Source organism: Salvelinus alpinus, chromosome 3 (assembly GCF_045679555.1).
Source record: "Salvelinus alpinus chromosome 3, SLU_Salpinus.1, whole genome shotgun sequence".
NCBI classification, from domain to species: Eukaryota; Metazoa; Chordata; class Actinopteri; order Salmoniformes; family Salmonidae; genus Salvelinus; species Salvelinus alpinus.
Window position 1 is genome coordinate 89,624,701 of NC_092088.1, and position 69,662 is coordinate 89,694,362.

The 69,662-nt window shown below is 43.4% G+C and overlaps 1 protein-coding gene across 1 annotated transcript; it reads left to right on the forward strand.

Moving 5' to 3' along the window:
* The first annotated feature begins 10,337 nt into the window (after positions 1–10,337).
* Positions 10,338–54,002, forward strand: LOC139571502 (lysyl oxidase homolog 4-like). Its single transcript, XM_071394438.1, has 15 exons — positions 10,338–10,415; positions 11,611–11,955; positions 13,266–13,573; positions 13,885–14,099; positions 26,404–26,442; positions 28,584–28,797; positions 29,062–29,239; positions 33,862–34,016; positions 34,253–34,420; positions 36,097–36,259; positions 37,204–37,447; positions 40,967–41,082; positions 41,403–41,539; positions 48,429–48,540; positions 48,794–54,002. Exons 2-15 carry the CDS (start codon positions 11,631–11,633, stop codon positions 48,862–48,864), a joined length of 2,445 nt encoding a protein of 814 aa, XP_071250539.1. The 5' UTR covers positions 10,338–10,415; positions 11,611–11,630; the 3' UTR covers positions 48,865–54,002.
* The last annotated feature ends 15,660 nt before the right edge of the window (positions 54,003–69,662 follow it).

Genomic DNA, 69,662 nt, shown 5'->3' on the forward strand with positions numbered 1-69,662 from the left:
TGAGACTCTAAATTGAGCTCAGGGAACTGATGGTCACTCTGACAGATCTCCAGAGTTCCTCTGTGGAGATGTGAGAAACTTCCAGAAGGACAACCAACTCTGCAGCACTCCACCAATCAGGCCTTTATTGGATAGTGGCCAGACGGAAGACACTCCTCAGTAAAAGGCACATGACAGCCCGCTTGGAGTTTGCCAAAAGTCTCCTAAAGGACTCTCAAACCATGATTAACAAGATTCTCAGGTCTGATGAGACCAAGATTGAATTATTTGGCCTGAATGCCAAGCGTCATGTCTGGAGGAAACCTGGCACCATCCCTATAGTGAAGCATGGTGGTGTCAGCATCATGCTGTGGGGATGTTTTTCAGCGGCAGGGACTGGGAGACTAGTCCGGATCGAGGAAAAGATGAACGGAGCAAAGTACAGGGAGATCCCAGGACAAGTCTCTGAATGTCCTTGGGTGGCCAAGCCAGAGTCCGGACTTGAACCCGATCAAACATCTCTGGAGAGACCTGAAAATAGCTGTGCAGCGACGCTCCCCATCAAACCTGAACGAGCTTGAGAGGACCTGCAGAGAAGAATGGAAGAAACTCCCCAAATACAGGTGTGCCAAGCTTGTAGTGTCATACCCAAGAAGACTCGAGGCTGTAATCGCTGACAAAGGTGCTTCAACAAAGTACTGAGTAAAAGGTCTCAATACTTATGTAAAGGTGATATTTCAGTTCTGTATTTTTATAAATGAGCAAAAATGTCTAAACCCGTTTTTGCTTTGTCATTATGGGGTATTGTGTGTAGATTGATGAGGGGGGGGAAAAAACTATTTAAGCAATTTTAGAATAAGGCTGTAACGTAAAAAAAAAAATGGTCTGAGGTCTGAACACTATCTGGATGCACTGTATGTTAACCAGTGGAGTCATCCTCCTCACATAAGTACACACCCTATTCTATTCACTGTATGTTAACCAGTGGAGTCATCCTCCTCACATAAGTACACACCCTATTCTATTCACTGTATGTTAACCAGTGGAGTCATCCTCCTCACACAAGTACACACCCTATTCTATTCACTGTATGTTAACCAGTGGAGTCATCCTCCTCACATAAGTACACACCCTATTCTATTCACTGTATGTTAACCAGTGGAGTCATCCTCCTCACACAAGTACACACCCTATTCTATTCACTGTATTCATGGCACTGCACAACTGTCCTATTCTGGTACATATTCTGCACTTGTGGTTATTTATCAACTATATAAAATATGGTTATGCAGACCACTGAAGGTAAGTGTGCTTGTCTGTGTGGAGAGGTACAGTGAGGTGGAGAAAGCCATGCAACAGGTGCTGAAGATGGATAAAGACTGTGAGGAGGCTGTCAACGAACTCTTCAACTGCAGTCTTACAGCTTATGGTAAACACACAGATGACTGATTATAGTGGGTTAGAAGTAAAATCAGCCCAAAAAGATTCCCTTTTTCAGGACCTTGTCTTTCAAAGATAATTCGTAAAAAATCCAAATAACTTCACAGATCTTCATTGTAAAGGGTTTAAACACTTTCCCACTCTTGTTCAATGAACCATAAACAAATAATGAACATGCACTTGGGGAGCGGTCGTTAAGATACTAACGGTAGGCAATTAAGGTCACAGTTATGAAAACTTAGGACACTAAAGAGGCCTTTCTACTGACTGAGAAACACCAAAAGAAAGATGCCCAGGGTCCCTGCTCATCTGCGTTACATGCCTTAGGCATGCTGCAAGGAGGCATGAGGACTGCAGATGTGGCCAGGGCAATAAATTGTATTGTCCGTACTGTGAGACTCCTAAGACAGCACTACAGGGAGACAGGACGGACAGCTGATCATACTCGCAGTGGCAGACCACATGTAACAACACCTGTACAGGATCGGTACATCCAAACATCACACCTGCGGGACAGGTACAGGATGATAACAACAACTGCCCGAGTTACACCAGGAACGCACAATCCCTCCATCAGTGCTCAGACTGTCCGCAATATGCTGAGAGAGGCTGGACTAAGGGCTTGTAGGCCTGTTGTAAGGCAGGTCCTCACCAGACATCACCGGCAACAACGCCGCCTATGGGCACAAACCCACCATCGCTGGACCAGACAGGACTGGCAAAAAGTGCTCTTCACTTGACGAGTTGCGGTTTTGTCTCACCAGGGGTGATGGTCGGAGGAATGAGCATTATACCGAGGCCTGTACTCTGGAGTGGGATCGATTTGGAGGTGGAGGGTCCGTCATGGTCATGGTGTGTCACAGCATCATTGGACTGAGCTTGTTGTCATTGCAGTCAATCTCAACACTGTGCGTTACAGGGAAGACTCCTCCCTCATGTGGTACCCTTCCTGTAGGCTCATCCTGACATGACCCTCCAGCATGACTGCCACCAGCCATATTGCTCGTTCTGTGCGTGATTTCCTGCAAAACAGGATTGTCAGTGTTCTGCCATGGCCAGCGAAGAGCCCGGATCTCAATCCCATTGAGCACGTCTGGGACCTGTTGGATCGGAGGGTGAGGGCTTGGGCCATTCCCCCCAGAAATGTCCGGGAACATGCAGGTGCCTTGGTGGAAGAGTGGGGTAACATCTCACAGCAAGAACTGGAAAATCTGGAGCAGTCCATGAGGAGGAGATGCACTGCAGAACTTAATGCAGCTGGTGGCCACACCAGATACTGACTGTTACTTTTGATTTTGACCCCCCTCCTTTTTTCAGGGACACATTATTTCATTTCTGTTAGTCACATGTCTGTGGAACTTCTTCAGTTTATGTCTCAGTTGTTGAATCTTGTTATGTTCATACAAATATTTATACGTTAAGTTTGCTGAAAATAAACGCAGTTGACAGTGAGAGGACGTTTCTTTTTTTGCTGAGTTTATTTTATGTTCGCAGAGTGTGGTTTAGCTTGCTTAACACCAGGGGGCGTAGTATAATCTATTAATACTAAACTCCACACAAACTGAAGGGAGAGTGAGCGTTTATATATACCTTGTGTATTTAGTTTTCCAGAAAAGGCATTGACATTTTGGTTTAAGTCACTCCTGTGACACTCACTAGCCTAATTCAGAGCTGCTGCTGATCAGATGGGCTATATGGTGGCCCTATCATCACAGACAGAAGGAAGCTGAGAGGAAACGATGGAGGATTGTGTATGTAAGCAAGATAAAAGCGTACGGTGGTTAGTATGCGTGATGGAGGATGGATTGTGTGTGTGTTTGTCACAGATAATAGTTTATTGTGGTTAGTATGTGCGGTGGATGCAGTAAGGAGAATGTAACCACTAACCAGGTGGAGAAGGATAGACATACAGATTACAGTATTGTTAAAAGCATGGGGGAAATCAACTGCATGCCCTAATTCCAAAAATGTTTAAACAAAGGTGTGCGTGTGCATGCTTTCGTGTATCTGAAAGAGCGAGAGAGCATGTATTTCTGGCCTGCCTTGGCTGATTGTGGCTAAGGGCAGAGCAGGGCCGGGCTGCGTAATTAGAGAGGTGGAGATGGCGAAAGAGCTCAGCCACAGCAACTATACTCTTAAAGACTGTGTCTCTCGCTCACTCTTTCTCACTCTCACACACACACTCTTCAACCTCCTCTTCCAATCATTAGGTCAGGCACATTAGCTACACATACCCTGCTCAAACAGTCAGTTCCTCTTTGTCTTCACAGATGTTTCTCTCTCTCTCTCTCTCTCTCTCTCTCTCTCTCTCTCTCTCTCTCTCTCTCTCTCCCTCTCTATCTCTTTACGTATTTCTGAGCACCTCCAAGATGTATGATACCTACTAATGGTCTAGTTACTTTAGACAGAGACGAAAGTAGGGAGGATGGTCGGGGAGGATGGGTGGGCGTAATCTGTGACCGTCTAGCAATCCAAAGGTTTCATGTTCGAGTTACGTCGGCAACAACGGTAGCATTTTAGATAACCCTAACGCTTAATTCTAAACTTAACCCAATTCACCTAACTTGCTACCTAAATGACCTAACCTTTGTCATTGAAGTTCTAACCTTTAATGTAAATTATCCTAACCATTGTTGTTAGTTCCCTTAACTGCTAACATAAATTCTTCCTGTAATTTTCCTTTGTTGTCACAGCGCAACAAGCAACCTGGTATCAGAGAAAGATGTATAATACCATACGTCCTCCAAAATGTATCATAAGTTATTTATCCAATTTGTAAGCTATTTTGCGACTAGGTAAGACATATGACACTATACATCCTATAAATCTTATGACATTTTACGACCGCTATTCCATTCATAATGTAACCTAACGTAACGTCATATATAATACGAACGGTAGTGTCGCAGATTAACATACAGAGTAATACGAACTGCCCTGAGTCCCCGTTGCTCTGTGTCGTCCAGTGTGATCTCTCGCAGCCTTGCGTTGGGTGTCCCGGTCATGTATTTTTGGCTGCTTTCCCTTCTTTTGTCCTGTGTCATCCATCCAGTGTTATCTCTCTGATAGGGGCCTGTTCTTCCAGTGTTATCTCTCTGACAGGGGCCTGTTCTTCCAGTGTGATCTCTCTGACAGGGGCCTGTTCTTCCAGTGTGATCTCTCTGACAGGGGCCTGTTCTTCCAGTGTGATCTCTCTAACAGGGGCCTGTTCTTCCAGTGTGATCTCTCTGACAGGGGCCTGTTCTTCCAGTGTGATCTCTCTGACAGGGGCCTGTTCTTCTAGTGTGATCTCTCTGACAGGGGCCTGTTCTTCCAGTGTGATCTCTCTAACAGGGGCCTGTTCTTCCAGTGTGATCTCTCTGACAGGGGCCTGTTCTTCCAGTGTGATCTCTCTGACAGGGGCCTGTTCTTCCACTGTGATCTCTCTGACAGGGGCCTGTTCTTCCAGTGTTATCTCTCTGATAGGGGCCTGTTCTTCCAGTGTGATCTCTCTAACAGGGGCCTGTTCTTCCACTGTGATCTCTCTGACAGGGGCCTGTTCTTCCAGTGTTATCTCTCTGATAGGGGCCTGTTCTTCCAGTGTGATCTCTCTGACATGGGCCTGTTCTTCCAGTGTGATCTCTCTAACAGGGGCCTGTTCTTCCAGTGTGATCTCTCTGACAGGGGCCTGTTCTTCCAGTGTGATCTCTCTAACAGGGGCCTGTTCTTCCAGTGTGATCTTTCTGACAGGGGCCTGTTCTTCCAGTGTGATCTCTCTGACAGGGGCCTGTTCTTCCAGTGTGATCTCTCTGACAGGGGCCTGTTCTTCCAGTGTGATCTCTCTGACAGGGGCCTGTTCTTCCAGTGGTTTTTAGGGATATAATATTTTAAACCTAACTTCTGTTTACCCTGAAAAACAGAAGTGTGAACTCTTCTACGCCTGCTACACAGTGGTGTAAAGTACTAATGTAGCTTTTGGGGGTATCTGCACTTTACTTTACTTTTCTATTAAGATATCTTTACTTTTATTCAAGTATGACAATTTAGTACTTTTTCCACCACTGCTGCTAGGTTAGGTTATTCCGGTGTTGGTTTACCAGCCACGCAGGGAGGGACCGCCACTCAAGCATCCAGTCTCACACACCCTGTCCTGGCCTGCCTGGCTGGCACAAACAACTAGATTGCTGGATCTAGATTCACACAGTCACAGGGACATGCATGCAGGCAGGCACGTGCACACACACATCCTACACTAGGCGGCATGTGGTCTTAGAATGAGGGCTTGCAGTTGATTTTTTCCCACGCATTCAATATCACTGTAATCTATGTTTATCTTTCTCCCCCTGGTTAGTGGTTACACATTCTCCCTGCTGCATCCATCCTCCACCACACATCCTAAACACTGAGTTTTTATCTTTGACACACACACACACACACACACACACACACACACACACACACACACACACACACACACACACACACACACACACACACACACACACACACACACACACACACACACACACACACACACACACACACACACACACACATCAACTAAAACGGAATCAAAAATATACTGAACAAAAATATAAACTCAACATGCAACAATTTCATAGATTTTTACTGAGTTACAGTTCATATGAGGAAATCAGTGAGTTGAAATACATTCATAAGGCCCTAATCTATGGATTTCAAATGACTAGAATACAGATATGCATCTGTTAGTCACAGATACCTTAAAAAAAATGGGCCTCAGGATCTCGTCACAGTGTTTTTGTGCAATGAAATTGCCATCTATAAAAAGCAAAAAAATGCATCTATAAAATTGTGTTCATTGTCCGTAGCCCATACCATAACCCTACAGCCACCATGGGGCACTCTGTTCACAATGTTGACATCAGCAAACCGCTCACCCACACAACGCCATACATGTGGTTTGTGGTTGTGAGGCCGGTTGGACGTACTGCCAAATTCTCTAAAATTACATTGGAGGCGGCTTATTTACATTTACATTTAAGTCATTTAGCAGACGCTCTTATCCAGAGCGACTTACAAATTGGTGCATTCACCTTATGACATCCAGTGGAACAGCCACTTTACAATAGTGCATCTAAATCTTTTAAGGGGGGGGGGGGTGAGAAGGATTACTTTATCCTATCCTAGGTATTCCTTAAAGAGGTGGGGTTTCAGGTGTCTCCGGAAGGTGGTGATTGACTCCGCTGTCCTGGCGTCGTGAGGGAGTTTGTTCCACCATTGGGGGGCCAGAGCAGCGAACAGTTTTGACTGGGCTGAGCGGGAACTGTACTTCCTCAGTGGTAGGGAGGCGAGCAGGCCAGAGGTGGATGAACGCAGTGCCCTTGTTTGGGTGTAGGGCCTGATCAGAGCCTGGAGGTACTGAGGTGCCGTTCCCCTCACAGCTCCGTAGGCAAGCACCATGGTCTTGTAGCGGATGCGAGCTTCAACTGGAAGCCAGTGGAGAGAGCGGAGGAGCGGGGTGACGTGAGAGAACTTGGGAAGGTTGAACACCAGACGGGCTGCGGCGTTCTGGATGAGTTGTAGGGGTTTAATGGCACAGGCAGGGAGCCCAGCCAACAGCGAGTTGCAGTAATCCAGACGGGAGATGACAAGTGCCTGGATTAGGACCTGCGCCGCTTCCTGTGTGAGGCAGGGTCGTACTCTGCGGATGTTGTAGAGCATGAACCTACAGGAACGGGCCACCGCCTTGATGTTAGTTGAGAACGACAGGGTGTTGTCCAGGATCACGCCAAGGTTCTTAGCGCTCTGGGAGGAGGACACAATGGAGTTGTCAACCGTGATGGCGAGATCATGGAACGGGCAGTCCTTCCCCGGGAGGAAGAGCAGCTCCGTCTTGCCGAGGTTCAGCTTGAGGTGGTGATCCGTCATCCACACTGATATGTCTGCCAGACATGCAGAGATGCGATTCACCACCTGGTTATCAGAGGGGGGAAAGGAGAAGATTAATTGTGTGTCGTCTGCATAGCAATGATAGGAGAGACCATGTGAGGATATGACAGAGCCAAGTGACTTGGTGTATAGCGAGAATAGGAGAGGGCCTAGAACAGAGCCCTGGGGGACACCAGTGGTGAGAGCAAGTGGTGCGGAGACAGATTCTCGCCACGCCACCTGGTAGGAGCGACCTGTCAGGTAGGACGCAATCCAAGCGTGGGCCGCGCCGGAGATGCCCAGCTCGGAGAGGGTGGAGAGGAGGATCTGATGGTTCACAGTATCAAAGGCAGCCGATAGGTCTAGAAGGATGAGAGCAGAGGAGATTATGGTAGAGAAATGAACATTCAATTCTCTGGCGACAGCTCTGGTGGACATTCCTGCAGTCAGCATGCCAATTGCATGCTCTCTCAAAACTTGAGACATCTGTGGCATTGTGTTGTGTGACAAAATTGCACATTTTAGTGGCCTTTTATGGCCCCAGCACAAGGTGCACCTGTGTAATGATCATGCTGTTTAATCAGCTTCTTTATATTCCACACCTGTCAGGTGGATGGGTTATCTTGACAAAGGAGAAATGCTCACTAATAGGGATGTAAACATTTGTGCACATAATTTGAGAGAAATAAGCTTTTTGTGCGTATAGAAATTTTCTGGGATCTTTTATTTCAGCTCATGAAACAAGGGACCATCAATTTACATTTTCCATTTATATTTTTGTTCAGTGTTCAGTAGATCACGGTTGTGTTCATTAGGGCATGCAATGGAAAATGTTTTAAAACGTTTTACAATGGAAACAAACGTTTTATGTGTGAAATTTATATGAAAACATATCTGTTTTATAAATATTTTAGAAATCTGTAGAGCCATGCCATCTGTGTCTACCTGTGAATTTACGGTCATCGCCGATGAGAATATGAATCCTATGAATACACCCTGTCCTTCTCAAAATGGAGCTCTGAGGTTTGTGCTTGCACTGAAATACCTTTATCAACATAGCAGTCAAGGGCAGAATATTCCAGGTGGCTAATTCTGTAAGAAATCAAATAAACACCTTTCCAACAAGCAGACAAACAAACCTGGACACCTGAAGGAGGGACCAAATAGGCACCAAATAGAAGAACATTTACTGAAACAGGTAGGGCCTGTGGGACTTCTTATCGGAAATGCCCAATAGGAAACACAAAAAACATTTGTTTCCATTGCAAAAAGTTTTTAAACATTTTCCATTGCATGCCCTAATGACCACAACCGTGATCTACTGAACACTTAACTGATCCCAGAACAGACTAACTTGCTGTATTACATATAGAAGCCATAAAGACATACTGTACGTCATACATTGTAAGGGTGAAAGCTAATATACAAATTAGTTCTAGAAAATATATATCATTCATGGGGGAAGACCAGAAGAATCCCTAACGTATAGACACATGATGATTGACTGAACAATCCCCTGAAGACGTCTCCCTTGGAAACGACATGCATAGACTTAGATACAGAAGATATAAGCCTACTACAATGTATAAAAGACAACAGCTGTGATTCCAATTGTCTATCAAAACCTTGCAATTTGAAGTCAAAGGGTCAAACAACAGCTTTTTATTCTTCCTGCTTTATCAGGAAGTTGGGGCCACACGTAGATAGTCCAACAGTGAAGTGAGGGCAAGTGACCTTAGAAATCCACCTCTCACGTATCACACGTTCCTCACTGGTGCTATACCCTCATCAATACTCCCATCTCTGACTACCACCCTTACACTAGCAGAGAGAGAGAGAGAGAGACAAGGAGGCTGGGCCTATTTTAAAACGCTGGTTTGCGGTTGGGCTCAACAAGGAAATATATACCCTGTGGTTTACTCAGCTTCTTTGGGATACTTGGAACTTGACGTTTTGGAACTATTCCTGACATAGCAACTTCCTGTTGGTAGCATTTACACAACACACACACACAGACTTACATAATGTTGGCCTCCTCGAAGACTTGTTGTGTAAAACATTCTGGACCGAGGTTGTGTAAAGGCAACCGTCAGCCTATCAGAGAAGAGAATTTGATGGTGTCACTAGCAGAAACATGTGACTCTAGATGTGAATGATTTGATGATTAGGTTCATTCACTTATTTATTCATTCATTAATTCATTCATGACACATAATCAATCTTGAATGTACAGGACATATACACTCTCATGTTGAATTATGTGAATGGTTAAATTGATTAATAAATTCAAAGGACAAACACTGATTCTTCTTTCATGTGAAAGGTATTACCCCAGTATTTCATTATGTTTCTGTGATAAAAAGTTTGGCTTGTTTTTGACATTAAGATGGAATCCTATCTCTCCTCCCTGTGGAGACAACAGTACCATGCTGTCAACACAGGACATGGAGGATGGAATACTTTTGCATTAGTTGAACCCATTAAGAAGGCGTAGGACATCATTTACAGTCATTCCACCTGGATGTTTTTGTTTGGAAGATTACTCGGATCCACCCACTGTTGACTCTCCTCCCGTACTGCAGATTGTTATTTTATTAATGTAATCCATTGTGAAAAATCAAGGATACAAACTGAACTGTTTCATCACTTTACCGTTTATCAAGTGAGATTTGTCTCCCTGTGAGTTTATAGGAGATACAGTGGGCTGTGAGAAGAGACTTTATTTGTTACATGTGACTACATTTTAGCTCTATTGGTACAAGAGATTTGTGGGATTATGTACAACAGTGAAATTATACACAGAGAGTATCTGAAAACAGATCATTATTTCCCAACAGCACCATTTAAAATGCACACACACCCCAAACTATGTTTATAGTTAAATCAATTAAACAATTGTGTGTGTGTGTGTCAGCATTTCTGAGTGAGCAGGAAAATTCTTAAAACATGAGAGAAGAAATGTGGGAGGGAATGAGGGAGGCAGGAGAAGAAAGAGAAAGATTGACCAGAGACCTCATCTAGCAGGTACACTTACTTGTTCACTCAGTCACTCTCTCCTCTCCCGGTCTGGGACGTGTAACACTGCTGTGTCTGTAGCTTTCTAACAGGTGAGTCCACCCTCCTGCTCTTTTATTCTCATTTTATTCCCTTTTTATTCACCTTGCAGTGCTTTAGATGTATAATTCAAATACACATGTTCATAGAAATATATTAGTCTAGGTAGCTTATGTTAAGTTTACATGTTGGCTTTTATCTGGTTGTGTCTTCTCATACAGGGATTATCAGGTAGTTAAACATGAGTGGTTGCTTGTTTCTGGATTAGTTGATTAAAGAATAAACGTGATTTGATTAACATCAACCTCATCAATTTAAAAAAATTACGTTTCATTCAAATGCGGAATTTTGTTCCAAATGTAATTATCATAATGTATGATAATAGCTCTATTCTGTATTCTGATATGTAATTATCATAATGTATGATAATAGCTCTATTCTGTATTCTGATATGTAATTACACAAAGAAAGTTATGGCTTCTGTGCAACTCAATGTGATCTAGTTGTATTCTCATGTGTTTCTGAGGATACAGGGAATGTCTCAAACATTTTTGGAGTTATTTAGTCAATTTATAGTATTATGCAATGCTGTCCGTCCTTCTGCCTGTCTGCCTGCCTGTCTCTCTGTGTCTGTGTTGGGGTGAAATATGTTTCAATAGCTCCAGGGTGATACTTGTACATATCTGGGGCTGAAAAAACTTAAGAACTGAAATATTTCTAGACTAATTATATGTCTATGTGAAATGCAATCATAGTTCTCTGGTTGAACTTCAGATTTTAATGTCTGGAACTACAAAGAGTTTCATCATATCCTGCTCATATCAGACTGGTTTCTATCAGGTCCTCTTCATTGTATCTGTAAACTTTGGATTCAGCTTATTTTTATGTTGTTGAAATGTATTTTGAGAGCGAGAGAGAGAGACTAACCTGTCCACTTACCTGTAGCCTACCTGTCTCCCAGCTCTGAATAGGACAGAATAGGCCAACTCTGTCCAGATGATGTCAGTATTGGCCTGTTTGAAGATAGCCATCTCTCTCTCACTCTCTTACAATTCCACTGCTGGTTATGAGCCCAAATAATGCCTCTTCTTTCAGGGTAGCAAATATTGAACTGGGATAAATTATCTCTCAATAAAATACGATTGATCATACTATCAAATCCACTCAACTAATAAACAACTGATTTCCTTCAGTCAATTATGTTGATGACTCTACTAACCCAATTCTCTCTCTCTCTCTATCTCCTAGACGACACTCCATACACAGACATGATGCATCGCATCTTCCTCATCTGCTTGAGGTCTCTGCTCCTCCTCCTCTTCCTCTCCTCCTCTGCGCTTTCGGAACCCCGCCGACGGTCGTCATCCTCACCACGCAGCAGGACCGCGCGCGCTCCGGTTTCCAAGGTGCGCCTGGCGGGAAACTTCGCCCGGGGACTGAACGAGGGTCGCGTGGAAGTGCTTCACAACAGCACGTGGGGGACGGTGTGTGATGACGACGTGGATATCAACCTAGCCAAAGTCGTTTGCCGCGAGCTGGGCTTTCAGACCGGGATCACGTGGGCCCATAGTGCCAAATATGGAGAGGGTGATGGTAAGTGTTCCAGAACAGTTGCTGCATTTTTGCAATGATCAAAATGTATCTTTATCAGATAATATACTCTTTAAAATCGAAAGGTACATTAAAAGAAGACAGTCAGCTTCCATTCTTTTTATATGGCTGTCAGATGTTAAAGGGATAGTTCACCAAAATTACAAAAAGACACAAATTACAAAATTACCCTGTAAGCAGTCTATGGACAACATATGACAGGAATACATGCAATACATTTCCCTGTCACTGTTTCCACATGCTAACGTTTTAGCATTTGTTGCACTAATCCCATTCAAGTCATTGGACCGATATTAGCAATTTTCACACATCATGTCCGAATCATTTGAAAGTATCCAACATTTAATGTGAAGCTTAACAAAGTCAGTTATAGATAATATGAACATGATGTGCAGAAAAAGCTCATATCGATCTGTCGGATTTGTGCCACAAATTCTAAAACGTTAGCATGTGGAAACAGAACCAGGGAAACTAAACCAAACCATGGATTGCTGCCATTCCTCGTCCATAGACGGCTTACATGGTAAGGAAGCCAATATATAATTTAGTAATTTGGGTGAACTTTAATCCATAAGCCTATCTTTCCAATTCTGTGAAGAGGGCGCCTGCATTCTAACTAAAATTCAGTTCCTAAACCTTTCAGTTTCTAAAGCACTTGACTTTTACTGGCAGGCATGATTAGTAAATAGATATTTCACAACAGCAGTAGCCTATCCCAGGATAGGATGGCAGTGCTAGACAGCTAGCCTAGCTACTGCCATGTCGCTTCACTCACCCTTCCCTTTAATTGTAATTTAAAGTTGGAAATAAAGCATGTCTATAAAACAAGGCAAGTGTAGCACATCGCTGGCAGGGCAAGGCTGTCATTACTCTAAAACAAATGCTCCTCTCAGGCCGTATATTGCCACGCCAGCCTGCCAGGCAGCGACTGTAATGAGGAGTGCAGTGAAGTTCCATACATTTTCTTTGTATCTTTATGATGGTGGCAGGCTCAGCTCATTCACTGCAGGGTTATTTTGGTGATGTAATTGGTGATGTAAACGTGGGTGTTGGAGGCCTACAGAAGCTGGGGAGACAGCCTCCCTAGTCCCACAGTTGCATCTTATTACTGTTTACGGCACATTTTTATCAAATTTGGCTATCAATTATTATATCAGTGAAGGAATTAATAAAGGGATGGATGATTCAATCAGTCAATCAATCAATCAGTAAATACTTTAATCCGTCCATCCATCCATCCATGACAAGTTGATGTCCATATCCGATAACAACCCTGTTTCCGCGGTCCCCAGGTCCTATCTGGATGGACAACGTGCGTTGTGACGGCACAGAGAAGACTGTGAAAAACTGTAAACATAACGGCTGGGGTGTCAATGATTGCAAGCACTCTGAGGACCTTGGCGTGGTCTGCAGTCCGGAGCGACGACTGGACCAGGTCACGGGGTCACGTAATGGTCAGTCAGTGGCCCTGCGTCCGGATGTCAGCGTCTCGCCCCAGTGGCAAAGCATCCTGGCCAGCCGCAGTAACCCCCGACAGGCCCATCATGGGAACGGACACCCTCCAGAGAGGCCCAGTCCGAGACAGCACCACTACAACCCGGTAGGTAGCATTGCACCTTATACTCTCTATCCCTGCTACCTCTAGTAGTAAAGTAGACGTAACCTGAGACAACATCTATACAACCTGGTAAGCAGCTACAGTGGGCACCACCAACTCTATGACTCTGGTACTTGCTAATGTCTGGTATTTGCTGATCAACCACCGATACTGCCAATGCCAATCAATTAACCAATCAATCTATATATTTACTGTCCCAGTTGGAATTTATTCGCTTAAGTCATTTGAATTTGAAAGTGTCCTTGATCAAACTTTTTTACAGCAAAGTTTTAAGAAATCCCCTCCCCCCTCAGTATTCCAGCAAGGTGCGTATCCAGGAGGTGCGTCTGCGGCCCATCCTGATGCACACTAAGAAGCGGGCCCTGATCACTGAGGGCGTGGTGGAAGTGAAGCATGCTGGGAGATGGAGGCAGGTGTGTGACCTGGGCTGGAACCTCAACAGCAGCAGAGTGGTGTGTGGAATGCTGGGGTTCCCTGAGGCAGAACTACACAACGAAAGAACATACAAGTAATTAACCCACTCCATTCAGCCCTCAGATCTGCAGATTCAGAGTGTTTAATAGTCACATGTTCTGGGTTACAGGTGTGATTGTTGTTCAGATTCAGAGTGTTTAATAGTCACATGTTCTGGGTTACAGGTGTGATTGCTGTTCAGATTCAGAGTGTTTAATAGTCACATGTTCAGGGTTACAGGTGTGATTGTTGTTCAGATTCAGAGTGTTTAATAGTCACATGTTCAGGGTTACAGGTGTGATTGTTGTTCAGATTCAGAGTGTTTAATAGTCACATGTTCAGGGTTACAGGTGGGATTGCAGGGTACAGTGAGCTCCAACATCTAGGACTAAGGGAAATGTATATATATATATATATATATTTTAAATCTAACCTTTATTTAACTAGGCAAGTCAGTTAAGAACACATTCTTATTTACAATGACGGCCTAGGAACAGTAGGTTAACTGACTTGTTCAGGGGCAGAACGATATATTTTTACCTTGTCAGCTCGGAGATTCGATCCAGCAACCTTTCAGTTACTGGCCCAACGCTCTAACCACTGGGCTACCTGCTGGTTACTGGTCCAACGCTCTAACCTCTAACCACTAGGCTCTAACCACTAGGCTACCTGCCGCCCCAAAATAATGGAAATGGTAATAAAAAAAAACAATAGAAATAGAAATAGCACTATATACATCATAACAACTGTAGCAGTGATGAATAAATACATGTCCATTGGGGTGGAGGCAGAGTAAAGACTGTTGAGGGAGTGGGGAGAATGACCATAGCAAATAGTGGGAAGGTGTAGGGGGTGGTTTTCGGACAGGGCTGAGGTTTTGTCCGGATGTACATGTCCTCATGTGTATGGTATCCATATTAGGAAGTCTCTCAGTTGTCAGACAAAACATCCTCAGTTGTCAGACTGACTCACTCACTAACTGACACACTGACTCACTCACTCACTCACTCACTCACTCACTCACTCACTCACTCACTCACTCACTCACTCACTCACTCACTCACTCACTCACTCACTCACTCACTCACTCACTCACTCACTCACTCACTCACTCACTCACTCACTCACTCACTCACTCACTCACTCACTCACTCACTCACTGACACACTCACTCACTCACTCATTCACTCACTCACTCACTCACTCACTCACTCACTCACTCACTCACTCACTCACTCACTCACTCACTCACTCACTTACTGACTCACTGACTCACTGACTCACCGACCTAACTGTACTTCCTCTGACCCTGTGGAAAACAGTGGTATTAGCTTAGAACCGAGGGAGAACCACACATTAGCACGACTATTTCTGTCCCATCATCAATGAAAGTCCTCTGTCCAGACTTTTATGGACATCCTACTGTAATTATTTCCGAATGGTTTTGTCCTGTGTGACTCAAAGTTGAGACATTCATTCTCCATATAGGCTGCAGCTACTGTAGCTAGCCCCGTGTGTGCGTGTGCGTGCGTGTGTGCGTGCGTGTATGTGTGTGCGTGTGACTGAATTGACCATAACATCTGTTCTGATTCCTGTATCTGTTTAAAGAGAGAGCTACTGTTTAACCGGTTAATTTCCTCACTAGACCTTTCCCTGTCATGTTACATTCAAGTGAGGGGAGTTTCAAGACCGGATTGGTACATTTTCAGAGGTGATTAATTCCAATGAGATATTTAGCTCCATAATGGCACCGTGGAAGACAGAGGCCCTACCTAGGCTCATAGCCAGTATAGTGGAATTGTAAGGGAGACGAGAGAGAAACAGGACAAGGTTGATGTAGTCTGAAGGACTTAGCCTGAAGAATTCACAGGCAGTGGAATTCTGTTGGCCTCTTGTTTTTAAACCTGTGAGGTCACAGAAACAATGTTCAAAGAAGGAAGAATGAAAGAAAGAAAGGAAAAAAGATGACAACAGAAGAAGAAAAATAAAGTAGGGAATAAATACATAGACTGAGAGGTGGATATATTCAGGAGTATTTGTCTGTTTGTTTTGACAAGTGCATGTGGTCCAATGGCCGTGTCCGAAATCTGTCTTGCCTATAGGCTACTTACTAAAACTGCATACTGTGTACTTATTATTTTACGGGACATTTACATTATAGTCATTTAGTTGACGCTCTTATCCAGAGAGACTTACAGGAGCAATTAGGGTTAAGTGCCTTGTTCGCCAGATTTTTTCACCTAGTCAGCTCGGGAATTCAAACCAGCGACCTTTCGGTTACTGGCACCACCCCTTCTTTACTGCTAGGCTACCAACCGCCCATAATACGCCCATCATACTATTTAGTATTTAGAACATACTGTTTAGTGAAAATGTATGCAGTAAGCAACAAATATCAACTTACTAGACTCACCTATACTGAGAATGCGTCATTTAATGCATAATTGTGTTGTTTCCCGCCATTCGTTCATTTGGGTACAGCTTGTCACCTCAGCTAATTATAGGCTGCTGTCAAACACACATGGATCTGACAAGACGACTCTTCCTCAATAGTGTTCAGATAATTCTACTACATGAAAAGCCTAAATAAGTATGACATCAAGACATTTAAATCATACAACATTTTAGAAATATCAAATGCTATAAAACATTCTATTTTTGAATACCCAAAATGCCTACTTTTTAGAACGCAAGTACGGGTATTTGGCCATTATCTTTTCAGAGTTTAAACCGCCAGTTTGTTTTTCTGTCAGTATGTTTCATTCTCAGTTTAGTAAATAACAAGCCATTTGGGACGGCAGTGGTTGCTTCTATTTTAATCCAGTTGGGTCTCTGTGTCCTAGGGTTGACCTGGTGTTGTGTTCCTAAGGGACAAACAGGAGAACACATCTGGAAACACACAACAAAAAGGGACTTTCTCATTGGCTATATTCCATCTGTTTCAAAGCGTTTTCTTTCATTTCGTGCCTACTGAACGCTACCCCAGTGTTTGTGTGCCTGCTGGTCCAGCTGGTGAAAGCTTTATCCCTGGCACCACATGATATGACCCAGAAAGGCCAGATCATTTTTTTTTACCTCAGATTAGACAGTTAGTCATGTTTAAAGTCTGTATAGTTTATTAAGGCCAGTTTTGCTCTTTTATAGTTTTGTTCTCATGGATTTTATTAGTATTTTAGTCCTGGTTGGTTGATAATTTAAGACACTACAGTTTTTATGTATAGCCCAATATCCCACATCCTAAAATAGAATGAGTGATTGACTGATGGTTGGTTGATTGATTTTAACATGGCTTAAAGGTGCAGTCTGTAACTTGTATTATTTTCACATTCGTCCAAGAACCTAAATTAAAATATAATTTATTTCACAGAAAATTAAAGTTACTGTAGTCCTAACCCAGTAGAACCCAATTAGAACTGGCATGACCTGGCATGAATTGACCTACAGTAGCTTGTTCAGACATTCTCTGGTCCATTCTTAGAAAGCTCAAACGAGACCAGAGCATATGGCTCCTGTCCCCTCCTGGCTCTTGTGAGACCCTGGAGATGTTGTAATTGTAGGTTGGGCAGTACTGAGGCTCTCCAGGTTTCTGCTCAGCTTGCCGCCAGAGAAAAAACACCCCAATTATAGCTGTGTGTGTGTGTGTGTGTGTGTGTGTGTGTGTGTGTGTGTGTGTGTGTGTGTGTGTGTGTGTGTGTGTGTGTGTGTGTGTGTGTGTGTGTGTGTGTCTGTCTGTCTGTCTGTCTGTCTGTTGATGGCTGTAAGTGTGTGTGTGTATGTGTATGTGTGTGTGTGTGTGTGTGTGTGTGTGTGTGTGTGTGTGTGTGTGTGTGTGTGTGTGTGTGTGTGTGTGTGTGTGTGTGTGTGTGTGTGTGTGTGTGTGTGTGTGTCTGTCTGTCTGTCTGTCTGTCTGTTGATGGCTGTAAGTGTGTGTGTGTATGTGTATGTGTGTGTGTGTGTGTGTGTGTGTGTGTGTGTGTGTGTGTGTGTGTGTGTGTGTGTGTGTGTGTGTGTGTGTGTGTGTGTGTGTGTGTGTGTGTGTGTGTGTGTGTGTGTGTGTGTGTGTGTGTGTGAAGAACAGTGTGTAGGACTGAGCCACTCTGACTACTCAGGGTTTTCTACTGTCTCCAATTATAGCCTGGGCCCAGCTGTGGCCCCGCTGTGTCAGCAACTGTCTGTCTCTCTCTGTCACCGTGGAGATTAGAGGTCCTACAATTGATTAATTGCGCTTCAGCCCAGATGAGGGGGTATCATTTTCCTTAGGGTGACATTTTTTGTAACCAATTCAGTCTCGGTTGGTGTCTCAGATCTGAGAAACCTGAGGGATCTAATGTGAGCTTGTCTCTAATTTATATTGCTTCTTTTGATTTATGTAGGCCTATGTATGGCGGGCGGCTGTGCTTTATGTGGTGGTGGAGAAGCGTTTAACCGTGGTTGTCAGCCCAAGCTGTAATTCATTCAGTTGTGTTTTGACTGACATTTTTTATTGCATGTACTGTACTTGCATAAGAGATCGTCCATAGCCAAGGAGGAGCTCACAGGCTATCATCTCTGATCCCATAGAAAGAGGATCATCCATGATAGGAGGACACACACTATGCAACTCTGCAACTTCATCTGGACAACTCAAAGCTGTGGATCTAAGATCGATGGTTCCCAGCAATCACTATCCTGACAAAGACATTTGGTGTTTAAAGTGGTTGCTATTCATATCCGGGTTTCAAACATTGCATGGGGTACTCCTCTTCTTCTGGCACTGCAGGGTAAGGGAGGAAGATACTGGAGAGGGAGAGAGAGCGAGAGAGAGAGGTGAAGGAGGAGAGAAAGAGGTAAAGCGGTAAGGAAAGCAAGGGAGTGTGACGGTGATGAAAAAATAAACAGCAGGGTGATTGTTGTCGTTTAGCAACAGGGGTGGGTCCCCCTATAATTAGTCTCTTTCTCTCTCTCTCTCTCTCTCTCTCTCTCTCTCTCTCTCTCTCTCTCTCTCTCTCTCTCTCTCTCTCTCTCTCTCTCTCTCTCTCTCTCTCTCTCTCTCTCTGGGTTGGTAAACGAGGGGTAGAGCCTGTAACACGCTGATTATACAGGCAGACTGGGGTTCTGGGAAGGAGAACCTTTAAACACATACCATTACAGAGTCAGAGGTGTAGTGAACAGTAGTTCTGTTTTCTCAACCCACCTGCTCAATATCTGTGTTCATACAAGTGTTCATAATATACGCTAGCTAGCTAACTAACATTTGTACAATCGTATTAGAGAAAGAGGGATGTGCACCCTAGATACAATACCTTCAGAAAGTAGTCACACTCCTTGACTTTTTCCACATTTTGTTGTGTTACAGCCTGAATTTAAAATGGCTTCAATAGAGATGTTGTGTTACTGGCCAGCACACAATACACCATAATGTCAAACTGGAATTATGTTTTTTTTTTTTTATGAAAAGCTGAAATGTCTTGAGTCAATAAGTATTCAATCCCTTTGTTATTGCAAGCATAAATAAAATGTGCTTAAAAAGTCACATAATAATCAAATCAAATCAAATGTATTTATATAGCCCTTCTAACATCAGCTGATATCTCAAAGTGCTGTATGCAATGCAGGTGTAGAAGCACGGTGGCTAGGAAAAACTCCCTAGAAAGGCCAAAACCTAGGAAGAAACCTAGAGAGGAACCAGGCTATGAGGGGTGGCCAGTCCTCTTCTGTCTGTGCCGGGTGGATATTATAACAGAACATGGCCAAGATGTTCAAATGTTCATAAATGACCAGCTTGGTCAAATAATAATAATCACAGTAGTTGTCGAGGGTGCAGCAAGTCAGCACCTCAGGAGTAAATGTCAGTTGGCTTTTCATAGCCGATCATTAAGAGTATCTCTACCGCTTCTGCTGTCTCTAGAGAGTTGAAAACAGCAGGTCTGGGACAGGTAGCACGTCCGGTGAACAGGTCAGGGTTCCATAGCCGCAGGCAGAACAGTTGAAACTGGAGCAGCAGCACGGCCAGGTGGACTGGGGACAGCAAGGAGTCATCATGCCAGGTAGTCCTGAGGCATGGTCCTAGGGCTCAGGTCCTCCGAGAGAGAGAAAGAAAGAGAGAGAGAGAGAATTAGAGAGAGCATACTTAAATTCACACAGGACACATAATAAGTTGCATGGACTCACTCGTTGTGCAATAATAGTGTTTAATATGATTATTGAATGACTACCTCATCTCTGTACCCCACAATACAATTATCTGTAAGGTCCCTCAGTCGAGCAGTGAATTTCAAACACAGATTTAACCACAAAGACCAGGGAGGTTTTCCAATGCCTCGCAAAGAAGAGCACCTATTGGTAGATGGGTAAAAATTAGAAACAGCAGACGTTGAATACCCTTTTGAGCATGGTGAAGTTATAAATTACACTTTGGGTGGTGTTTCAATACACCCAGTCACCACAAAAACACAGGCGTCCTTCCTAACTCAGTTGCCAGAGAGGAAGGAAACCGCTCAGGGATTTCACCATGAGGCAATGGTGATTTTAAAACAGTTACAGAGTTGAATGGCTGTGACAGGAGAAAACTGAGGATGGATCAACAACATTGTAGTTTCTCCACAATACTAACATATTGTGAAAAGAAGGAAGCCTGTACATGCATCCTTTTTGCAATAAGGTGCTAAATTAAAACTGCAAAAAAATTGGGCAAAGTAATGAACTTTATGTCCTGAAGTGTCATGTTTGGGAAAAATCCAACACAACACAACACATCACTGTTCATATTTTCAGGCTTGGTGATGGATGCATCATGTTATGGGTATGCTTTTCATTGGCAAGGACTAGGACGTTTTTTAAGGATAAAAATAAACAGAATAGAGCTAAGCACAGGCAAAATTCTAGAGGAAAATCTCGTTCAGTCTGCTTTCCAACAGACAGTGGGAAACAAATTCACCTTTCAGCAGGACAATAACCTAAAACACAAGGCCTAATATACACTGGAGTTGCTTACCAAGAAGGCAGTGGGTGGCAGAGTTACAGTTTTGACTTAAATCGGCTTGAAAATCCATGGCAAGACTTGACATGGCAAGACTTAAGGGACAACCAACTTGAGCTTGTGCAAATATTATACAATACAGGAGAGCAAAGGTCTTAGAGACTTACCCAGAAATACTAATCAGCTGTAATTGCTGCCAAAGTTGATTCTAACATGTATTGACTCAGGGGTGTGAATGCTCATGTAAATGAGATAATTCTGTATTTCATTTTGAATAAATTAGCAAAAAAAAATCTAAAAACATGTTTTCACTTTGTCATTATGGGGAATTCTGTGTAGATCGGTGAGAGAAAAACATCTATTTAATACATTTTGAGTTCAGGCTGTAACACAACAAAATGTGGAATAAGTCAAGGAGTGTGAATACTTTCTGAGAACACTGTATCTTCAAAGACAGGAGAAGTAGCATGAATAACGTTAGAATAGTAGTAACAATACATGGGTTTTATATAGTACTTTTTTCAATGCTTTGAAGTTAGGTTGAAGTTAAGGGAACTTAGGTGAAGTTCCACCAAAGTTCAACCAAATATACTGTAACTGAATCAAAGGAGTCTGGGATATGGTTGATATGTGGTTTTCTTTCCTCGGTGCTCAATTTAGTCAGTGCCAGTGTGGTGAGGGAAATAGTTGGTTTGATTGGTGTGTGGTGAGGTCACAATTATGTCACAGACATTCTCTCCCCTGGTTACGTGTGTGTGGGTGGGTGTGTGTGTGTGTGTGTGCGGGCGCGCCTTTGCGTGTATGTGTGTGTCTATTCTCTGGGTTACAAACGTTTTACAACAGAGACACATGGTAGACACATCCAAGTTATTTTACGAATTTCATTTAAGAATAAGTGTTCAATTCAATTCGCAGCGTGTGTGTCTTTCTCAATCCACCACAAGCCCTTTAGCATGACCTTACTGCTGCAGTATATGTCTGTCTGAACATTACTCGTACATATAGTTCAACTTTTGATGGCTTAAGCTAACATCCACAGGGATCCTGGCTAATGTTGACTGCAATGCTTCCCACAGTTGAGTTGGCTCGATGTCAGTCAAGTTGGCTTGATGTCAGTTGGGTGGAGGACCATTCTTTATACACACGGGAAACTGTTGAGTGTGAAAAATCCAGCAGCGTTGCAGTTCTTTACACAACCGGTGCTCCATGGCACCTACTACCAAACCCTGTTTAAAGACACTTAAATCTGTTGTCTTGCCCATTCCCTCTCTAAATGGCACACATACACAATCCATGCCTCAATTGTCTAAAGGCTTAAAAATCCTTCATTAACCTGTCTCCTCCCCTTCATCTACACTGATTGAAGTGGATTTAACAAGTGACATCAATAAGGGATCATAGCTTTCACCTTGTATCATCTGGTCAGTCTATGACATGGAAAAAGCAGGTGTTCTTAATGTTTTGTATACTCAGTGTATACCTCCATTTATTTTTGTAACTGGTACTGGGCTACATTCAGACGAGTCTTGTGAGGCTTGTGGGCATCCTAAAGCAAATACAACTGACATGTATTTGTTTGTGAGAGTCTCATCTTACCATGGAATGGTCATATTAGTTTTGTAGGCCAAACCGTTCTGACGCTACAGATGTTTTCGTGAGAAGACCAATTTTTGGGATGTCTCCTGGTCTGACAAATACCGCAGTTGTGGCTACCAGCTCTCAGTCTCACGTCAGAATTAGACATTCATCCAAGTTCAGGCATTAACTCTGAAATCCTAAGGTTAGGCATTAACTCTGAATTCTTAAGGTTAGGCATTAACTCTGAATTCTTAAGGTTAGGCATTAACTCTGAATTCTTAAGGTTAGGCATTAACTCTGAATTCTTAAGGTTAGGCATTAACTCTGAATTCTTAAGGTTAGGCATTAACTCTGAATTCTTAAGGTTAGGCATTAACTCTGAATTCTTAAGGTTAGGCATTCATTCTGAAAGGTTACTTATGGTAAGGGTTAAGGTCTGGGATAGGCTTAAAACAAAAATATCAAAAACAATTTTCTATCGCTGGATTCGAACTTGCAACCTTTGGAATCAGAGGCAGATGTTCATCCATGCTTCTCAAATATAACATTTAGAAGTTGTTACAAACGTCAAATTTCAAAGTGTTTAAGGTTAAGTGTAGGCATTAACTCATCATTTTTAAGGCTAGGCATTAACTTGGAATGCCTAAGGTAAGTGTTAAGGTTTGGGATAGGCTTAAAACAAAAATAACTTTATATCACTGGATTTAAACTTACAACCTTTGGAATTAGAGGCAGACTCTTACTCTCATCCAGCATCCCCGTCTACAACACCAACACCTACTTGAAGGTAGCAGCGCTCACTGTTGTCTCTAGTGGCCAGTTTCCACGTCATCTCCCGACGTCCTGTGACATGGATGGACATCGAATAGTGACTTGAATCATGGGTGACCTGGCCGTTGGCGGATGGATTGAGATGCAGCACATGCAACAAAAAAAGGCATCTCTACCTTAAACAGACGGATTCTGCTGGGTATTTGTTATTATACTAGTTTGATTTCCTCAACGGACATCGACTCTAGGGGGTCTAATAGTTCAACCTTTGATGCTTTAAAGGGATAGTTCACCCAAATGACAAGTTGTTTCCTGTCAAGAAAGCTAGCTATCTTAAGAGCCGTTGTGCCAGGAACCGAAAGTCGCTGGTTCGAATCCCTGAGCTGACTAGGTGAAAAATCTGTCAATGTGCCCTTGAGCAAGGCACTCAACTCCTATTTCTCCTGTAAGTCGCTCTGGATAAGAGCGTCTGCAAAGGTTTTACCTGAGAAAGCACATGTTTTGCCTATGACTAAGGATAAAAAGCATAACTTTCAAGGGATCACAGCTAACTGACTTCACTCCCTGAACTTGCTTCCCGACTCTCAGTGCTTTCGTTACAGTGTTAATGTGCCGTTAAAAGGTAAACATTTTAAAAGTTAAACAACAAATATTTACTATTAGGCCTCACAGTGATGAGAGATGATATTACAGTAAATGCATAATGATTCTATATGTAATTCTATATTTAGGTCAACAACAAAAATAGTGCAGGGAGGTACCATACCGGAAAGAAGTGACATGTACTTTCCCACTGTAACAGGACTTAACTCTAGCTACTTTACAACACCAGGGCTGAAACAATGTCTCTCTTCATTCCAGCATCCTCCTTTGTAGACTTTGTGACTAGCAAGGCAGGAATGTGTTAGTTTCATGTTGGAAATCAAAATATCCTGTGCTATGAATATCCGTAGATGTATTTGTTTCCCTAAGTGCAGCTGACTGAGTTGTGTGTGTGCGTGTGGGTGTGTGTGCGTGTGCGTGTGCGTGTGCGTGTGCGTGTGTGTGCGTGTGCGTGTACGTGTGTGTGTGTGTGTGTGTGTGTGTGTGTGTGTGTGTGTGTGTGTGTGTGTGTGTGTGTGTGTGTGTGTGTGTGTGTGTGTGTGTGTGTGTGTGTGTGTGTGTGTGTGTGTGTAGTCTACCTCAGCTCCTGTTTAGCACTCTCGGCATCTAGGGGTGGGAACTGTGGGACGGCTATTTGGATGTAGATCAACCGTGTTTGTGTGCGTGTATGTGAGCGAGTGGGAGGGAGGGAGGGAGGGAGGGAGGGAGGGAGAGAGAGAGAGAGAGAGAGAGAGAGAGAGAGAGAGAGAGAGAGAGAGAGAGAGAGAGAGTTTCTCGGACAGACTGACCAGTTCTTACGGTAAAGTGGCCCAACACTGTTTGTTTGTGTGTGTGTTTTGTTTCAACCTTTTCCCAGCAATGTCGTCCATAGTTGTTGAAAGTCATTGTTTTAGCCTACGCATGGTTGGTTAGTATAATGACTAGTTTCAATAGGCGCGGTGTTTAGGTTGAATCCCTTTCTCGCTTTCCAGAGTTATTTACAAATGTTGTTGTACTAGCAATGTTCTTGTAAAATGCCAAGTAAGCGTTTGTTATTGAAGCCATAGTCCCTCCCTGTTTTATTCCGTTTACTTCCATTTGGTGCCTAATGAATACAACCCAGTTGTTTGAGCAGATCTACTGTATGTTGGCAACAGACATCATTGTTTTTCTCTTAAAGCCTGGCTTAGCTGGTGGTACATAGACCTACTACACTCTGACCAGTCGTTCTAAACATACACACAGACCTAGGCTAGACATCTACACACCAACATAAAGGAAAGCGAGACAGGAAGTGTTGGTCAGAGAGAAGAAGGGAAAAATTCACAATCTCACCTACACACAAATACAACGATTTAATGTATCTAAACACAGATGGGCCTCTCTTTAGGCTGACAATATTTATCTATGTAAGTGTATTTCTACTGGCATCCGTAAGGCCAGTATGACCGGTACAGATGCTTCTAGAACATAACTGTTTCTGTCTGTGTCCATGTACACCAACTACACATGCCTACCGATGTGGCTGATAAACAGTGTGTCTGGGGGAATCATTCTGTGTGGCATGGACCATACAAACACCAGATATCTACAGTCAGTGTGTGGGTATCACTGTGTGTGGCATGGACCATACAAACACCAGATATCTACAGTCAGTGTGTGGGTATCACTGTGTGGCATGGACCATACAAACACCAGATATCTACAGTCAGTGTGTGGGTATCACTGTGTGTGGCATGGACCATACAAACACCAGATATCTACAGTCAGTGTGTGGGTATCACTGTGTGTGGCATGGACCATACAAACACCAGATATCTACAGTCAGTGTGTGGGTATCACTGTGTGTGGCATGGACCATACAAACACCAGATATCTACAGTCAGTGTGTGGGTATCACTGTGTGTGGCATGGACCATACAAACACCAGATATCTACAGTCAGTGTGTGGGTATCACTGTGTGTGGCATGGACCATACAAACACCAGATATCTACAGTCAGTGTGTGGTTATCACTGTGTGTGGCATGGACCATACAAACACCAGATATCTACAGTCAGTGTGTGGGTATCACTGTGTGGCATGGACCATACAAACACCAGATATCTACAGTCAGTGTGTGGGTATCACTGTGTGTGGCATGGACCATACAAACACCAGATATCTACAGTCAGTGTGTGGGTATCACTGTGTGTGGCATTGACCATACAAACACCAGATATCTACAGTCAGTGTGTGGGTATCACTGTGTGTGGCATGGACCATACAAACACCAGATATCTACAGTCAGTGTGTGGGTATCACTGTGTGTGGCATTAACCAAGCACGTCAGACAGTTGGCGTCTACAAAAGCTCAGTGGGTCAGCTTTAGTCATCTCACCTCACAGGACTAACAGGTGTTTCACGAAACCTCAACTAATAAACGGAAGAGATACTAACGTCCTTTCCTATTTTTCCTGTTTCTTCACAGGAAAATCTGGGACACCAAGCTTGCTGATCCATCCACAAAGTAAGACCAACTCAGATGTTGGAACATCTCAACTAACTACACATTCTTTGTTCTCCAGATGTTGATACTGTTTGTGTATGTGACTTCAGCACACATGACTGTAAGTCACTTTGGATAAAAGGGTCTGCTAAATAGCATCTACTATACAGTATATCTACTATAGTAATGCATTATAAAGTATTCATACGAAGTGTTCCTGGATAGTGCTTGTCTTGTTCCTCTCCTTCATGGAACTGAGATGACATAAATAATCAGATGTTAGCTACGTTAAAGTTAGGTGGGACTTGCGAAACAAAAGTTCAGACTTTAAATCTTTGTCATACTTCTTAATCTTCTGCACCCTACTTCTCTTACACCGTTTAAGCTACAAACGCCATTCAAACATTAAAATGCAGACTGGTCTGGAATAGTGTACTTGCATACAACTTTTTTATATTATTTGTACTTTTTAAACTATGATTTTGTTGGTCTTTCTTTTTTTCCATCTTCATTCACTTTAATGTGACCTTTTCAACATTCTAAAGCTCTCCATTGTGACATCATCACTTCCAACTTCTATTCACTCTAAATGCAACATTGCAACTTTTGACACAAATCAGCTGTTTGACCACTTTGCCAAACACTTAGACATCTTCCTCTACCTCTCTACTATTCAAATCTGAAATAATAACAGATGTATCTGGTACCGATCAAAAGTTACAGCTGTTTAAGTGACCGCATCAACAACATTTTCTTTATTAAACAACTGACATTTTGACCACTTTCCCGAAGAAGTTTGACAAAAAGTTAGATGGTGTGACATCTTTGTCTACTTCTCTGCTATTCAAATCTGGAAATAAGAACAGAAATATCTACTACCAATCAAGAGGTGCACTACGGATATAATGATACAGCTGTTTTAGTAACTGCATTAACATATTTTTCAAACAACTGCAGTTTTGAGCACTTTCCCAAAAACGGAGAGGTTATGACTATTGGTCTCTCTGCTATTCAGATCTGGAATCGGAAAACAGAAACATCTTGTACTGATGATACAGCTGTTTTAGTAACCACATCAGAACTTTTCAGCTTCATTTTTTTCAAACTGCCATTTTGACCACTTTCCCAGCACTTTAGACAAACATGTAGAGGGTATAACATCTTGGTCTACTTCTGTGCTATTTAAATCTGCTTTATCCTATGATTACTACCAATCCCCCCCCCCCCCCCCACACACACACACACACAGACACACCATCCACACCTTCACCCGTACATTCATTCCCTTATCATACCAATCAGTCCAACTTAACCTTGTTTTATCCCTTCATCCCTCCATCCATTAGGTCTTCCATCTCTCCGTCCAACCCTGTATCCTTACTTTATATTTATTTATCCTGTCATTAACTTTCTTTTAACAGCTTCATCCTATGATTAAGACATTTATGTTTGGTTAAAGTAAGGGATAAATGCTTGGGATAATTGTTTTTTTTTTTTAATGTATTCTAACTTCAACAATGCCTCCTTATCTTATTATACTGTATTATTACAGTTGTCATATACTGTGATATTCTAGTAGGAGTGTATACAAGTCTGGTAGGCTAGTCTGACTAGTTATTCTAGTAGGAGTGTATACAAGTCTAGTAGGCTAGTCTGAGTCTAGTTATTCTAGTAGGAGTGTATAAAAGTCTGGTAGACTAGTCTGAGTCTAGTTATTCTAGTAGGAGTGTATAAAAGTCTGGGAGTCTAGTCTGAGTCTAGTTATTCTAGTAGGAGTGTATAAAGGTCTGGTAGACTAGTCTGAGTCTAGTTATTCTAGTAGGAGTGTATAAAAGTCTAGTAGGCTAGTCTGAGTACAGTTATTTGTGATAAAATATGTGATCTAACTGCCACACAATCCAAAGTAATAAGGTTGATATTGTTGTCTATCAAAGTAATCAGACCAATTATTTTACTGAATTTAATTTTGAGTATATTGAACTTCCTGGCTTAAGTAATACATTTTAAACATATTCCACTACCACAACAATACTTGTAAAGAATTAAAGCAAGTCCCATCAATTTTTCTTCATGGGAAATTACCATCTAGTATGTTATAATGTGTTAGAATGTGTTATAAAGCATTCTAATACACTTACAACCTCTTCTCTCCCCCTTCCTAGGCTGAGCCTCATGGCTAGTAAGAAGAGTTACTGGGTAGAGAAGGTTCACTGCCTGGGTTCAGAGACCAGCCTATCAGAGTGTCACACTCAGCTGTCCATCCCACTTAGCCCTTCCCCCTGTAAGAGCGGGAGACACGCGGTGGCGAGGTGTGTACTGGGACCACAGTTTGCGCGCATGTCATCTGGAAGACCCCAGGCACCCCACCCAATTGTAGTAAGAGACAGACGCAGGCACACATGCACGCACACACTGACGCACACTGATGCACACACACACATACACTGACACACACCGCATTCCATGCCTCACTGTGCTAATAGCCAAGGCCTTGCCACTGTCTCTCAATCTCCTTCTCTCTCGCTTTCATGTTCTCTCTCTCTCTCTTTCTTTCTCTCCAGTGCTCTCTCTCTCTCTCTCTCTCTCTCTCGCTCTCACCGTCTCTCTCTGTGCCTCTAATTCTCTTCTCTCCCACTCTAGCCGGTGCGTCTGAAGGCTGGCCCCAGGCTGGGCGAGGGCCGTGTGGAGGTGTTGAAGGAGGGGAAGTGGGGTACCATCGTAGACCACCTGTGGGACCTCAACTCAGCCAGCGTGGTGTGCAGGGAGCTGGGCTTCGGAACTGCCAAGGAGGCCCTCACAGGAGCTCACATGGGACAAGGTAGGCTAGGACTCTCTATCTGTTATTCTCTGTCTTTTTGTCTGACTCTGTCTTTCCTACAGGGGTCAAGGGTTAGACTGTTATTATCTCTGGCAAAATAAAAAGTTCACCCCAGTTGTGCCATGTGAACATCCAGCCTTGTCTGTTTCATTCAGGGTCTTTTGCACTTGAGGGAACACACCCATGATAAAGCTGTGTGTATGTCTCTATGTCTGTCCTGGCTTAGGTCACAGGAACAGTGTACCTCTGTACCCTGAGTACCTTAGACTGTTTACGATTCCAATGTGAGTCAGAGGGACTTTTCCTGCCGTGTTTAGGACTGATCTTAGGACTCTACGCCCGTCTGCCGCTGAATGGTCTGAGAATGGATGGATGGATTTGTACGTGAGCCTGATCTGTGGTTCACACATTGTTAGCGGGTTTCCTCTGTCCTCCAGCCTGGTCACTGCAGCTGTAGTGTAAATCAAAGCACCACGTCTGCCACCACGCTCTGTAACATGTTGACTGAGTTCTGCAGGACACATTACTATACTGTACTATATGTGATGTTGGAAAAGGCCTATATTAAGAGTCCAGATGACAGGGCAGAGACTCACGGACACAGATGGACGGACGGACAGACAGGAAATGTAAGGAGAATAAGTGTTTTATGGACTCTAGATTGGTAAACACAAAAGAGAGACATGTTCTGTTGGATAACTTGTGTTGTTTTCGCTCAATAGTCTCAATAAGTTTAGTAAATGCAGTCAGTAAACATTGGTTTAAATATAGCATTGACAATAAATCATTTTAGATAAACAAGCAATGCTATATTTAACATTAGCACATGGCAATCAAACAGACAAATAAAAATCTTTAAGAATGATTCTGGTGACATAGTTAGTGAGAATAGCCCAAATAGTTAGTTAGTGGTTATGATGGAAACCCTAGGATTTCCCTCTCTCTGAAATTAAGCGTGGTTTAGGGAACATTAATTAAGCAGGGTTGAGGGAACATTAATTAAGCTGGGTTTATGGAACATTAATTAAGCTGGGTTTAGGGAACATTAATTAAGCGGGGTTGAGGGAACATTAATTAAGCTGGGTTTAGGGAACATTAATTAAGCTGGGTTTAAGGAACATTAATTCAGCAGGGTTTAGGGAACATTAATTAAGCAGGGTTTAGGGAACATTAATTAAGCGGGGTTTAGGGAACATTAATTAAGCTGGGTTTAGGGAACATTAATTAAGCTGGGTTTAAGGAACATTAATTAAGCAGGGTTTAGGGAACATTAATTAAGCAGGGTTTAGGGAACATTAATTAAGCGGGGTTGAGGGAACATTAACTAAGCTGGGTTTAGGGAACATTAATTAAGCAGGGTTTAGGGAACATAAATTAAGCGGGGTTTAGGGAACATTAATTAAGCAGGGTTTAGGGAACATTAATTAAGCTGGGTTTAAGGAAAATTAATTAAGCTGGGTTTAGGGAACATTAATTAAGCAGGGTTTAGGGAACATTAATTAAGCAGGGTTTAGGGAACATTAATTAAGCGGGGTTGAGGGAACATTAACTAAGCTGGGTTTAGGGAACATTAATTAAGCAGGGTTTAGGGAACATAAATTAAGCGGGGTTTAGGGAACATTAATTAAGCAGGGTTTAGGGAACATTAATTAAGCGGGGTTTAGGGAACATTAATTAAGCAGGGTTTAGGGAACATTAATGAAGTGTGGTTTAGGGAACATTAATTAAGCAGGGTTTAGGGAACATTAATTAAGCTGGGTTTAAGGAACATTAATTAAGCTGGGTTTAGGGAACATTAATTAAGCTGGGTTTAAGGAACATTAATTAAGCAGGGTTTAGGGAACATTAATTAAGCGGGGTTGAGGGATCAAATCAGCCGCTGCACTGTAAAAAGTAACTCCATAACTCATTAATGAAATTGAGTAGTGGCTACTCAAACATCTCCAACGGTCAGTAGAACTCAAATTAAAAAGTGGTACTATGCCAATAACTATAGTGGTACTATAGTGGTACTATATGCCAATAACATTTCTTATGCCTTAATATTGTGAGTACTCTTAACAAATATTAGGTTATTGAGTAAATCTAAATGTATTTGTGTTCTGCTAATCTAAAGTCATTGAGATTTTACAAGTTATTATTACTTAATATATTTTTATTATATATTTTTTTACAAATTTTACCCCATTTTTGTGATATCCAATTGGTAGTTACGATCTTGTCTCATCACTGCAACTCCCCAATGGGCTAGGGAGAGACGATGGTCGAGACATGTGTCCTCCGAAACATAACCCACCATGTCGCGCATCTTAACACACTGCGCAGTTTAACACACTGCTTGCTTAATCCGGAAGCCAGCCACACCAATGTTTCTGAGGAAAGCTTGGAGGCGCCCGGCCCGCCCCAGGAGTCGCTAGAGCGTGATTAGCCAAGGAAAGCCTCCCGGCCAAATCCTGCCCTAACCTGGAAGGCGCTGTGCCAATTGTGCGCACATATGTGAGCTGTGACACAGCCTGGGATCCAACCTCAGGCTGTAGTGGCACCTCAGCCCTACGATGCAGTGCCTTAGACCACTGTACCACTCAGGAGTCCCCCATTACTTAATATTTTAAAGTCAATCTAACATTTTATAAATAAGTTGTTCTTACTTTTGCGTCTTTACTTAAAAATAATAAAGTAGTAGTCAGATATTGATATTTGAGTAAAAAACTTTTGATGTATCTGTGCTGTGCTGATATAGAATGATTACGTTTTTGCAAGTTATGACTACTTAATAGCGCTTAATAGCATTATGACCATATAGCGCTTTTTTTAGAGGATTGTGGGTAATCCAACATTGTTTGACATTATGATACTTTTACGCAATGTTCTATGCATGTTTGAAGAAAGAAAAGCATATTTATAAAATTATAATCAGCAGTTTGTTGTGCTATGAGGTGTAATTGATCATGATGAATGGATATCAAAACCGGCTCACAAATTGACGTGAATAATGAGACAAGCCATTCCCGCCATCACCAAGGCCATATGCACCACTCTTAATGACAGAGGCTAATGCAGCATCCTGTGATGCTTACAACTCTACCTCTAGTTACTGTTAGAGGAATGAGAACTGTTCTCAACAATGACTGGTTACATCTCTACCTCTAGTTACTGTTAGAGGAATGAGAACTGTTCTCAACAATGACTGGTTACATCTCTACCTCTAGTTACTGTTAGAGGAATGAGAACTGTTCTCAACAATGACTGGTTACATCTCTACCTTTAGTTACTGTTAGAGGAATGAGAACTGTTCTCAACAATGACTGGTTACATCTCTACCTCTAGTTACTGTTAGAGGAATGAGAACTGTTCTCAACAATGACTGGTTACATCTCTACCTCTAGTTACTGTTAGAGGAATGAGAACTGTTCTCAACAATGACTGGTTACATCTCTACCTCTAGTTACTGTTAGAGGAATGAGAACTGTTCTCAACAATGACTGGTTACATCTCTACCTCTAGTTACTGTTAGAGGAATGAGAACTGTTCTCAACAATGACTGGTTACATCTCTACCTCTAGTTACTGTTAGAGGAATGAGAACTGTTCTCAACAATGACTGGTTACATCTCTACCTCTAGTTACTGTTAGAGGAATGAGAACTGTTCTCAACAATGACTGGTTACATCTCTACCTCTAGTTACTGTTAGAGGAATGAGAACTGTTCTCAACAATGACTGGTTACATCTCTACCTCTAGTTACTATTAGAGGAATGAGAACTGTTCTCAACAATGACTGGTTACATCTCTACCTCCATGTTAGCAGAACTAATGACTTGTGTGAGGTCACACACACGCAGAGCTCTGATTGGATACGAGATATGATAGGGTTCACAGGCTACGCTGTACCTCACTGGGAAAGAAGACTAATCTAAAGATTCCCCAAAAACATTTCTCCTTTGAAAATGAGACCTTGAAAGGAGAGAATGTAAAGTATGGACACACAAACGCCACAGCAAGAACTGGACAAAGTAGGAGAACATTTAGTGGGAGTGAATTTTCCTTTTGCTGACTGTTTACAGCACTTTGATCATTGGTAGTGACATCAATGAAAGGGAAACTAGGTTGAAAACTGAAACCAACGTCTAAACACATACGCTGCCAACTCTCGTCATCACCATCATCATCGTCTATTTTCAATTCTGACCAATACTATATTATCATTTCTACTACTATATGTAATTTACTCTGAGGTGGTATACGTACACAGTTCTGTGTGTGTGTGTGTGTGTGTGTGTGTGTGTGTGTGTGTGCCCCTCGTGTTGGGCTGTGTTGGTCCTGATAAGTTAAACTGTGGTTGTTCTGATCTACCTACTCAATGTTATTTTATGTGGTATTCTACTCACCGATAGAGAGGTTTGGGTCAGGAAGTGGGTTTTGTTTAGCCTATTTAGTGTGGGTGGATGTGTACCCAGTCCTTGTGACCAATATGGATGGAGGCCTACATTCTATCATTATAGATAACCAACATAGGAGACCAATATAGGCCTGCAATCACCAACTCTCTCGTTCTCGCTCTCTCTCTCTTTTGCTCTCTCTCTCTTTTGCTCTCTCTCTCTCTTTTGCTCTCTCTCTCTCTAGGTACTGGTCCTATCCATATTAACAGTGTCCAGTGTTTGGGGACAGAGAAGTCTATCCTAGAATGTAACTTCCAGGATGCCCCTCTATGGACGTTCAAACACACCCAGGACGCCTCAGTACGCTGCAACGTCCCCAAGCTTGGCCTGGACAGCACGGTGAGAACATACACAAATCCCATTATTATATACTCATTAGATACATAACTCTAAACATTTGACTTGCCAAACTTACAGGTTTAGAAAATACATAATTGAAATGACATTTATTTTCCTCCTCTTCCTCTTCTTCCTCTCCTCTTCCTCCCTCTCCTCTTCCTCCTCCTCCCACCCTTCTACCCTCCTTCCTCTGCTAACACCCCCTCCTCCTAACCTCCTTCCTCCTCCTACCCCAGGTGCGGTTGGCGGGAGGCAGGGAGCCAGGTGAGGGCCGTGTGGAGGTACTGATGGATGTAGGGGGTCGTAAGAGATGGGGGTCAGTCTGCAGTGAGAACTGGGGGATCAACGAAGCCATGGTGGTCTGTCGACAGCTGGGTCTGGGGTTCGCATCTCGAGCACACCAGGTACGGAAACACACCTATGAAACCCTATTCTCTGTATAGAAACACAGCTATGAAACTCTATTCTCTGTATAGAAACACAGCTATGAAACCCTATTCTCTGTATAGAAACACAGCTATGAAACCCTATTCTCTGTATAGAAACACAGCTATGAAACCCTATTCTCTGTATAGAAACACAGCTATGACACCCTATTCTCTGTATAGAAACACAGCTATGAAACCCTATTCTCTGTATAGAAACACAGCTATGAAACCCTATTCTCTGTATAGAAACACAGCTATGAAACCCTATTCTCTGTATAGAAACACAGCTATGAAACCCTATTCTCTGTATAGAAACACAGCTATGAAACCCTATTCTCTGTATAGAAACACAGCTATGAAACCCTATTCTCTGTATAGAAACACAGCTACGAAACCCTATTCTCTGTATAGAAACACAGCTATGAAACCCTATTCTCTGTATAGAAACACACCTATGAAACCCTATTCTCTGTATAGAAACAACTCTATGAAACCCTATTCTCTGTATAGAAACACAGCTATGAAACCCTATTCTCTGTATAGAAACACACCTATGAAACCCTATTCTCTGTATAGAAACACACCTATGAAACCCTATTCTCTGTATAGAAACACACCTATGAAACCCTATTCTCTGTATAGAAACACACCTATGAAACCCTATTCTCTGTATAGAAACACAACTATGAAACCCTATTCTCTGTATAGAAACACAGCTATGAAACCCTATTCTCTGTATAGAAACACACCTATGAAACCCTATTCTCTGTATAGAAACACAGCTATGAAACCCTATTCTCTGTATAGAAACACAGCTATGAAACCCTATTCTCTGTATAGAAACACAGCTATGAAACCCTATTCTCTGTATAGAAACACACCTATGAAACCCTATTCTCTGTATAGTGCACTACTTTTGGCCAGAGCCCTTTGTGGGAATATGGTGCCATTTCAGATTTGCCCCTACACTCCCTGACTTCCACAACTCACCAGTCAACTCACTGAGTCTCCCTGAGTCCTCAAACATGAACAGCTGAAATACTCAGTAACACTTTCCATGAGGCACAATTAAGCAATAAGGCTCTCGAGGATGTGATATATTTGCCATTATAAACTGGGTGGTTGGAGCCCTGAATTCTGATTGGCTGAAAGCCATGGTATATCAGACCGTATACCACGGGTATGACAAAACATTTAGTTTTACTGCTCTAATTACGTTGGTAACCAGTTTATAATAGCACTAAGGCTCCTTGGGGGTTTTTGATAAATGGCCAATATACCACGGCTAAGGGCTGTCCGGGCATTTCACATTGCGTAGTGCCTAAGAACAGCCCTTAGCCGTGGTATAATGGCCATATACCACACCTCCTCGGGCCTTATGGCTTAAATATACCACAGCTAAGGGCTGTTATTACGCATGATGCCAAAGCGTAGTGCCTGAATACTTAGCCCTGGTATATTGGCCATATACCACAAACCACCGAGGTGCTTCATGTACAGTAGTCACACATTCTCTCTCTCTCTCTCTCTCTCTCTCTCTCTCTCTCTCTCTCTCTCTCTCTCTCTCTCTCTCTCTCTCTCTCTCTCTCTCTCTCTCTCTCTCTCTCTCTCTCTCTCTCTCTCTCGCTCTCTCTCTCTCTCTCTCTCTCTAGGAGACGTGGTATTGGGCTGGGGATCCTAACGCAGCAGGGTTGGTGTTGAGTGGAACCCACTGTGTCGGAACTGAGCTGTCAATCCAACAGTGTCGCCGTAACAACCACATCCACTGTCCCCGGGGTGGCGGGACTAAGGCTGCAGGGGTCACCTGTTCAGAGAGTGAGTCATCACAGCACACCTGTTCCACCTGGCTAGATCTCTACACCTGTTCCACCTGGCTAGATCTCTATAACTGTTCCACCTGGCTAGATCTCTACACCTGTTCCACCTGGCTAGATCTCTACACCTGTTCCACCTGGCTAGACCTCTATAACTGTTCCACCTGGCTAGATCTCTACACCTGTTCCACCTGGCTAGATCTCTATAACTGTTCCACCTGGCTAGATCTCTACACCTGTTCCACCTGGCTAGATCTCTACACCTGTTCCACCTGGCTAGATCTCTATACCTGTTCCACCTGGCTAGATCTCTACACCTGTTCCATCTGGCTAGATCTCTACACCTGTTCCACCTGGCTAGATCTCTACACCTGTTCCACCTGGCTAGATCTCTATACCTGTTCCACCTGGCTAGATCTCTACACCTGTTCCACCTGGCTAGATCTCTATACCTGTTCCACCTGGCTAGATCTCTATACCTGTTCCACCTGGCTAGATCTCTATACCTGTTCCACCTGGCTAGATCTCTATACCTGTTCCACCTGGCTAGATCTCTATACCTGTGTAATCTTAAGAGATCCTTCCTAGGCTTCTGTAAAAGATCACGAAATGGGAGAAAACGGTTTGAAACTGAAGTACCTGAAAACTATTCTCCTTTTTTGCTTTCTGAACGTGAACTCTGATTGATCTCTGGTTCAATCAATGAATCAAATGTATTTTATAAAGCTCTTTTAACATCAGCGGTTGTCACAAAGTGCTTTACAGATACCAAGCCTAAAACCCCAGCCAGAACCACCTGCATTGCAACTGGTGAACCTCTAACCTACCCCGTCCCTCTCCGTAGTGGCCCTTGCCCCATTGCTTCATGTAATACCTGGTTAACCTGTCACTCCGATACATGTTTAAGTTAACCCTAACCTCTCACCCCTCTTCCCTGCCCTCTAGCTGCCCCTGACCTGGTACTAGATGCCCAACTGGTTCAGGAGACAGCCTACCTGGAGGACCGACCCCTACACCTGCTGACCTGTGCCAACGAGGAGAACTGTCTGTCGTCTTCCGCTGCCAGAATGAACTGGCCCTATGGACACCGCCGCCTGCTACGATTCTCCTCCAGGATCATGAACACGGGACGGGCCGACTTCAGACCTAGCGCTACCAGGGAGTCTTGGACCTGGCATGCGTGTCACAGGTAAGGGGTGTTATAGTAAGGGGTGTTGTAGTTGTCGTCTTTATAAACATGAAAAAGGCTGACTTCAGACACGTGTCACAGGTTCTGCGTGGGAGTCAGGGGCTTTGTAGTTCTAGAAGGCCATGTATTTGTTGTTCTGTTTCACTGCATGAAGGGTTTGTTGTAGTTTTATAATGCATTGCCATATGCTTAGTTTGTAGTAGTAGAAGTTCTCTGTTGCCATACTTGTCATGAGCTGCAGTACTATATCACTGTACTTAAGTCAAAATACTTTCAAATACTACTTTTTTGGGGTATCTGTACTTTAATATTTATCTTTTTGACAACTTTTACTTTTCACTACATTCCTAAATAAGATAATGTAATTTTTACTCCATACCTTTTCCCTGACACTCAAAAGTACTTGTTACATTTTGAATGCTTAGCAGAACAGGAAAATGGTCCAATTTACGCACTTATCAAGAGAACATCCCTGGTCATCACTACTGCCTATGATCTGGGGGACTCACTAAACACAAATGCTTTGTTTGTTTGACACTTAAGAATATTTTAGCAATTACATTTACTTTTGATACTTAAGTATATTTAAAACCAAATACTCTTTGACTTTTACTCAAGTACTATTTTACTGGGTACTTTCACTTTTATTTGAGTAATTTTCTGTTAAGGTATCTTTACTTTTACTCAAGTATGACAATTGGGTGCTTTTTCCACCACTGCTTGTGGGTGTAGGAGTTAAGGTACTTTCACATATCCCCTGTATGACCTGGTTCCTGGAGTGTTAGGTACCCTGATCCATGCTCTAAAGCAAACTAACCCTGACTGAAATGAATCCTGGACCTGGTGAGTAGGGGTCCAAGATTCAGGACCAGAAGTGCGAGTCGTGTTGAACTTTTTGTCCGTTGCAAACAAGCTAGCTTGCTAACGTCATGTAGAATGTAGAATCACATCCTGAAACAGTACTTTTCAGGTCTTGTGAAAACAAAACCTATTCTCAAAAACACTGTAGGAAACCGAATCAGGGAACTGAATTTCATATGTAAAAACGCCCTTAGTAACAGTCTCTTAGTAACAGTCCCTTAGTTAAAGTCCCTTAGTTACAGTCCATTAGTTACAGTCCCTTAGTTACAGTCAACGGGAGACTGCTGGAGTCCTCGGTCATTATAAGTTGTTGGTAGTGGACGTTGTGGTTTTGGATGACCATGTTACAGGTAAATGTTTGTGAGTTACATTACCTCAAGGAGTTATGGAAACCAACACCACAGACTTCCATTTTACAGCTAGACTTATGGAAAATGCCCGTTTTGGGGGGGAAAACAGTTAATTTTGCTGTTCTGTTATGCTTATCTCTTAGTGGATGTCATTGCTAAGTACATTGCAAGCGAATGACCCATCACTTTTATAGCGTCATTTTTCGTATAACACATTTCATGCAATTCTACTCATTTTGCCTTAGGGTAGATTTACATTTTCTTCAGTTTTAAAGCGAATTACCTGCAATTGTAGACATTTTGCCATGTTAATATGATTTCTGAGCGAGTGTGACTTGCAAAATCAATGAGTTGAGTGCCCCTAGAGTTGAGTGCCCCCTGGAGGTCAGTGCCCCCTGGAGGTCAGGGCCCCCTAGAGTTGAGTGCCCCTAGAGTTGAGTGCCCCTAGAGTTGAGTGCCCCTAGAGTTGAGTGCCCCTAGAGTTGAGTGCCCCCTGGAGGTCAGTGCCCCCTGGAGGTCAGTGCCCCCTGGAGGTCAGGGCCCCCTGGAGGTCAGGGCCCCCTGGAGGTCAGTGCCCCCTGGAGGTCAGTGCCCCCTGGAGGTCAGGGCCCCCTGGAGGTCAGGGCCCCCTGGAGGTCAGTGCCCCCTGGAGGTCAGTGCCCCCTAGAGTTGAGTGCCCCCTGGAGGTCAGGGCCCCCTGGAGGTCAGGGCCCCCTGGAGGTCAGGGCCCCCTGGAGGTCAGTGCCCCCTGGAGGTCAGTGCCCCCTAGAGTTGAGTGCCCCCTGGAGGTCAGGGCCCCCTGGAGGTCAGGGCCCCCTGGAGGTCAGGGCCCCTGGGCATGTGCCCTGTGTGTCTTGTGGGTATCCGGCCATGATTACTACACCTTTAGATAGATAGCTGGCTAGACTAACTTACCAATTTAAACGTTTTTAGCTGACTTTGCTAATTGAGTGACTGTCAGTGACTGACATAAGAGAACAACTGCTGATGCATAACCACATGTCTGAACCTTGTATATTCTACTACTGTTACCCTCAAATTAAGTTGAGACTCTTACTGAACCTTGTATATTCTACTACTGTTACCCTCAAATTAAGTTGAGACTCTGACTGATTTTTCTGCAGGTCGGTGCTTAAATCGACCGCTTATGTCACTTATGCCTGGAGCCGTGTGCCTGTGTGTACTGTATGTGTGTTCACGAGAAATGCATGAATGTGTGTGTAGGTGAGTTTCAAAGCCCCCCATTCACTGTGAGTGTGTAAACAGGTCTGTGTGTGAGCGGTTCAACCTAGCAAGTTCTAGAACAAGCCTCTATGAGAGCTGTTACTCTGCCTCATGTTCTAGTGTTGAGATGACTGGGAGCTGTTACTCTGCCTCATGTTCTAGTGTTGAGATGACTGGGAGCTGTTACTCTGCCTCATGTTCTAGTGTTGAGATGACTGGGAGCTGTTACTCTGCCTCATGTTCTCGTGTTGAGATGACTGGGAGCTGTTACTCTGCCTCATGTTCTAGTGTTGAGATGACTGGGAGCTGTTACTCTGCCTCATGTTCTAGTGCTGAGATGACTGGGAGCTGTTACTCTGCCTCATGTTCTAGTGTTGAGATGACTGGGAGCTGTTACTCTGCCTCATGTTCTAGTGTTGAGATGACTGGGAGCTGTTACTCTGCCTCATGTTCTAGTGTTGAGATGACTGGGAGCTGTTACTCTGCCTCATGTTCTAGTGTTGAGATGACTGGGCTACCAGCCATAGGGAGCTACTGTTCTGATTCCTAAACATACACACACCAGCCAGGTTACCCGTGATACAAGTCACTATTCAACGTCCATCCATGCCTGAGGACATGGGGAGATGATGCGGAAACTGACCACTAGGGGCAACAGTGAGCACTGTTACTTTCACGTAGGTTTCGATTTTGCAAGGGTGTTGTGGACGGGCATAGTGGATCGGATGGCGGATGTGTGTAAACATCGACCTCTGATTCCAAAGGTTACAAGTTCAATTCCAGCGATAGAAAGTTGTTTTTCAGATTGTTGTCTATCCCAAACCTTAACCCTTGTCTAACCTGAAGATTTCAGAGTTAATGCCTGAACTTAACCAACATGGATCAACGTCGAGTTCTAATGTGAGACTGAGAGAGCCAGTTGCACACACACACACACACACACACACACACACACACACACACACACACACACACACACACACACACACACACACACACACACACACACACACACACACACACACACACACACACACACACACACACACACACCCTAACCAGCCCTTTTATTCTGTGTTACCAGGCACTACCACAGCATTGAGGTGTTCACCCACTATGACCTGCTGACTCTGAATGGGACCAGGATAGCAGAGGGACACAAGGCCAGCTTCTGTCTGGAGGATACATACTGCCCTGAAGGTAATAACACCTGTTATTAACATGGATAACGCCTAATGTCACATGTTATTAACATTCATACATATCACCCTGAGGTTAATAACACCTGTTATTAACATGGATAGCACCTCATGTCACATGTTATTAACATTCATAATATGGCAATGTCACCTGCTATTAACATTTATATCAACCATTTATTTTAAACATCTTGGCTTCATATGCTGTCCATGACCTAAATTATTCCTGGACCATGGTTCTTCTTCTTTTTGAATAGCTGAAACTGTCTCCTAAAAGCATCAATCTGAAGAGTAAAGTCACTGTTCTTGTCCGTGTGTCAGGTCTGCATAAGCGTTTCTCCTGCTACAACATGGGCGAGCAGGGTATCTCAGTGGGCTGCTGGGACACGTACCGCCACGACATCGACTGTCAGTGGATCGACATCACCGATGTCAAGCCTGGAGACTACATATTCCAGGTACATACACACGCACAGACACACACAGCTGCGCTTGATTCAGCTTGGAGTTTACACTTTTTAGATGATCCCATTGGTCCCTTTTTACCACGCAAAACTATTAAAGTATGTTGAAGTATTTAACATGTATGTGACCGAGGTCTGCAGACCACCCTCTGTGTTACCATGAGAGAACAGCCATGTTGTACACACACACACACACACACACACACACACACACACACACACACACACACACACACACACACACACACACACACACACACACACACACACACACACACACACACACACACACACACACACACACACACACACACACACACACACACACACACACACACACACACACACACACACACACACCACACGTACACACACACACGTACACACACACACACACACACACACACACACACACACACACACACACACACACACACACACACACACACACACACACACACACACACACACACACACACACACACACACACACACACACACACACACACACACACTCTCCATCTCTGTCATTACCCTGTCTCATGTTAATCAGCTGTGTCTTTGTGGGCGCCACCTCAGGTCACATAAAAACCTCCAACTCCCATCAGCCATCAATTCTGTCTCACATTACTAATCCCAGCATGCCGTCCCTGGGGGCAATTAGGCTTTCGATTATTTTTATACCTCTGAGCCATGGGAACGCCATGGGTTACAGTGAAACTCGCTATCTGCTAATGAGAGGAGGGTTATGGTGAAACTACCAACCCCTGTAATTACTGTCACTAATACCTTATCACTCTCTGTTAATGAGAGGAGGGTCATGGTGAAACTACCAACCCTGTAATTACTGTCACTAATACCTTATCACTCTCTGTTAATGAGAGGAGGGTCATGGTGAAACTACCAACCCTGTAATTACTGTCACTAATACCTAATCACTCTCTGCTAATGAGAGGAGGGTTATGGTGAAACTCATTCCCTTAATGACTGTGCTACCTAATCACTCTCTGCTAATGAGAGGATGGTCATGGTGAAACTCATTCCCTTAATGACTGTGCTACCTAATCACTCCCTGCTAATGAGAGGAGGGTCATGGTGAAACTCATTCCCTTAATGACTGTGCTACCTAATCACTCCCTGCTAATGAGAGGAGGGTCATGTTGAAACTCGTTCCCTTAATGACTGTGCTACCTAGGCCATGGGAGTCAGTTGAGAGGTTACAGTGAAAAGTGTCTCAGTTTGTTTTATTTAGTCACCCTCCATGTCCCTATGATAGATGTACACACACGCTCACAGGGACACACACATGCTCATGGAGACACACACACAAATGTGTGTATTTCAGGCATGTAGAGCAGGGCGTAATTACAAGTGGTGGCCATGCAACAGCTGTGAGAAGAAAAGGAGTTGAGGAAGAGAGGAGAGAAGAAAACAGGAGAAGAAGAGGAGAACAGGAGAAGAAGAGGACAGGGGTAAGAAGTGGAGGACAGGAGTAAGAAGAGGAGGACAGGAGTGAGAAGAGGACAGGAGAAGAGGAGGACAGGAGAAGAGGAGGACAGGAGTGAGAAGAGGAGGACAGGAGAAGAGGAGGACAGGAGTAAGTGAGAAGAGGAGGACAGGAGTGAGAAGAAGAGGACAGGAGTGAGAAGAGGAGGACAGGAGTGAGAAGAGGACAGGAGAAGAGGAGGACAGGAGAAGAGGATGACAGGAGTGAGAAGAGGAGGACAGGAGAAGAGGAGGACAGGAGTAAGTGAGAAGAGGAGGACAGGAGTGAGAAGAGGAGGACAGGAGTGAGAAGAGGAGGACAGGAGTGAGAAGAGGACAGGAGAAGAGGAGGACAGGAGAAGAGGAGGACAGGAGTGAGAAGAGGAGGACATGAGAAGAGGAGGACAGGAGTAAGTGAGAAGAGGAGGACAGGAGTGAGAAGAGGAGGACAGGAGTGAGAAGAGGAGGACAGGAGTAAGTGAGAGGAGGAGGACAGGAGTGAGAAGAAGAGGACAGGAGTGAGAAGAGGAGGAAAGGAGTGAGAAGAGGACAGGAGAAGAGGAGGACAGGAGAAGAGGATGACAGGAGTGAGAAGAGGAGGACAGGAGAAGAGGAGGACAGGAGTAAGTGAGAAGAGGAGGACAGGAGTGAGAAGAGGAGGACAGGAGTGAGAAGAGGAGGACAGGAGTGAGAAGAGGACAGGAGAAGAGGAGGACAGGAGAAGAGGAGGACAGGAGTGAGAAGAGGAGGACATGAGAAGAGGAGGACAGGAGTAAGTGAGAAGAGGAGGACAGGAGTGAGAAGAGGAGGACAGGAGTGAGAAGAGGAGGACAGGAGTAAGTGAGAGGAGGAGGACAGGAGTGAGAAGAGGAGTAAGTGAGAAGAGGACGACAGGAGTAAGTGAGAAGAGGAGGACAGGAGTAAGAAGAGGAGGACAGGAATGAGTGAGCATGTAACTCTTCGAAAAATGGTTCCAAAATGTTCCATGTAGAACCCTCTGTGAAAAGGGTTCTACATGGAACCCAAAAGGGTTCTACCTGGAACCTAAAGGGTTCTCCAAAGGGTTATCCTATGGGGACAGCCGGATAACCCTTCCAGTTGTCCAAACTCGAGGGCCTATTCAGTGGGGTGCACCGTTCAGGGCTTTTATTCACAATGTGTCTCGGAGTAGGAGTGACGACCTAGGACCAGTTAAATTAAACGGGGTGCCTTGATCATAGATCAGCACTCCTACTCTGAGACACTTAGTGAACGCAAGACCATAACATTACATATCTACATTTGAGAGACATGGACTAAACGTTCCCCAATTACCCAAATTAACCCTCTATCATTAGACCCTTCTCATTACAGCCAAGCACCACATTTTCATTTCTCCCCATGGAACTCCTTTGCTGTCCTTACGGGCCTTTTTATCACGCCGTTACACATTCCGATGGCCCAAGCCAACCGACTACAGACGACAAAGTCCAACACTGTAATTTTCACAGAGTTGCCATCATGGCTAGTTTTTGAGCATTCACAAAGTTTTAAATATGTTTTTTAGGGGTTGAAGTTGTTTTCCTGTGTAGCTGGATGCAGCCTGTATTTAGAGTGGGTGTAGTACATTTACAGAGCAGCTATTAGGGATGATGGCTTCTCAGTATTATCACGGAGTGTGTGTGTGTGTGTGTGTGTGTGTGTGTGTGTGTGTGTGTGTGTGTGTGTGTGTGTGTGTGTGTGTGTGTGTGTGTGTGTGTGTGTGTGTGTGTGTGTGTGTGTGTGTGTGTGTGTGTGTGTGTGTGTGTGTGTGTGTTTGATTGCCTGCCTGTGTTTGCCTACATCCGAACGCATGTGTGTGTGTGTCTGTGTGTGTGTGTGTATGTGTGTGTGTGTGTGTTTGATTGCCTGCCTGTGTTTGCCTACATCCGCAAGCATGTGTGTGTGTCTGTGTGTGTGTGTGTGTGTGTGTGTGTGTGTGTGTGTGTGTGTGTGTGTGTGTGTGTGTGTGTGTGTGTGTGTGTGTGTGTGTGTGTGTGTGTGTGTGTGTGTGTGTGTGCGTTACAGAAGAGAATGGTTATGTCAGCAGCTGTGGATGTAGACTGGTGAATAACAGTCTATAAGAACATGGTAGAGCTCAGAATAGCACCTATTACAAACACTTATACAGTCACGCTCTCTGTAACTACTGTACCTTCCTAACCACACACTGAATTACTCCTTTAATTCAGCTTTAGTCCTCAACATAAAGGTGTCCTTTAAACGAGCCAGGAGTAATGTTCGCCCATATGGTCAACTGCATTGAGACTTTTTTGTGATCGATTTATCTTTACAAGAGATTCAGACACTCAATGACAGGACAGAAACACGGAAGTGGGGAGCAAACAGGTTGAGGCGTCCGTTAAAATCGTTTTCTGTTATGACTCAAATGGTGTGAGACTCAGTTGGAACGGCAATCCTTTAGTCCTGTGACAAACCATACAATTACACAACTCTTCTTCTAAGGATGCACACTGTGTGGGTTGAGAATGTCTTTTTTACTCAACATTTATACTAAACTTACACAACCTTCCATACAATAGTCATACAACTATTTACTGTATGAGTTTTCCTTAGGCTGCTATTACTGCTAATGTCTTCCAGTATGTCTTTCATGTTTCTCACAATGGGACAAACAGTGGTTTTGTTACAGTGTCTGAACAGTATACTGCACATCTGAACAGCTCTACCAACTGAATGTTATTAAAAAGCAAATGTGGATCTCTCTCTCGCTCTCTCACTCTCCCTTTCTTCATTCCTTCCATCCTTCCATCCTTCCATCCTTCCTTCCTTCCTTCCTTCCTTCCTTCCTTCCTTCCTTCCTTCCTTCCTTCCTTCCTTCCTTCCTTCCTTCCTTCCATCCTCTATATGGAGATAAAAGTGCTGTATTTATTATCTCTCATATTTAAATATGGAAAAGCTATCCCGCTTTTTTATGGAATCGAATGAGACTCGCTATTAAAAACAATACCAACCATGACTGACTTTTAATGTCTCTCAGTCTGGGGACGCAAGGGCACTCTACTCATATTATTATTATTACTCTATGGCTGCGTCTCGAATGGTACCCTAGCTATATATGAGCCCTGGTCAAAAGTAGTGCACTACAAAGGGAATAAGGTGCTATTTGGGAAGTAGGCTAAGACTCTTCTCTCTTCCTCTCCATGGGTCTGATATGGCAGGGAGACTTGAGGGGGAAGAATGAAATGAAATGAGAAACTCCCTCCCTGTTTTCTAATAACACAGTGGGGTGAGGATGGAGTGAGCGGCTGCAGGTCAGGAGGTCACACACGGCCATCATACTCTTACATTGTAATAGCTTTGTAATTATTCATTAACAGAGCTACTCTGTGGCTCTGGCTCATTGCAGGGCTCAAGTACTCTCAGCTACTGATATGTGCACAGTGGACAAGTGCAAACTCTATTTGAGTAAATCAAGTTCATCAGTCCCAATTTAAATATGTGTTTCTTGTTCTGGTCTAGTTTAGTGCACACAGGTGTTAGACATTGCCTATATGGGAGTTGCCTATACTTTCCCAAGATGGCGTAGCAGTCGGACGTCTGTTTGTCTTGTCCCGTCCCATCCCATGTATATATATTTTCTTCCTATATATTTTTATATTTTTTTAATCTCAATTTCCATTTACGGACTGAATATACTCTCCTGCAACCCGCATCATCCAATGTGTTACGGATCTGCTATATTTACACTTTAGAACCAGAATCCCCATCAGCAGCTAGCCAGCTAACTAGCTTCTAGCTAGTAGTCAGTTAGTCACTGCTAGCAGTCATCACCGTTAACTCGGACATCAGCCAGCCTCAGCCCGGTCAATTCCTGCCAGTCTGCACAGCGCGATATCAACCCAGAGCATATCGGACTGCCGTTTCTCTACCTCATCTCTGGATTCTTACCGCAAGCTCTGAACCTTTACACCGGATCATTGCATCTAGCTAGCTGCTATCCGAGTGGCTACTCTTGGCTAACGTCTCTGTCCCGAAGCAAGCACCAGTTAGCCTGGAGCTAGCCTCGAGCTAGGCCCATCTCCCGGCTAGCTGAAAAGGTCCATCAGCCAATTCTTGGGCTACAATACCTATTTTGCCAATTGGCCTGGACCCTTTTACTGCCGACACAGAGCCCCGCTGATCCATCACGACTGGTCTGCCAACGTAACCGTCCGAGGGGGTTTCAACAGGCTCTTCAAACGAGCTTCAATGCCATACAACACTTCCGAGGCCTCTAACAGCTTTGAATGCAAGTAAAACTAAGTGCATGCTCTTCAACCGATTGCTGCCCACACCTTCCCGCCCGACTAGCATCACTACTCTGGATGGTTCTGACTTAGAATATGTGGACAACTACAAATACCTAGGTGTCTGGTTAGACTGTAAACTCTCCTTCCAGACTCACATTAAACATCTCCAATCCAAAATTAAATCTAGAATCGGCTTCCTATTTCGCAACAAAGCAACCTTCACTCATGCTGCCAAACATAACCTCGTAAAACTGACTATCCTACCGATCCTTGACTTCGGCGATGTCATTTACAAAATAGCCTCCAGCCCTCTACTCAGCAAACTGGATGTAGTCTATCACAGTGCCATCCATTTTGTCACCAAAGCCCCATACACTACCCACCACTGCGACCTGTATGCTCTCGTTGGCTGGCCTTCACTACATATATTCTTCGCCAAACCCACTGGCTCCAGGTCATCTATAAGTCTATGCTAGGTAAAGCCCGCCTTATCTCAGCTTACTGGTCACCATGGCAACACCCACCAGTAGTACGCTCTCCAGCAGGTATATTTCACTGGTCACCCCCAAAGCCAACACTTACTTTGGCCGACTTTCCTTCCAGTTCTCTGCTGCCAATGACTGGAACGAATTGCAAAAATCACTGTAGCTGGAGTCTTATATCTCCCTCTCTAACTTTCAGCATCAGCTGTCAAGCAGCTTACCGATCACTGTACCTGTACACAGACAATCTGTAAATAGCACACCCAACTACCTCATCCCCATATTGTTACTTATCCTCTTGCTCTTTTGCACCCCAGTATCGCTACTTGCACGTCATCATCTGCACATCTATCACTCCAGTGTTAATGCTAAATTGTAATTATTTCGCCTCTATGGCCTATTTATTGCCTTACCTCCCTACTCTTCTACATTTGCACACACTGCACATAGATTTTTCTATTGTGTTATTGACTGTACGTTTGTTTATGTGTAACTCTTTGTTGTTGTTTTTGTCGCACTGCTTTGCTTTATCTTGGTCTGGTCGCAGTTATAAATGAGAACTTGTTTTCAACTGGCCTACCTGGTTAAATAAAGTTTTTAAAAATATAGATATTTTTTTAAATCACTGTTTCTGTCATATTATAGGTGGAAGTCAACCCCTCATTAGACATGGCTGAGTCGGACTTCCAGAACAACGTGATGAGATGTCGATGCAAATACGACGGACACAGAGCGTACATGTATGGATGTCACGCAGGTATGGGAAATTACATTTATCTGTCGTTAACACACATTCTCTCTCTCTCTCTCTCTCTCTCTCTCTCTCTCTCTCTCTCTCTCTCTCTCTCTCTCTCTCTCTCTCTCTCTCTCTCTCTCTCTCTCTCTCTCTCTCTCTCTCTCTCTCTCTCTCTCTCTCTCTCTCTCTCTCTCTCTCTCTCTGTCTGTCTCTTTCTCAATCTCTCTCTCTTTCTTTCTCCTTATCGCTAACTGTATTTTGTTTCTTTTACCAGGTGATGCGTACAGTGCAGATATTGAGGACCTGTTTGAGCACCAAAGGCAGATCTCCAATAACTTTGTCTAGGCCCATCCAGGGCCCTGCGTTGGCCCAGGCTGGTGCCCAGAAAAGAGGGCTCAGAGCTAGGGCCAAAACTGCTCTGGGATCTGGAGGTCTGGTGGGTCGTGGGACTCCTGCCCCACAACACTAGGGGACTCACAAAATGGTACCTGTCCACTGCCCTTACCTGCTGTGGACTACATTACCCAGAATAAACCACAACTATGAGAAGACCATCACCCTGACTACAGCTTTTGACCCCAACAGCCAATAGAAACTGAGAGCAGGACAGATGTCACCAGGGAAACCAAATGATTTCAGTTAACAATGGAGGGTTACAATGATATGGATTCAATCAACATTTAGGTATTTTGTTAGTTTATGAATGTGTACTACTAGTAATTTAGCTACTCAAAATTAGTACGAATTAATTAATTAATTTAAATTAAAGTTGAAATTATAATTCTACATCTAACATACCAACCTGGTCAAAGAGCATTTCGTATGATTATGTATGTAAATCCCTGATACTCCTTTTAGTATGATATGTTACATTTCGTATGGTATGTATCAATTTGTGGATGTCCATCACTAATTTCATATACTTTGTTCATATTATATGTTATGAATTTTCTAAATTCAAAATAGGTTACGAATTTACAAAACACGTGATATTTTATGAATTCTAGTAAAGTGGCTAGGTGGCTAATGTTAGCTAGCTGGCTAACGTTAGCTAGATGGCTAATGTTAGCTAGGCTAGGGCTTAGGGTTAGGGTTATGTTTAGGAGTTAGGTTAAAGGTTAGGGTTAGGGGAAGGGTTATCTAAAAAGGTTAAGGTTAGGGTTATGATTAGGGTTATCTAACATGCTAAGTAGTAGCAAAGTAGCTATAAGGTAGTAAGTAGTTAAAAAGTTGCTAATTAGCTAAAATAGTAAACTTGACTGTGATGAGATTCTAACTCGCAAACTTTGGGTTGCTAGACGTTTGCGTTAAATGCCTACTGATCCACCCTGACCAACCACCCATACGTGCACCCTTCCACCCCAACCAACCACCCTACTTTCGTTTTTTGCCTTAAGTAACCATCTGTCTTATGTAACCATACCAAACGTAACATATCATACTAATTTGAATGTCCCGGATTGAAGTTTACTATGTTAAGTCTAGTCTATGAGAACAGGCTGAAGATATGGATCATCCCGTATGCCCATGTCCCAGGAAAGGGGAAAGAATGACTGAAAGAGTTCTGTATTATCTGTTTGACTGATGGTCTGTCTAGACAGTGTCTCCTACAATATCGGTGCTGTTTGATCAACTCTCAACCTCCCAGTAGACTTTAGCGGTCTGCAGTTTTTTCCTCCATAACCAGGGATGAAATAAAACCAGGAGTGTCCTTGACTGGACCTCAAGCCCCGAGTTTGAATACATAGTTGGGTATGAACATTTATCTTAGTTTTTACAATTTAATGAGTTGTTTTACTTTGTGCAGGTATTGCCATATTCTAAAAATAATGACGATATACTGTAACTACAGTAGATCTGATACAACAAAACAAATATAGTTTATTTAGTTAACATTTGTCTTTTCTTCGGTTTTAAAATTACTATAACATGAGGTCAAATAATTTTCATGGGATGATGCACTTTATCTATTGAACTAATATCAGTATTTAGAATTTTGACCAAGTCCCCCCTCCATAGTTTAATATACCATACCAGTCATAAAATGCACAGTTACCATATTAGGACAGCCTAGTCCTTCTGTGACTGAGGCTGTCCTAATATGTACTCTGTAATGTTTGCTTTTGTGACGTTATCTCTTGATACCTGCCAGGAAAATGTTACTTTTGATGCAGTTTACTGTCTGATTTGCTGTAGTAACTGAATTCCAATGCCTTTGGTGCTCATTTTGTCATAACATGTAATGTTTCGTATATACTGCAGTTAATTTATTCAAGGCTACCATTTGCAATACTTTTTATATTGATTAAACATATAAAACAAACACATTTTCCCCCATTACAGTAAGTCACTAGCTAGGGTATGCACTAGAAAAAAGGTCTACCTAGAACCACGGTTTATTTGGCTGTTCCTGTAGCTTGGTTAACCCTTTTTGGTTCCAGATATAACTCTGTTTTGTTTCAGAAATAACCATTTTTGGTTCCAGGTCGAAAATATTTTCTTACAGTTTAACTTCAAAGGGTTGAGATTAACCTTAGCAATTCATATTCCTTTCACAAAATGGCCGGCAGAGATAGCTTTGTGCCATCCACCCCAGTGCAGTTCTCCAGTTCTCCTGGCAGCCAGGCAGGCAGTGTATGAAAAAAACTTTAATTAGCTGTGTTTGGGTTAGAGTTAGGGTAAGCATGGGGCGTGCACAGAGAAACACAGCAACTGTGAGCTCTGCTGTCACCAGCTATAGGCATGGGTGGGAAAGACACACGAGAAAGAGAGAGGGAGAGAAAGAGAGGGTGGGGGTAGAGAGAAAGATATGGAGAACAATGCCTTCACATTGGCAGGGAGAAAGAAAAAGAGAAATAGAAAGAGGATAAGCCTTGATGTGGGCAACACATCCACCCTGGCCACTGCTGCGGCGGCCGCAGGGCTGGCATACAGAGACCGCAGGGCTGGCATACAGAGACCGCAGGGCTGGCATACTGAGACCGCAGGGCTGGCATACTGAGACCGCAGGGCTGGCATACAGAGACCGCAGGGCTGGCATACTGAGACCGCAGGGCTGGCATACTGAGACCGCAGGGCTGGCATACTGAGACCGCAGGGCTGGCATACTGAGACCGCAGGGCTGGCATACTGAGACCGCAGGGCTGGCATACAGAGACCGCAGGGCTGGCATACAGAGACCGCAGGGCTGGCATACTGAGAGCGCAGGGCTGGCATACAGAGAGCGCAGGGCTGGCATACAGAGAGCGCAGGGCTGACATACAGAGACCGCAGGGCTGGCATACAGAGACCGCAGGGCTGGCATACAGAGACCGCAGGGCTGGCATACTGAGCTCCTAAAGAGAACAGTAACTCCATGCTGTAACTCCATTTTGAGTCATCCATGTTTGTGACTCTTACGCCATAGATGTTGACTGGTAGATGGATCTGTTTGTGTTTTATCCTTCTCCTTTGTCTTTTGTGTACGTTGGCTAAAACGGAAACAAATCTGGCGCAAAGCTACATGTTCACTGTCACCTTTTGCACCATTATGGCCTTTTGATGTGTTTGAATGACTAACCGTCCTCAAGTCTAGGCGCTGTCAGCAGCAGCAATGGACATTTTCCAGGACTCTATAATATGCCGTAGTCGGTTGTTAACAGTACAGTTCCTTAATGAATATCTTTAGCAGATCCCTTTGGTTCCCTCGGCCCACTCATTCACATTTCGTTATTAGGGGCTTCAGTTAATATCGTCTTCAACAACATTTTATATCACAAAACACCTACATGTTATTACGAAACAGTGTTAAGTTAACCCACAACTTCCTTACACACACGCACGTATGCACACATACATGCTCGCACAAATGTAGGCATGCACGTACGCACACAAACACACACGCCCCCCCCACACACACAGTCAAACTCTTTAATCAATAAAAGCTGTAGATGAAATCATACTGAATAGACCTTAGATGTGTCTTTACAGGGCTATTTAACAATGTAAAAATAACATATTATAGGCTAATATGTGTTTTTTAATTGAGTTGTATGGTGCTTGTGTACAGTTGCTATTGACATAACAAAATAGTATATTCTATGTGTTGCTTTTTAATGTTTGTATTATGTTCCATAACTTTAATAACAACTTTGTATATGTTTGGTTAGTATTCATCACATTCACTTCATCATTATCTTGTACTGTACAATACCTATCCCATGCTGTTGGACTATCTAGCGTTGGGATTTGTATAAGGGCCAGTTTGCTAACCAGTTGTCCTATGCAATAATGTTTGAAACCATATGTAAGCTGAGGGTGTGAGCTATGGTGCTTATTTAATATTCATATAGAACGATTGTGCTCTCAGGGACTCAAATAACTCCCAAAACCAAATATTTGTTTAATGTGTGACCAAAGTATACTTTCATGAAAATAAATGAGCAATTCTTATGTCAAATGGTTTCACATGAAGATTCGTTTCATGATAACCCATTTACTAAAGATATTTATTTTGAGAAGTCCACTATTACTAGGTTTCTATCCAACCATTTCATGAGGATGAATTACCTGATGCATGAAAAAAGTCACAGACTGATGCTAACTTAATATGACGGTACAATTTTATAAATGTCTACAGACAATTTGTTCGTTCGACATGGTGGAATCTTTTTGTGTCAGTAAAATTATGTATGCGAGAAATGCCGGTAGAAACGCCTTTATGCTCAAATATTGATATAATAACCATCATATGGAAGTAAACTTGGAGTCATGCGATGATATGTTGTGTGGTCCTCCCACTACGACTCAGGAAACCATGTAGTTTATTAGGCTACTGATGAAATAAATAATGATGAACTTCACAGGGAGGTCAAAGTGCAAGCTGATGAGCTTGATGCTCCTTTCCAATGAATATCCAGGCTCTTTTTATTCTGGTGACATGAACTGATGCTTGGCTGCCGCTTGACAATAAAAAATAATATTGCTCTTATCCACAATAATCTAATAATGTAGGTAACCTACCTGCACTGTGTCTGTGAGTTGTTGGCTAACACGCACTTGCCAATACCAGAGTGGGCATATAAAGCAACAGTCTGACAAAACCATCAGTAGAGTTGAAAATGCGATGGAAACCCATTTAACTTGTATTTTTCATTCGGTACATGGCAATTTAACCGCAAAAGTTAATTGTATATGCACTACGTCATTACGCACAGTCTTTTATCAGCAATACGTCCATTTGATGGAAACACCTCTCATGTGGGCATATTGTTTTATGCAGATTTTAGAATATTCACATCAAATTGGATGGAAACCTAGCTAATGTTGATATGCCTAATTGGTGTGTTTGTATAGAAAACCGGAATTGGACTTTGTGACGTTTGCCCTCGGAATAGCTGGGATAGCTGTGGTTAAGTACTGGCTGCCTTGGCTGCATAGCTGACTTACAGCCCAAATATCACGACATTCATTACTGTGAACCAATAAAAAACATCAGATGTAAAGTTGTCTACCCTGCCTGTTTATTTCTGATCTTCTTGATTCTCTTCGTCTTAATTCTCTTTGACTTTATGTCTACGCAGCCCAGCTCTAAAAACACCTAATTCAACTAGCCAATTAAGCCCACCATTAGTGGAATAAGGCATGTCAGATCTGGACTGAAACTAAAAACCTCCAAACACTACAACCCTTCATGACTGAACCTGCCTATCCCTGTCCTACACGCTCTGTAACACAATTATAAAGTGGGCCGTTTATACATTTCTAAGTCTATGAGCAATGGTAAAATACTGTGGTTTCGATTTCATGAAGTGTCCCCTGAAAAGGGCAGGTTGTCCAAATAAAGCAGTTTTAATGTTATTAGCTTTTCTGTGAACTGTTCATATGCAAATACTCAGCACAGATCTCTCCCATGGGTAAGTAAGAAACTCGACTATTTATGTAGATCAAGTACACACTGACTTCCAGGAATTAACGGTTGAATTCAAGAATATTAAACCATGATGGGAGGGGTGGGGCAATCAGGCTATTTTTGAAAGAACCCATATGTTCTACATTTCTTTTCTTCAAAATGAAAGTTTGATTTGATAACCAAACACCTGACACACCCTGCCCTGACTGGGCGCGCACACGCACGCACATGCACACGCACACACACATGCACAGATGTCCGCCCAGTTAGAAAACATTTTGACCTGTGATGTGGTCATTCTCAGAGAAACCAAACCCAATGCAGAGTTAAAACAGCTGCTTAGCAAACAGGATGGACGGGAAACACATTTCAAAGATAAAAGCAACGGAGGTGAATTGATAAACACCCGTCAGCCAAGAGAGTGCGAAGTGAGTTGATAAACACCCCTCCAGCCACTCTGCTCTTGTTTATTCCTGACTGAACTAGGCTGCTTCCTGTAAGCAACACGTGTTATGAGACCTCAGAGCTGGTTACAATGGAGACTGTGTGTTCCCTCTCAATGACAGACCTGTCCCTGTATACTGCACCCACACCCTGTCACTGACATCTATAGACATTCACCCTTTCATTGATATAGAGCTGGAATGGATAGAACTGTCATTTACCCTACATAGAAGTAGACTGATGCTGTAGTTCTATGTCACCTACATAGATCCGGGTATATAATTGTCATTCACCCTTTTACTGACATACAGCTAGTGTGGATAGAACCGTCATTCATGGTCCTATGGTATTCTGATCCTGAATGGCCTAGGTCCTATGTTAATCAGAAAATGGCCTAGGTCCTATGTTAATCAGAAAATGGCCTAGGTCCTATGTTAATCAGAAAATGGCCTAGGTCCTATGTTAATCAGAAAATGGCCTAGGTCCTATGTTAATCAGAAAATGGCCTTGGTCCTATGTTAATCAGAAAATGGCCTAGGTCCTATGTTAATCAGAAAATGGCCTAGGTCCTATGTTAATCAGAAAATGGCCTAGGTCCTATGTTAATCAGAAAATGGCCTTGGTCCTATGTTAATCAGAAAATGGCCTAGGTCCTATGTTAATCAGAAAATGGCCTAGGTCCTATGTTAATCAGAAAATGGCCTTGGTCCTATGTTAATCAGAAAATGGCCTAGGTCCTATGTTAATCAGAAAATGGTCTAGGTCCTATGTTAATCAGAAAATGGCCTAGGTCCTATGTTAATCAGAAATTGGCCTAGGTCCTATGTTAATCAGAAAATGGCCTAGGTCCTATGTTAATCAGAAAATGGCCTAGGTCCTATGTTAATCAGAAAATGGCCTAGGTCCTATGTTAATCAGAAAATGGCCTAGGTCCTATGTTAATCAGAAAATGGCCTAGGTCCTATGTTAATCAGAAAATGGCCTAGGTCCTATGTTAATCAGAAAATGGCCTAGGTCCTATGTTAATCAGAAAATGGCCTTGGTCCTATGTTAATCAGAAAATGGCCTAGGTCCTATGGTAATCAGTATTTCGACAAATCAGATGACCATAGAACCTAGGACATTCTGAAAGAATGTCTACTGGTCCATTGTATATGAAAGATTTCCTCCCCACCTATAGGCAGAAACTTAAACAGGAAGCACCCGTGGTAAGGACTGTTCAACGTTGGTCTGATCAATCAGAATCTATGCTTCAAGATGGTTTTGATCACGCTGACTGGGAAACGTTCTGGGTCGCCTCTGAGAATAGTATCGACGTATACACTGACTCAGTGACTGGGTTCATCAGGAAGTGCATAGAAGATGTTGTTCCCACTGTGACTATTATAACTTATCCAAACCAAAAACTGTGGATAGACGGCAGCATTCACGCTAAACTGAAAGCCCAAACCATCGCATTTAACCATGGCAAGGTGACATGAACGTGAACAAACAGATCAGCTATGCCCTCCATAAGGCAATCACAGAGGCAAAACGACAGCACAGGGACAAAGTGGAGTCGCATTTCAACGGCTCAGACACGAGTCGTGTGTGGCAGGGACTCCAGACAATCACTGATTATAAAGGGAAAACTAGCCACGTAGTGGACACCGATTCCTCACTCCCGGATAACCTAAACACCTTCTTCGCCCGCTTCGAGGAAAACAACATTGAGCCGCCGACTTGGGCCCCCTCCACTCATGAGGACTGTGTGCTCTCGTTCTCCGTAGCCGACATGGGTAAGTCATTTAAGTGTGTTAACCCTCACCAGGCTGCTGGCCCAGACAGCATCCCAAGCCGCGTTCTCAGAGCATGTGCAGACCAGTTGGCTGGAGTGTTTACGGACATATTCAGACTCTCCATATCCCAGTCTGTTGTCCCCACCTGCTTCAAGATGCCCAGAATTGTTTCTGTACCCAAGAAAGCAAACTTAACTGAATTAAATGACTATCGCCCTGTAGCACTCACTTCTGTCATCATGAAGCGCTTTGAGAGGCTAGTGAAAGACCATATCCTCTCCACCTTACCCGACAACATAGACCCACAAGAATTGTCATATCGCCCCAACAGATTCAACGACGACAACATCGCTGTCTCACTGCACACTGCCCTATCCCACCTGGACAAGAGAAATACCTATGTAAGAATACTGTCCATTGACTACAGCTCAGCTTTCAACACCATATTGACCAATGCTGGCACTAAGACAGCACTCAATGAGCTGTATTCCGCCATAAGCAAACAGGAAAATGCTCATCCAGAGGCGGCGCTCCTAGTGACCTGGGACTTTAACGCAGTGAAACTTATCAGTTTTACCTCATTTCTATCAGCATGTTAAATGTGCAACCAGAGGGGGAAAATAACTAGACCACTTTTACTACACACACAGAGACGCATACAAAGCTTTCCCGCGCACTCCATCTGGCAAATCTGACCATAATTCTATCCTCCTGACTCCTGCTTAATAAACAGGGAAATAAAACAATTAAGGGCCTGATCTTTGTCAGTGATACTGTAGTTGTCGCTGAACCCCAGCTCAGACAAAAATAATTGCTCATTAAAACTCTTAACATTTCTCAATGTAATAATGCGTGAGCGAGATTTAGGTAGTTTAACATCTCTTATACAAGCAATGGGACAATGGTGACATTGGCAAATAACCCATTTGCTGTAAACTAATGAGGGACATTTGTTAGAATAATATCTGACAGAGTAGATTCTTCAGGGTGTTTAAAGTTGGGGCGAGTTGGTTTATCAGCTGAGTTAGATTTAACACAGTACAAATATCTTTCAGCCCATCAGATACTGGCATCAGTGTGACGACCCTCCCACTCTGTCTGTCGAATTCTTTCTATTTGCTCTTGTTTTCCTTGATGGGATGTCGGTGGGCGGAGCCAGGAGGGTCGTCAGCAAAATGGGACACACCTGGGCTCGGGTGTGTCCCAGGATAAATACACCACTTCCCCATTCATTGAGGAGACTCTCTCCATGCAGACACACTGATAGGAATTTTTGTGGCTGTTTTGTTTGCTTGTTTTGGCACTTTTCAACACCCCTCATTATCACATCTATGCACACAACCACTTACACTACTGATTACTGACTACACACACCATTGTTAATTGTATTTAGGTTACTTCAGTTAATACATATATTTTTGTTATTCCTTATCTCCACGTTGTCTCCCTTGTTGTTACGGACTTCGAGCCGGTTCGTGACATCAGCCAATCTAGATTAAGATCACCCACTATCAGTCATTTAGACAGCACGAGGGAGGGCGATAAATTCTCACTAGCGTCAGATGGACATGTTTACCAAGTCCAACATTTAGGACTAGACATTCAAAGTTCTTAGGGACAGAGCTGGTGATGGATACAGAAACATTTGAATGTCTCTTTATGTATATGGAGACACCCCCTTTTCTGCCATATACTTTTTTAACCAAGATTCAGTTATAACAAGAATGTCCGTGTTGGTTTGAGAAGCCAGAGTTACAGGCATTTACACAAATCAGTCCAAGGCCGCAGCTGCGGGAATTCAGATTAGATGGAGTTTCTTATATATATTTCAACAGGTAACCTCCTACTAGAAAATACAATGGGGTTGGCTTGAATTGGAATAGATACAACATTACCTAGAACTAAACTGCTAGGCCTATGCCTCGAACTATGCTCAGTTGGTAGCCCCCTATTTGAAAATACCATGGGGCTAGCTTGATTTGGTATAGATACAAGATTGTCTAGAACTGTCAATGATGGTTGTTGCGGGTCTGCAGTATGATGATAATGCTGATAATTTATGGTTTGGATTATCTGAGGAAAAAGACCCAATGGTTTTCTATTGTAGTGTACCTGAGAAAGAGAGAGAGAGGAAGGGAGAAAAGGGGGGAGAGAGAGGGGGGAGAGAAAGGCAGAGAGAGGGATTAGGGAGAGAGAGAGGGAAGGAGATGGCCTTTGTTGCTAAACTGACACGTTGTTTGCTTGATAGCCTTACGGGAATAACTACACTTTTTTGTATTCGGCTATATTTCCAGTCGCCTTGCCATGATTAAATGCTATGGTACGTGCTTTTAGTCTTGCGCGAATGCTGCCATCAATCCACGGTTTCTGGTTAGGGAAGGTTTTAATAGTCACAGTGGGTACAACAACTCCTATACACTTCCTTATAAACTTGCTCACTGAGTCAGCGTATACGTCAACGTTATTCTCTGAGTCAACCTGGAACATATCCCAGTCCACGTGATCGAAGCCATCTTGAAGCGGGGAATCCAATTGGTCAGACCAGCGTTAGATAGACCCAAGCACGGGCGCTTCATGTTTTATTTTCTGCCGATAGGAGGGGAGCAACAAGATGGAGTCAAAGTTTTGCCAAAAGGAGGGCTGGGTAGAGCCTTGTATGCACCGCGGAAGTTAGAGTAGCAATGGTCGAGTGTGTTACTCTCTCGTGTACTGCAATTGATATGCTGACAGAATTTAGGTAGCCTTGTTATCAAATTAGCTTTGTTAAAATCCCCAGCTACAATAAATGCAGCCTCAGGATGTATGGATTCCAGTTTGCATAAAGTCCAGTGAAGTTCCTTGATGGCCGTCTTGGTATCCGCTTGCGGGGGGATATACACGGCTGTGACGATAACAAGATAATACGGTTGGCATTTGATTGTGAGGAATTCTAGGTCAGGTGAACAAAAGGACTTGAGTTCCTGTATGTTGTTACAATGACAGAATGGAGTGATTGACAGAGTCGAAAGCCTTGGTCAGGTCGATGAAGACGGCTGCAGAGTACTGTTTTTTTTCGATGGCGGTTATGATATCGTTTAAGACTATTGGCCGGGGTAGGATTAGCCAGGTGGAAAGCATGGCCAGCCATTGAAAAATGCTTATTGAAATGACCGAATATCGTAGATTTATCAGTGGTGACAGTTTCCTAGCCTCAGTGCAGTGGGCAGCTGGGAGGAGGTACTCTTATTCTCCATGGACTTTACATTGACCCAAAACTTTTGGGAATTAGTGCTACAGGATGCACATTTCTGTTTGAAGAAGCTAGCTTCTTAAGTGTAGGGGGCAGTATTTTCGTTTTTGTCTAAAAAACGTACCCATTTGAAACTGCCTATTTCTCAGCCCCCGAAACTAGAATATGCATATAATTGTCAGATTAGGATAGAAAACACAGTTTCCAAAACGGTCAAAATTTTGTCTGTGAGTTTAACAGAACTGATATTGCAGGCTAAAACCTGAGGAAAATCCAATCAGGAAGTGCCTCTGTTTTTGAAACCTCTCTGTTCTTATGCATCCCTATCACCCATTTAAAGGGATATCAACCAGATTCCTTTTTCTATGGCTTCCCTAAGGTGTCAACAGCCTTTAGACATAGTTTCAGGCTTTTATTTTGAAAAATTAGCGAGAACGATCACATTGCGTAAGTGGATAGGTGAGGGCTCTCGGAGTGAGTTGTGCGCATCAGAGAAAGGCGGCCATTGTTACTCCCGGTCCTATTGAAAAACCAACACTCCCGGTTGATATATTATCGAATAGATATTTGAAAAACAACCTGAGGATTGATTATAAAAAACAATTTGACATGTTTCTGTGGACATTATGGATATTATCTGGAATTTTTGTCTGCGTTGTCGTGACCGCTTTTTCCTGTGGATTTCTAAGCATAACGCGCCAAACGAACGGAGGTATTTGGATATAAAAATATCTTTATGGAACAAAAGGAACATTTGTTGTTTAACTGGGATTCTCGTGAGTGAAAATATCCGAAGATCATCAAAGGTAAACGATTAATTTGATTGCTTTTCTGATTTTCGTGACCAAGTTACCTGATGCTAAGTGTACTTAATGTTTTGTTGAGCGATCGATAAACTTACACAAACACTTGTATTGCTTTCGCTGTAAAGCATAATTTCAAAATCTGAGACGACAGGTGGATTAACAAAAGGCTAAACTGTGTTTTGCAATATTGCACTTGTGATTTCATGAATATGAATATTTTCTAGTAATATTATTTGACTGTGGCGCTATGCTATTCAGCGTTGCTGATGACAATTATCCCGGATCCGGGATGGGTGGTTCAGAAAGGCTAGCCTTTGCTTTCCTAACTGACTGTGTATAATGGTTCCTGACTTCCTTGAAAAGTTGCATATCGCGGGGGCTATTTGATGCTAACACAGAACACCACAGGATACTTTAGTGCTGGTCAAGGGCAGTCAAGTCTGGAGTGAACCAAGGGCTATGTCTGTTCTCATGTTCTACATTTTTTGAATGGGGCATGCTTATTTAAGATGGTGAGGAAAGCACTTTTAAAGAGCAACCAGGCATCCTCTACTGACGGGATGAGGTCAATATCCTTCCAGGATACCCGGGCCAGGTTGATTAGAAAGGCCTGCTCGCTGAAGTGTTTTAGGGAGCGTTTGACAGTGATGAGGGGTGGTCATTTGACCGCGGAACCATTACGGACGCAATCAATGAGGCAGTGATCGCTGAGATCCTGGTTGAAGACAGCAGAGGTGTATTTAGAGGGCTAGTTGGTCAGGATGATATCTATGAGGGTGCCCATGGTTACGGATTTAGGGTTGTACCTGGTAGGTTCCTTGATAATTTGTGTGAGATTGAGTGCATCTAGCTTAGATTGCAGGACAGCCGGGGTATTAAGCATATCCCAGTTCAGGTCACCTAACAGTATGAACTCTGAAGATAGATGGTGGGCAATCAATTCACATATGGTGTCCAGTGCACAGCTGGGGGCTGAGGGGGGTCTATAACAAGCAGCAACAGTGAGAGACTTGTTTCTGGAAAGGTGGATTTTTAAAAGTAGAAGCTCGAATTGTTTGGGCACAGACCTGGATAGTATGACAGAACTCTGCAGACTATCTCTGCAGTAGATTGCAACTCTGTCTCCTTTGGCAGTTCTATCTTGTTGGAAAATGTTGTAGTTGGGGATGTACATTTCAGAATTTTTGGTGGCCTTCCTAGGCCAGGATTCAGACACGACTAGGACATCAGGGTTGGTAGACTATGCTAAAGCAGTTAATAAACAAGCTTAGGGAGGAGGCTTCTGATGTTAACATGCATGAAACCAAGGCTTTTCCGGTTCCAGAAGTCAACAAATGAGAGCGCATGGGGAGTGGGAGTGGTGCTGGGGGCTGCAGGGCCTGGGTTAACCTCTACATCATCAGAGGAACAGAGGAGGAGTAGGATAAGGGTACGGCTAATGGCTATCAGAACTGGTCATCTAGTGCGTTTTGAACAGAGAGTAAAAGGAGAAGATTTCTGTCCGTGGAAGAATAGATTCAAGGCATAATGTACAGACAAGGGTATGGTAGGATGTGAGTACAGTGGAGGTAAACCTAGGCATTGAGTGACGATGAGAGAGGTTTAGTCTCTAGAGGCACCAGTTAAGCCAGGTGAGGTCACCGCATGTGTGGGGGGTGGGACAAAAAAGTTATCTAAGGCATGTTGGGCAGGGCTGTGGGCTCCACAGTGAAATAAGACAATAATAGCTAACCAAAACAGCAAGGCATATTGCCATTAGAGAGAGGCATTTGTAGCCATGTGATCATCGAGTCCAATGAGCAGCAATTGGTGAGTCAGGGAGCCGTTCAGTAGTCGCTACTATGCTAGGCGAGCTGGAGACACGGTTATTCAGACAGCTAGCGGGCCGGGGCTAGCAGATGGGCCTTCAGCGACGTCACAACGGAAGAGCCCGTTGAAACCACCAGGGACGATTATGTCGGCAGGCCAGTCGTGATGGATCGGCGTGACTCCGTGTCAGCAATAAAGGGTCCAGGCCAATTAGTAAAAGAGGTATTGTAGCCCAAGAATTAGCTGGTAGACCTCTTTAGGTAGCCGGGAGATGGCTAGCTAGCTGCAGTGATCTGGTGTAATGGACCAGGGCTTGCGGCAGGAATCAGGTGATGAGGTAGAAAAAGAATCAGTCCGATATGCTCTGGGTTTATACCTCGCTGTGCAGACTGGCAGGTTTTGACCAAGCTGAAGCTGACTGGTATCCAAGTTACAGGTTACAGGTTGTAACGCAACAAAATAGGAAAAAGAGGAGGGAGAAGAGAGGGAGGAGTGAGTCAGGAGGTAGAGGAGAGAGACAGAAAGAGAGATAACAGAAGAAGGGGAAGACCATAACGCTTCCTCAGCTTATCACCGCCTCACTGAAGCAAGGAGAACGGTACTATAGTTTGAGCTGTACTGTAGCCTCCAAAAAAGAGACTCCCAGTTACTGTACCACAGCATAACCTGGAGAGCTACTGTGTTGGCATGATTGTCTTCTAGCCCAGCACTAAAACACCTGACTCAGCTAAAGAACTCATCAATGTAGTACAACAGTGCAACAGTTTGATCGTCCCAGTTACTACAGCAGTGGACACCATGCCTGGTCCTGGAGAAATACAGGAGGTGCAGATTTTTGTTACAACAACACATTACAACAGCTTCCTCAGCAGACCAATTACACATGACTCACCTTGCTTATAGATACTAACTTGTACTAACTTCAGCGGTCATATTTCAATACATTTCACCACAATTGCACACATATTAATTACCCTTTTAATTAAGAATACACATTCAGAATGCTTCCAGACAGGACTGTTTGAAACACTATTTGGTTTTCCCCAGGGTGGTTGTAATATCTGTTATCGACATGAACCATTGCCTACACCACATGATGTCTCTAGTGTAATGTGGTGTTAGCTACCTGGTGTTAGTGTAGCTAACTGGTGTTACTGTACATAGCGTGTTTTCCCATAATGTTACATTGGTGTTCCTGGTGTTCCTGTTGTGTGGGTGTGTGTGCATGGACGACAGGTAGCCTAGCGGTTAAGAGTGTCGTACCAGTAACCGAAAGGTTGCTGGTTCGAAGCCCTTAGCTGACTAGGTGAAAATTTGTTCCTGTAAGTCACTCTGGATAAGAGTGTGCGTGTAAACATATTGTCTCCCTCCCCCAATAAGTAGTGTCTCAGAAGCTCTCCATGGCATCTCCGGTGGGTACGGTCATCGCTGCAGACATCAACAACGACAATGAAGTAGAGGTGTTCTTCAATAACATCCCTAAAAGAGGGTCCTCAGTCAACAGACTGTTCAGGTACAGAGACATATGCATTATATCAGTTACAAAACACAATTAAACTAATGTAATTTAGATAAACATTTTAGCTAACATTAGTTCGTGTAAAATCTATAATTCCTCTCAGTTATTCTGGACCAAAGCATTTCTGTAGACAGGAAGTAGTCATAATGACTGAATATTCAGATCAGTGAAATGTGTGTGTGTGTATGTGTGTGTACCTATGTGTGTGTAACAGTCTGTGTGTGTGAGACTGTTGGAGTATGTCTGTCCCCTATGTAGTTATGCAGGATGTCTGTGGTTTGCTATGGTGAGCGATCCACCATCCAAAAGGCTGAGGTATCGCTTGTACCATATTAAAACCTGAGTGGAAGTTTCAGTCATGAAACAGAAACCCTCAAATGAACGGTTAAGGATCGTCTGACAATGAAACACCCAGCTTGAAATATTGTCCTCATTGAAGCTAATTAATTAATACAATCAAGGTTTGCTGGGTTTCCAGCTCTTTGTAAAAGCTTTGCATAATATTCTAAGTTGACAATGTTCTGAAGTCTAATAAAGTTTGATTCAAAAACGCATATGTGATTCAATCTCAATATGGAGCGTTTTAATAGGGAGGCGCTGTCCAAACTATGAGCTGTTAGCAAGGAGATGACAGTGATTACTACTGGATGTGTAAATTATTAAACATAATGTCCAACATTACAAATGTGTAGTGGATATGAAACTGTTTAACATCAGCTCATTCTACACTGTGATTCTCTGTTTAACATAAACTTATTCTACACTGTGATTCACTGTTAAACATCAACTCTACACTGTCAATGTGAAGCACCTCTTACATGTAGTGTAATTCCTATTTCCTCCACTGGATGGCGCTATAGATATCTGGTTTAGGATTTGACACTAGACAGCCCAGCCTCTCTCTTCTACATGTGTCTCTTGTTGTTGCTAGTGTCCTGTGTGTGTTCATAGCTTTAGATGTGTGTGTGTCTTCTGTGGAGATGGTAGTCAGGGCCAGGAGTAACAGACTGATGGAGATGGTAGTCACGACCAGCAGTAACAGACTGATGGAACTGGTAGTCAGGACCAGCAGTAACAGACTGATGGAGATGGTAGTCAGGACCAGCAGTAACAGACTGATGGAGATGGTAGTCAGGACCAGCAGTAACAGACTGATGGAGATGGTAGTCTGGACCAGCAGCAACAGACTGATGGAGATGGTAGTCAGGACCAGCAGTAACAGACTGATGGAGATGGTAGTCAGGACCAGCAGTAACAGACTGATGGAGATGGTAGTCTGGACCAGCAGCAACAGACTGATGGAGATGGTAGTCAGGACCAGCAGTAACAGACTGATGGAGATGGTAGTCAGGACCAGCAGCAACAGACTGATGGAGATGGTAGTCAGGACCAGCAGTAACAGACTGATGGAGATGGTAGTCTGGACCAGCAGTAACAGACTGATGGAACTGGTAGTCAGGACCAGCAGTAACAGACTGATGGAGATGGTAGTCAGGACCAGCAGTAACAGACTGATGGAGATGGTAGTCAGGACCAGCAGTAACAGACTGATGGAGATGGTAGTCTGGACCAGCAGCAACAGACTGATGGAGATGGTAGTCAGGACCAGCAGTAACAGACTGATGGAGATGGTAGTCAGGACCAGCAGTAACAGACTGATGGAGATGGTAGTCTGGACCAGCAGCAACAGACTGATGGAGATGGTAGTCAGGACCAGCGGTAACAGACTGATGGAGATGGTAGTCAGGACCAGCAGTAACAGACTGATGGAGATGGTAGTCTGGACCTTCTGGTGTCTCACGGAGAAGGTTGCTCAGCCTCTATCTACAGTCAACCAGGTACCACTGTGTGTGTGTGTGTGCATGAAGTTGCATTCCACACACATAGTCTCTCTCTCTCTCTCTCTCTCTCTCTCTCTCTCTCTCTCTCTCTCTCTCTCTCTCTCTCTCTCTCTCTCTCTCTCTCTCTCTCTCTCTCTCTCTCTGTCTCTCTCTCTGTCTCTCTCTCTGTCTCTGTCTCTCTGTCTCTCTGTCTCTCTCTCTCAGTATGGGGTTTATGCCAGGGGGGCTAAGGTGGCGGTCTATACAGACCCCACACACACACTCAGATCCATGTGAAAACCATTGCCTAATTACCCCTTCTGATTGGAGGCCCAGGGGAGAGGTGGAGAGAGAGGAGAAAGAGGAGGAGGTGAAGGGAGAGGACAGGAGGTGAAGGGAGAGGACAGGAGGTGAAGGGAGAGGCAGGTGCAGCAGCTGGAAGGCCTGCATAGAAGCCCTTCTCCAGCCCCATATCTCCATATTGCAGCCAATACAGTTAGCTTCTGCCTGTGCACACACAAGCACTCATTTATTTGAGTGTGTATGTTGTGGAAAAATCTGATAGGGTGATACTCGCAACTAGCGAATTGCAGGCACTAAGGCCCAGCGTGATGACTCAATCATGATTTATGACATTGTTTGGACGGCTGACCATCTGTGGGCTATCACAGGGTCCTAACACCTTATCTGTGGCTTTCTCCGGAGAGGAACGTTCATTCAGAGCCCAGGGAGCACGGATACCGTTGGAGGTGGGAAGACAGATGAAAATGTGAAATCGACAAAATGAATGTTACTGTGTGAATTAAATTATCATGTTTGGATTGTTTCAAGAGTTCATAAAGAACTATGCATGTTGATATGTTTCATTGTACTATAAGTGCTGTGGATTTATTGTTACAGAGAAACTGTTATTTTGTTGGCACTGCGGTCAGTTCAATGGGGAGTGACACAGATGTGCTCTCCTATCAGGTAGATAAGAGCTGTGATGATTAGATACAAGAATGCAGATGTTATTTTAAAGGCTTTTGATGTAATGTTGTGGGCCATGCAAAGTGATGGGGGTGTTACAGCAACCTTATGGGGGTGTTACAGCAACCTTATGGGGGTGTTACAGCAACATTATGGGGGTGTTACAGCAACATTATGGGGGTGTTACAGCAACATTATGGGGGTGTTACAGCAACAATTATGGGGGTGTTACAGTAACATTATGGGGGTGTTACAGTGACATTATGGGAACATTATGAGGGTGATACAGTAACATTATGGGGGTGTTACAGTGACATTATGGGAACATTATGAGGGTGATACAGCAACATTATGGGGGTGTTACAGCAACAATTATGGGGGTGTTACAGTAACATTATGGGGGTGTTACAGTGACATTATGGGAACATTATGGGGGTGATACAGTAACATTATGGGGGTGTTACAGTGACATTATGGGAACATTATGGGGGTGATACAGTAACATTATGGGGTGTTGCAGTAACATTATGGGGGTGTTACAGTGATATTATGGGGGTGTTGCAGTAACATTATGGGGTGTTACAGTAACATTATGGGGGTGTTGCAGTAACATTATGGGGGTGTTGCAGTAACATTATGGGGGTGTTGCACCAACATTATGGGGGTGTTACAGTGATATTATGGGGGTGTTGCAGTAACATTATGGGGTGTTACAGTAACATTATGGGGGTGTTGCAGTAACATTATGGGGTGTTACAGTAACATTATGGGGGTGTTGCAGTAACATTATGGGGTGTTGCAGTAACATTATGGGGTGTTACAGTAACATTATGGGGGTGTTGCAGTAACATTATGGGGTGTTACAGTAACATTATGGGGGTGTTGCAGTAACATTATGGGGGTGTTACAGTGATATTATGGGGGTGTTACAGTAACATTATGGGGGTGTTGCAGTAACATTATGGGGTGTTACAGTAACATTATGGGGGTGTTGCAGTAACATTATGGGGGTGTTACAGTGATATTATGGGGGTGTTGCAGTAACATTATGGGGTGTTGCAGTAACATTATGGGGGTGTTGCAGTAACATTATGGGGTGTTACAGTAACATTATGGGGGTGTTGCAGTAACATTATGGGGTGTTGCAGTAACATTATGGGGTGTTACAGTAACATTATGGGGGTGTTGCAGTAACATTATGGGGTGTTACAGTAACATTATGGGGGTGTTGCAGTAACATTATGGGGAGTTACAGTAACATTATTGGGGTGTTGCAGTAACATTATGGGGTGTTACAGTAACATTATGGGGGTGTTACAGTAACATTATGGGGTGTTACAGTAACATTATGGGGGTGTTGCAGTAACATTATGGGGTGTTACAGTAACATTATGGGGGTGTTGCAGTAACATTATGGGGTGTTACAGTAACATTATGGGGTGTTGCAGTAACATTATGGGGGTGTTACAGTAACATTATGGGGTGTTACAGTAACATTATGGGGGTGTTACAGTAACATTATGGGGTGTTGCAGTAACATTATGGGGGTGTTACAGTGATATTATGGGGGTGTTGCAGTAACATTATGGGGTGTTGCAGTAACATTATGGGGTGTTGCAGTGACATTATGGGGTGTTGCAGTAACATTATGGGAACATTATGGGGGTGATACAGTAACATTATGGGGGTGTTACAGTAACATTATGGGGTGTTGCAGTGACATTATGGGGGTGTTACAGTAACATTATGGGGTGTTACAGTAACATTATGGGGGTGTTACAGTAACATTATGGGGTGTTGCAGTAACATTATGGGGGTGTTACAGTAACATTATGAGGGTGTTGCAGTGACATTATGAGGTGTTACAGTAACATTATTGGGGTGTTACAGTGATATTATGGTACATTATGGGGGTGCTACAGTAACATTATGGGGTGTTGCAGTAGCATTATGGGGGTGTTACAGTGATATTATGGGGGAGTTACAGTGATAGTATGGTACATTATGGGGGTGTTACAGTAACATTATGGGGATGTTACAGTGACATTATGGGAACATTATGGGGGTGTTACCATAACATTATGGGGGTGTTACAGTAACATTGAGGGTGTTACAGTAACATTATGGGGTGTTACAGTAACATTATGGGGATGTTACAGTGACATTATGGGAACATTATGGGGATGTTATGGTGATGTGTCCCTCCAGGTAAAGACATAGCCACCAGTGTGGAGGTGTACTGGCCTGATGGGAAGTCAGTAGCCAGGCCTCTGAAACCCAGTGAGATCAACTCTGTCCTGGAGATCCACTATCCCATAGAGGACGAGAAGGACACACCTGCAATAGGTAAGGACTTCTCTCTGTCGTGTTTAATCTCCTTCTTCCTCTCACTGTTTCTCTTTGTAGGAGTCTCTCTCTCTCCCCCTTTCTCTCTCTACACTCTTAGAAAAAAAAGGTGCCATCTAGAACCTAAAAGGGTTCTTCGGCTGTCCTCATAGGAGAACCCTTTGAATAATTATTTTTGGTTCCATGTAGAACCACCTGTGGAAAGGGTTCTACATAGTTATACCTCAAATTAAAAATGGTTATCCTTTGGGAACAGCTGAAGAACCCTTTTGTAACTTTTTCTTCTGGAGTGTAATTCTTGGATTGTTGGCCAGTGACTTTTCTGATCATTATTAGATGCTATAGCTTCTCTTTTTCAACCAGCCAGTATTGAAGATGCATTGCTTCCTTACAGTGTGGTCATGGGTTTGCTATAAATGAGAACGGCCGGTGCACAGGTCGGTTGAGCCCCTAGATATTTAACAATCCCTGTCCTGTTTGCCAAAGTGCTATCCTGTCTCTCTTTCCCTGCAAAAAACTACCCCCCTTCCTCC

Coding starts and splice junctions, on each gene's coding strand:
- LOC139571502 (XM_071394438.1), top strand. CDS start 11,631: ATGATGCATCGCATCTTCCTCATCTGCTTGAGGTCTCTGCTCCTCCTC. Junction 36,260..37,203: donor AGGGGTCACCTGTTCAGAGA/GTGAGTCATCAC, acceptor CCTGCCCTCTAG/CTGCCCCTGACCTGGTACTA. Junction 48,541..48,793: donor CATGTATGGATGTCACGCAG/GTATGGGAAATT, acceptor TTCTTTTACCAG/GTGATGCGTACAGTGCAGAT.